This window comes from Adiantum capillus-veneris, chromosome 22 (genome assembly GCF_014529385.1).
Source record: "Adiantum capillus-veneris isolate H3 chromosome 22, ASM1452938v2, whole genome shotgun sequence".
NCBI lineage: Eukaryota > Viridiplantae > Streptophyta > Polypodiopsida > Polypodiales > Pteridaceae > Adiantum > Adiantum capillus-veneris.
Genome location: NC_140952.1, coordinates 51,301,159 through 51,373,247, shown reverse-complemented (window position 1 = coordinate 51,373,247; position 72,089 = coordinate 51,301,159). Strand labels below are relative to the sequence as shown.

The following is a 72,089-nucleotide window of genomic DNA, read 5'->3' as shown; positions in this document are numbered from 1 at the left end:
GTGGTGGTACCCAAGAAAAACGGGAAATTACGAGTATGTGTGAATCTCAAGAAGGTAAACGCAGCAACAATAAGGGACAACTACCCTCTTCTTATCACTGAACACGTCCTGGAACGAGTAGCAGGCAAGCAAGCCTATAGCTTTATGGATGGATTCTCTGGTTATAACCAATTGGGGGTCAAACTAGAAGATCAATACAAAATAGTGTTTGCAACAGAATGGGGCATATATGCATTTAGGGTAATGCCATTTGTCTTGACCAATGCTCCAGCCACATTTCAGAGATTAATGACAGACGCTTTTAAAGAATACTTGCGAATATTCTTGGATATTTACATGGACAACTTGTGTGTCTATTCTCTATTGAGAGAAGACCATATAGATCATCTTAGAAAGGTATTCGAAAAATGCAGAACGTATAGGATTTGCCTCAACCCAGAAAAATGTGTATTCATGGTACGACAAGGTAAAATCTTAGGCCACATAGTGTCGGCTAATGGAATTACCACTGATGAAGACAAGGTAAAGGTGATCATAGAATTGCCAAGACCAAACAGTGTACGAGAGGTACAATCATTTATGGGACATTGTGGATACTACTGACGTTTTATCTACATGTACGCTGTAATAGAAAAACCCTTGTATAGTCTAATCACGCTCTTCATTTGGACCAATGAATGTGAGGAGTCATTCCAGAAACTAAAAGATGCACTAGTATCTGCACCAATTCTAAAAGCACAAGATTGGTCAAAGATCTTCCATGTACATGTAGATGCTTCGGCATTTGCAATAGGTTGTATATTAGCACAACCAAGGAAGGGTAATACGGATTTTCCAATCAGTTATGCTAGTAGACAACTCAACAGTGCAGAAAAGAATTATACTACCACTGAAAGAGAAGGATTGGGTATGATATATGTGGTAAAGAAATTTCGGCATTACTTGCTCGCGAACAAATTCACATTCTTTGTGGATCATCAGGCACTCTTGTACTTAGTAAACAAACCTTGTAACACGGGACGAATTGTAAGATGGTTCATTGTGTTGCTGGAGTTTGATTTTACGGTAGTATTTAAGAAAGGGAAAACTCATCAAAGAGCAGACCACCTTTCTCGGTTACTACATGGCGAAAAAGCTACTGGGGTAGATGATGATCTCCCAGACTCATACCTGTTTAATATAGAGATGGTACCGAAATGGACAGAGCAAATTATTCCGTTGCTGACATATGGAATGAATCTTGACGACAAAAACACGGTGGAAGACGTTAGACAAGCACAAAATTACACAATGCTTGCAGGAAGATTATACCATCATGGAAGTGATGGGATTCTAAGGTTGTGTATAGGACCAGAGGAGTACGAAGCGTATTTAGAGGAGGCTCATACACAAACAGGGGGATTCCATAGAGGAAATCAAATGATGTATGAACAATTAAGAAGACTTGGAGTGTATTGGCCAGGAATGGCAGACGATGTAGCTAATAACATCAAGAAATGCGACTTTTGCACATCCAATACACTATGCCACATTATGCCAAGTGACAGTAGCACCTGCATGGAGTCATGCTATTGTGGAATATTTGATTATTAAGGAGCTACCAGGAGACTGGTCAAAAGCCAGACAAAAGGCTTTACAAATCGAAGCGAATAGGTATACCCTCATTGGTGACCAATTGTATAAAAGAGGAACTGATGACCAGCTAAGGTTAGTTCCTCATGAAAATGACTACTTTCCATTATTGGAACAAGCTCATGCAAGCATAGTAGGAGGTCGTTTTTCAGCAGAGAGAACCGTGAAAATCATTATGGTTGCAGGTATATGGTGGCTGACCATGATTCAAGATGCAGCAGAATTCGTGAAAAGGTGTGATGAATGTCAACGCACTAAGGTACCAGTTAAAAGAGACGAAATGCCTTTAAGACCAATGATGAGTGCTCGAGCATTCGCAAAATGGGGATTGGACTTTGTTGGTCCTATCACTCCACCAGCGTATCGTTCACAAGCACAATATATCATAGTAGCCATGGATTACATGACCAAATGGGTGGAAGCAAAAGCTACAACGAAAGCAGACGCTAGAACCACGGCACAATTCTTATATGAATATGTGTTTACACATTATGGCCTTCCAATCGAGCTGGTGAGTAATAGAGGGACAGACTTTGTAAATGAAGTTATCCAACATCTCTTAATTGAGTTTATGGTAATTCATCGCAAATCTGCACCCTATCATCCACAAGCCAATGGCCAAGCGGAAGAGACCAACAAAATATTGTGCACAGTTCTTACGAAACTCGTTAGTGAAACAAGAACAGATTGGGATCAGATGCTCTATTCGGCATTGTGGGCTTATTGAGTTGCATATAAAACAACACTCAATGCTACACCATTTAATATGGTATATGGGTTAAATGCAATATTGCCTATTGACTTTTTGATCCCCACACTAAGGGTAGCCAAAAAATTGGACTGGATGGGGCATGAACTTTCAGAACGGTTAGAGGACCTTGAAAAATTAGATGAGTTACGACTCAATGCTGTAGCAGCCATATATGCAAAAAAAAGACAACAGAAAGAGTTTTTTGACAAACATGTCAAGAACAAGGACTTTAAAATGGGCGACTATGTCTTAGTATACACCCTTAAACAGCATGCCAAAAAGCTAAAGAAAAGGGGAATGGGGCCTTATTTGATCCAAGAAATATCGTCCAACGGAGCAGTAAAACTGTCGACACTAGATGGAAAAGAAATGCCGAACTGGATTAGTGGGTGTCGTTTAAAAAAATATCATCTACCTTTAACACCGGAAATGTTGTTTCAATTGCATTATGGAAAAGCCTATCGACAAGAACAGCAAAGAATCCAGGACCAGGCTCAACAAGAAGCCAAGGAACGGATTGCTAAACGAAAGCAGTTTCTAACGACAATAAACATGGCCACCCCAATGATGACTGACGAATATCCTCTTTCGACATCCCAAACAATTGAAGCGGATATACAAAGCGAAGAATTAGAAAAGACCATGACAAACTTTAGGGCTCAGGATGATAGCATCATTGACGACTTGGAAGATACGTGGTGTAGTCCTTACATAAAAGCTTATGCAAGCACAAAACAAGTTGAAATCTATACATTGCTTGACACTGGAGCAAAAATGAGCGTCATCAACTTTGAGCTCTTTTAGAAACTTGGACCAATGAGGACGATCCCAGAGACACACCGGTTTAAAGTAGCATCGGGTGATGAGGTGACCACGTTGGGGTCTATTATAATACCAATCACAGTGCAGGTACACCAGTACACTACAAAATTCCATGTACTGCCACCAAGTAGATCAGCAACGCCGTGTATGTTAGCAGTGTCATGGATGAAAGCTAACAGGGTATTCATTGATTTGGATACTAATGAAGCACTGTTCCGAAATGAAAACTTTTCAGAACCCTTCTTAAAATATAACCAATACATGTCAAGGAGGAAACAGGAGTCAATACAACCGCAAGGATATGCCCAACAACAAACAGAGTGTTGGGATCGGAGAGCACACACACAGAGAGCCAACACGAAGAAGGAGATAGACACAGTGTGTGGCGGGGCGGTACTCACACTACAATGTGTAGTTATGAGTATAGTTATTATGAATGAGTAAATGAATGGCTGTACATGGGCGGCTGAACAACGGGCAGCCGGGCACACGGGCCTTTAACCCAACAATCTCCCACTTAAAGGCAGTGTGCCTTTAAAGTGGCCAAAGTACAGCAAAAGAAGTCAATCCATACCCATCAGCGATCTGCAGTGTGCAAACCGCTGTGAGGCTAACGACTTCGTGAGTAGATCAGCAGGGTTATCGTCAGTGTGTACCTTGACAAGCTCTATGCGCTTGTCCTCTAGCACCTCTCGTATGAAGTGATACCTCACCTCAATGTGCTTTGTCTTCGCATGGAAGACAGGATTCCGTGCCAACGCTATGGCACTCTGGCTATCACAATGTAGAATCGGAGCATCACCAGCCATACCAAGATCTCCCACTAGTCGTGAGAGCCATACGGCCTCCTTGGCAGCCTCAGTGGTAGCCATATATTCAGCCTCTCTAGTGCTCAAAGCAACGCATGGCTGTAAACGTGATGCCCACGAAACCGGTCCACCTGCAACTGTGAACACATAGCCGCTAGTAGACTTCCTCGAGTCCACTGACCCTGCATAGTCTGAATCTGTATATCCGCAAACAGACATATCCTGCTCTGATACCACTTGTTGGGATCGGAGAGCACACACACAGAGAGCCAACACGAAGAAGGAGATAGACACAGTGTGTGGCGGGGCGGTACTCACACTACAATGTGTAGTTATGAGTATAGTTATTATGAATGAGTAAATGAATGGCTGTACATGGGCGGCTGAACAACGGGCAGCCGGGCACACGGGCCTTTAACCCAACACAGAGTTTACAAGTCCAGCAACGTCTTATCAAAAATCAACATCCATGCAGGGAACCAGGCAAGTTTGGGTACGGCGTACAGATATGGCCGAGGCACAATTACATCAAAAGAGTAAATACAAAGTTTGGATAAGGCAGGACAACCTAATTCCTATAGAAAGGGGGCAGAAGAACAGACAAAACACCAAAAGCAAGCAAAACTTCAAAGAACCAAAGTCAATAGGTCGATTATGCAACGGACTATATTGGTATGGCGGCCAAAATTACCAATTCAAAACGGGCCAACAACACAAGAAGGGAGGCCAAAGATGACCATCGAGCAGTTATCTACAACTGTCAATGTCAAGCCACATCATTCAACCAGCACGAGGAAACAAACAGAATCAACAACAAAAACTACAAGGATCTATAAGACCCAAGTCATCGAAGGAGAAAGAAAGAATGTTCCACTAGAAAATGCAACAAAATATACGACAATATCGACTTCAAAGGATCCACATACGCCAATTCAAAACCAGTGGAAAACAATCAAACAAAGAGCGACAGATTTACAACTACTCCTTGCAAAGAAAATCTACCAGCCAACTCAAGCTACCACAGGAAACCTCAACGACAAATGCCAATAAGCGAATCGCTTATACCTTCCTCTTACACCGTATGAATTCTTTCAACATGCATTGACTGCACATGCATATAGGGCTATATTACAAGGCCTGCATTAGCACGAGTTCACACCCATGCACAGCACATACCCTTGACGATACCTTGTCGTCCGGGAGGACTCCAACTAGGAGGGGGGAGGCATTCCAAATGCAAACTCATGTCATATATTAGAGGGCAATGTTTGTGAGCAATTTTTCAACCATTTTTTTGTTTTATTGTGTGATTTTGGGAAAAAGAATATGCCCTCGTAATTAATCATAATTGGGGACCAAATCATCATACATGAGCCCCTAGGGACGTGTATAGACTATATAGAGAGTCAAATCTGGCCAAAAAATGTCTAAAAACAACAAAAAATAGGCCAAGGTTGACGATTATGAGTGAGAATGTACATAGACGAGAGAAAAGTGAGCTACAAAGTGTTTTGCTTTTCATTTGTATTTTTATAGGTTAGAATTGCTATTTTCGGGTTATTTTGGGATTTATTTGCTTTATTTTAGCCATTTTCTAGCAAAAATTATAGAAAAAAATCCGCAATCCAGATGGAAACACAAAAGAAGAGACGCCTGATCGAAGCAAGGTAAAGAAGACATAGAAAAAATAGGGACTGCAAAGGTGACAGGGCAAAATGACCACCGTCATGAAGGGACCTCCAACAGGAGAAATCTACAAAAATAGTAGAACTGGAGCAACCGAGGTCCAAATCAGGAAATTTGCGAGCCTAAACCGCATCTCGCAAAAAGTTTTAGCCACAGGTAAAAGATGGGAAAATTTTGTGTCGGAGTCTTGATTACATATAGAGAGGCTAGGCTAGAAATCTCTCATTTGAGTCATTTTCCATTGTGTGAGAGAGAGAGCTCCCTACAGTAGTTGAGACTTCCAGAAGCTCATCCATCGCGCACGGTCACCAGATCGACATCAGACATGAGAGGATTCATGGATGCTTCTCTGGGGAAAAGAAAAGGCAAGAACCTGGCAACGGAAGGTGCAATACCATATGCACTTCTACCCAATTCACTAAAGCCAGCGGCCACCTGGATACCTGCAGATGTGCAACAGGGAGCAGCCTTTCAGATCTATCAAGGTTCATATGTGGATGACAAAAGAAACTTAGTGGATACAGTGATGATCCCCAAGGAGGCAGAAAATTACTTGAAAAGATCACCGCAAAGGTCATGGCTCAAAAAAGTTGGCTTGTGGAACTTTGTATCACTACCACCAGTAGGGATAGATTTCAAGAGGGTACAACACCTGATTGAGACTATTGAAGAAGATGGAACTTGCAGAGTGGCAGGCATGGATAATGAAGTGATGGAGATCCAGATCACCAAAGAAATCATCAAGGAGGCATTGAAATTGTCTGATCAAGGAGCCAACATGAGAGAAAGAAGGAAAACCTCACAGTCTACTTGCAAAAGTCCAAACTACCTTCTTTCGAACTCATAGCAAACCCGGAAGTAAGAGAACTGACACAGATCTACAGTCAGTGTTTGTTGAGCTACAGCAAAAGACCGCCAAGATACACTACACCACACGGGAGCATCCCAACAACACTGACATGGGCTATGGGAATGACCCATGAGTTCTATATAGATCACGCATCATATCTATTTGAAGAAGTGACAAAGCTAAGGCAGAACAAGCCAAATTACATTGCAGGAGGAGAAGTCCTCAACAGAATCATATACCAAGCCATAGGCGCGGCAGATCAGCTGCCACCTGCTCCCCATCAAAACGACTGGCTGGTGTTAAGAGAAAATATCGAAGACAGATCACAAAGGAAAGTACCGGCCTCTATTAACACCATTGAAGGACACAGGCTGGAAAGAGTAACAAGAAGTACACAAGAAAAGATGGAATAAGAAAGAAGAACTGAAGAGGAAGATGTATGACTAAAGAAGCGGAAAGCGGAAATGGAAAACAACACCAGGTTGCAGAAGATAGCAAAAATGGAAAGGATGCTAGAAGGATTTGCTCTAGAGATATCTCTACGAGGCGATGTAGGTGCCACTTAGAAACCTTCTAGTAGCACTTACACACTGAGAACGAAGAATAAAAACAACCCAGCTTTTGAGTTGGACTGGTTCGAGAGGTACATCCAAGAAAGAAATGCTAGGGACGAACCAGAGTTGCTACTAGAAGAGGAGGATCTCCAAACTTTGAGAGGTCAATTGAGGCCAACTTCACGAGATCAGGAAACACCACCACCATCTCCAAGGCCAGAGACAAGTGAGAGGAAATCTACCCCACCTGCTGACTCTCCTTCGCATTCGGAAAGCTCACACCGTGATGAGAGAGTTCATACACCACCGAGTGAAGAAGAAGAAGAAGAAGAAAGAACAGATGGTCACCCAAACACTGGAACCATATCACAAATTGATAAAGGCAAGCAAAAGGAGGTGGATCAGACAAAAGATAAAGCTTACTCCTCTCAAGAAATTGAGCTGGAAGCTACTATAGATGAAGATTTGCAGTCAATGGAGACATTACTAAACCGAACAAGACTGCACATTCAATGGCTAGCTAATCAGAACAGGTCCAACAAAACGAAGTTAGAAAAAACCCATCAAGAAGTTATGAGACTGCAAGAGCAAAGAGATGACACGCTAAAATTGATCAGCATCAGAGATGTTGAGATCTTGGGGCTCAAAAGCACGGTAAATCTCCTCAAAGACAATTTACAGGAGTTTGAAGATTTCAATGCCATTTGTGAAGATACGATCAACGTATTCCTTGAAGATGTCAGTGACAGAGATGAACACATCCATAAGTTGGAAAAAGAAAAGCAAGATGCGCTGGAGACAGTCAAAAGTTTGCAAGTCGTCATCGATGACTTACAAATTGAAGTCAAAGATTTGAGGGCAGTAACAGATATACAAGCAAGGGAAATCGAGCGAGCTAAGAAACAAAAAACGTCGCTACCAACAACACCGGTAGTCCACCCACAAGAAGAAGTGGCTGCACTGAAGAGGGAGCTGGAATTGGAAAGAAAGCAGCGCTTAATGATAGCCGAAAGTGCGCTTAGAGCAGAGGATCAACTACAAAGGCAAATTTCAGACTTACAAAGTGAACAGCAACAAGGACCCTGACAGTGAAATGGAAAGCATTGTTTCCAAATCACTCAGGGAAGAAAATGAAAACTTGCAAATCAAGTTAAAACAGTTAGAGGAGTCTGCAGCTCAAAAAGAGATGGAATTTCAAGCTCTTCAAATCAATAGTAGAACAATGGCTGCACAAATCGCAACTCTTCAAACTACAAGGCAACACTAAGGATAGGTATGAGTGCACCTGGAGCAAGCAGCCACAGATTTGGCTGGACTCGCCGAAGTATATGGGGGTCAAGATGACTACGAGGAAGAATCAGATGATCAGGAGGCCCCAGATACACAGACTAATCAAGCTGGCTCCAAAGACCAAGAAATAGACCAAGATTCAGTCACGAGATTGGAAGAGCAGAGACTGGCCGAGCAAATGGAAAAACAATCATAGATGATATTGTACAAGGCAATGCAACTAGAAAAGGAGATGCTACAAGGGCTCTCCAGATCAGGCAAAACAGCAGCAGAGCTACGGGAGGAATGGAATGCCCCTATGTTACCCTATGCTCTGCTGAAATACGAAACTCTAACACATCAACGGCAGCTCGCAAAAGAAGAACAAGTGCCAGTGTTTGAAGGCGAATTACAGGATTGGGAACAGCAAAACAGAATAGTAGACAGCCAGCCAAAGTGGAGGCGTCAATGGCTCTTGGATCATCCTAATAACCTGATCCATTTAGTCAACGCACCGCCTAAGCTGAGGAATGACAGAACTTTTTGCCCAACTCCCCGAACATACACCTACAGCCAACATAAAGCACTACAAAGCAAAAATCCGACATGGCTAAATTATCCAGTATTGCTAGGGCCTGCAGAGGGAGAGAGAATATCTGGTTCTTACATGGTGAAAACCCTTCAGGGCACCATTGCAGAATTTGGAGGCTCTCCCAACCTATCCTGCAAGATGCTATGTAAAATAGCTCGAACCTTTTTGGCATGTCTCACAATCTTCTCAGAAAGCTGGACTTCAGAGTATATGAATACCGAAAGAAGCATCTCAGAGCTGTCATACGATCTAAGTGGGCTACCTACAGAGCCAGTATTGTATGCCTATTTCAGACGGCTAATGTTTCTGCCAAGCTACCATCTCCAAACCTTTGAACAAGTATTTTATACAGGCTTCTTCATGTACAAGTCCAAAATTTTTGGCCCATTAATGGTAAGCAAGTATATGCGATATGATGCGTTTCTACATCAAATCAACAAAGAAGGACGACAACGACACTGAAGACAAAGACGATCATGTCGTGGTAGACATGAATTAGGAAGGGGGGAGTGTTGGAGCCCCATTTGTCCAATTGTTGTAATGAGCCCAGCTTGTAAATCATATCAAATTCCCATTTTATGTCAAAGACGTCTTATCATTTTGATCCATTCGTCTGGGTTATGTAAAAATTAATCAGTTAGTCAAGACTCATATTTTTTCCCACTTTGTAATAATGAGTAAGAGAACCCCATGTACATTTTTGAGCTAAGGTGACTTAAGTATAAAAGTCACCTTAGAACCATTTTTAAAAAACATTATTTTTGAACATTAATCCTGTGTCGTACGAGTCTGAGAGAGAGAGAGAGAGAGTGTGTGTCTTATCCTCTTCGCTACGCGCTTCTCCCTCACCGGATTCACGACTTGACTACACCATCGCGGTAGTCTCTCCGAGAGCTACGCGCCCACGCCACGCATTCACATCTTTGAGCTGTTCGCGATCGATCCTTTCTCGAGCTTGTTTTTCTTGTAAGTAGCACAAACAGTGTCCGTTTTCAACAATCAAGTGCTTTATGGAATGAGAAAGGGATTAGCTACACATAGATACTCATAAACTAAAGTTTCGCCCACTTTTGTATTATGACATGTTAGTCTATTGCGACTGTATTCGAGATAACTAGGGTTCAAACCTGGTGAGATTAGACTTATAGGTAAGTATATCCTAGTGAGAGGATGGTGCCTAGTAAGTTTGATGCGATTCCGAGTTCATTGGAAGTGTAAACGGTGTTGTGAGCGTTTAGGGATAGAGTGGGTTGCATTCTACCAGGGTTAGTGATTGATGCATCATAAAAGTGCGTATGTGTAGATTGGTCTCAGCCTGACAAGCTAACGAGATTGCCTACGTGCACCTAGTATATACTTTATATACTATATATATAATCTATGAATAATATACTAGTATTGGTATTGAATTGTACTCATACTGGTATTGAATTGTACTATATACTGTCTACTATAATTATAACATTATCTACTATATACATAATCTATTAATAATATACTGGTATTGATATTGAACTGTACTAGTACTGATATTGAATTGTACTCATACTGGTATTGAATTGTACTAGTACTGGTGTTGAATTGTATTAGCAGTACAAGTACTGATATTGCTATACTGCTATACTAGTACTGGTACTATATTAGTATTGGTACTGTACTGATACGTTACTTATACTATACCGGTACGTTACTGATACTGGTATTGTATTATACTGGTAGTACTGGTATTGATACTGCTATACTGGTATACTAGTGATGCTATACTAATACTATACTAGTACTCGACTGGTATACTGTTATATTGGTATTGGCACTGGTACTATACTTATACTAGATTGATACTAGTATTGTATTGATACTGTACTATACTTATACTAGATTGATACTAGTATTGTACTGGTAATGGTACTATACTTATACTAGATTGATACTAGTACGGTACTGGTACTGTACTATACTGCTACGTTATTGATATTGTACTGATACTAGTATTGTACTCTATTGACAAAACTGATACTGGTACTACTATACTGGTATTGAATTATACTGAAACTAGTATTAAATTGTATTGATACTGGCAGTACTGGTACTTGTACTGCTATACTGCTATATGGATAATGGTACACTAGTACTGTATAATACTAGTACTGTATTGTACTGATACTAATACTAATATTGTATTGTACTGACAGTACTGGTACTTGTACTACTATCCTTGTATATTGGTGATGCTATATTGGTACTGTGCTAGTACTGGTACTGTACGAGTATTGTACATTATTAATACTTGACTGATATACTGCTATACTGGTATTGGGCTGGTATTGGTACTAGTACTGATACTTATACTATACTCGTATTGATACTGTATTGATACTATAGTGGTACTGATATTGTATTGTACTGGCAGTACTGATACTGATACTGCTATAGTGATATTGAACTGTACTGGTACTAGTATTGAACTGCATTGACAGTACTGACACTGGTATTGCTATATTGGTACTGGTACTGTATTATATTGGTACTGATACTGGTATTGTACTGTACTAGCAGTACTAGTATTGGTACTGCTATATTGATACTGGTACCGTACTGGTATTGTATAGTATTGATATTGGATTGGTATTGGTACTTTATTAGTATACTGGTACTGGTATACCGATACTGTACTCAGAGTTTCTTTTTTACTGTTTTAGTATTGGTGCTAGTACTGTACTAGTACTAGTATAATATAACTATATTACATTAGTATAGCTCTATATACTATATACTTAAATAACATATATTCTATATATACTATGTCCATTTTAATATTAAAGCGCTTAATTGGGGATTTATAAACTATACTCTATACTATATATTTATTTATTTATAGACATATATGTATGTATGTATATATATACATGTATTATATATAATTTTTAAAACATCGTATATTTTATATATACTATGTTTAATTTTTTTCATATGCACATATTTGGGGAGATTTTGAAAGCTCAATAGGTTAACAGATGTATTTGACAAAATGCTAATTCAAATGTATCTTAATGGCTATGATTGTGCATATCTTAAAGAGTGAATATTCCAAATCTATTTAGAACGGTTTTCAATGAACGAATTAACTTTTTGCAGTTGCATGCTTTTACACTTTCTTTGTACCTTGTACACATTCTCTTCCTTCTCTTTTTGTCATTTTATTTACCTCAAGTATTATTCCTCCATGTCTATCTCAAACATGATAGCTACAGCTACAACTATGCTTTCGTGGACGATTAATGGTGCTCAAATGGATTATAGATTCTCATTACAAAATGGAGAGCTTCTACTTAGTGAATATTTTCTTCAAAGCCTATTGCCTCCTTCTATTAAGTTTGAAGGCTTGCAAGTAGTCGTTCAGACAGGGAGCTTTGTGTCTAAGGTCAATGTGTTGCCAAGATGGGACCATGAAGATCAAAATCATTACCTTCTTGACCATCTCTTTCCTTAGCTTACCACATTCTTCATTCGGATGATTATGTTTATGTGACTGACAGTTTAGAAACAAGTGAAGAAGTCGGTGATTCTTCTATGTTCGCTACACCATGTAACAAAAGTTCGACTCCATCACATTTAAATGTTGATATTGATGAAGGTACAGATGCAGTTGTTTTGGAGATAGTGGAACTATCCAGGTCACTATGACCCTTTCAAGACACATAAGATGGGTTGGAGCATACAAGGCAGGAGTATTCAACGGATACATCCATCATTTCATGGATGAAAGACAAAGGTAAATCGTGCACGTTGTCTAAACTTTTAGAGATTTGTGGACCTCCCAAAAAGGTTGATGAGCTCCCAAATTTTAATAATGGCAATGTTTCTTTCGAGCTTACTCCAATTCACAACAATAAAAGGATGCTCGGTATGTAGCAGAAGTACGACGGTCACCTTTGGTCTCGCCAAGCATCTACCAACATGGCCATAGATTGCACTGTGCATTTGAGTTATTGAGCTTGCAAGCCTTCAATGTTGCAGAGTGACATGCCCTTTTTACCTTGGTAAAAGGAGATACAATGATTCCTTCTTTCATGGACATCTAGACAAACAAATCAGCATGGGCTATCCTGCTAGCAAAGGTAAATCTACAATAACCTGCCACTATTGTGACAGAACAGCCACTTGTTCAAATGTTTGCAAGTGTATGATCTATTATGTGATGCCAAAGGAAACAACAATAACACATTTGGTGATCCATCTGGGAGTGAATGACCACAATGTACAACCAGATACTAGAAGGGTAGCTCTTAAAAAGGTGCACAATCTTGTTAAGACAGTTTTAAAGATCGAGAAGGGGGATCCTAGAAACGTGCAGATGCTAGTTTCTCATCAAATGCTATTCCAATCTTTGACTAAAGAAGATGAAATAGAAGCCACTAATGTAGAGCTTAACCATTTTTTTGAGGCAATGATGCCCCTTGTTCAAAATAGGGTATTCAAAAGTATTTTGTCAAATGAGAAAGTTGAACAAGGTCAGGTTGTAGGTGATGGAGACGACAATATACTATTGCTACAGAAACGGTGTGTTTTTCCATTCTTTCATGGAAGGCATTTTCCAGGCCAGGGTGGATGAAACAACAAATGTTACGTTTTCGAAATGTCCACTAAATTACCTGTTTCTGGAGTTGAGCTAGTCAATAGAATGAGGCAAGGAGGGACATGAGATTTGAGTAGTGCTTGGGTGCACTTTGATTATACTCATCGGATTGAAGGATGGGCAACTATGTCCTGCTCGGTTTATGATCCTGGATAAGTGAATTTATAAAAATATGTTAGATAACATGTTTTGATATAAGACACCTTTCATTACTTATTTGTTCTATGTGTACAACATGAGATCATTGCAACATGAGATCATTACAACACCTTTCATTACTTATTTGTTCTATGTGTACAACATGAGATCATTGCAAGTGATTTCAATATGTGAATGTAAAGAAGAAGACGAAGAAACACAAATCTTGTTTAGGAGAAATTTAAACACAGTTATGAAGAGGTGTGGGCATGAACCGATAGACTTTGTTGGGTTTATGTCTAATGAAGCCAGGGCTAATTGGCTAGCAATACAAGTTCTATACAATGGAGGACGGCATAATGTAATGGAGGGGAGGGAGTGCTTGTGTCTTTTCCATTGGGAATAGAATCTACACAAACACACAAAAAACATGTCGCTACAGATAGACAAATGCATCACATTGACAAGTGTGAAGCATGGCGCTTAGCAAAGACTACAAATGAGGCCTCCCGTATAGCTTCCACAGTACGAGCATGGTGGGTGAAATATGTGACAGAGGATAATAAAAAGGCTTTAGAGAGATGGTTTAATTGGTGGGAGCAACGGATTTCCCATTAGGGAAGCGTTGAGACAATGGTATTTCAATCATTTTTTTGGTTCTTATTAAATACATGAAAGCAAAGATCTACATATATATGGTTTTAATCGTTTTGTATTTATAGGTCAGTAAGAGTCCATGGGAGGAAGCTCAAAAATTCCAAGTATAAACCTGTCAGAGAGCATCCATGCTAGTTGGCTGGCAGGTGAAGGTGGTAAACATAAAATCGCACTTTATGATGCATGTGTCACTGACATTTTGAATGAAATATATTCAATGTGCAAAAAGATTGGGATACACCACAGGCAGATACATCGGAACGAGCACTTCTATAGAAGAAATGATGGCCAATTCCAAACGCAGAGAATCTCCAAATTCAAATCATTTTGCGAGTACATTAAAAGGCTTGGTTGCTGGTAGTCCTTTGTATGAGGAGCCTATGATGGAAGGTGACAAAGAGACAGTACAATGGAAGAAGAAAACAAGTGCAATCGGTACAAGCTCACATAAACCTGGATATGTAATGGAAGCAAGATAGCACAAAACCAAAGGGAGACCACGTAGTATACATTTTGATAGAGAGGATAATGAAGAAGTATATGTTGTCACTGACAGTGAAGCAGGAGAGAGCATTCGCAGTGCAGCTTGGGGAGAATTTAGCAAGGTGTATTCAAGAGGTCAAAGTTTCCCACGAAGAGTGGGCTTTACAAAGGATGCCAGCCAATTACATGAGGAAATATTTTGGAATGGTAGAGAAAAAAGTTGTGGTAACAAATTACAGAGCCGTCAAGTGGGAATGGTTGCTCCTTGTTTTTGGTCTGAGAGAACTTTTAAAGACAAGACAATTGCACAATGTATATGGCTCTGCAATTATGAAGTAAACCACACACAAAAAGTACAGTGGCAAGTTAAATTATCACCTGTCGTTCATACTTTCTCGCAAGTGGATATTGGAACCAACTTATCAAAGGAAGAGAGTGATAGCTTGGTACAAAGTGGATTTAATTTGCAGATTTTGCAACATCAATACAACACATGAACAATACAAATGATGCTCTTACACAAGGAGGCTCTAGTAGGCAGGAAGCATAAGTGGAGACATGGTATTTCCAAAGAAGCACAAAAGAGATTGGAGTCAGGTGCAAGTATGGTTGCAACGTTCTTGGAAGAAAAACTAGAAAGTGAACAACACATAGTTTTTCGGGTATTGATAGAGAGTTTTTATGATGTACACATTAAGGTAGAACCTAGGTGCACCTGTCCCGATTTTCAAAAGAGAGAATCTACACATAAAGTGTTTTTGGCATGTAAGCACATGTACTATGTGTATGTGCATATTCTAGGGCTTCAACCAAAAGAGCACATGGTCATTCATCAGCCTGCACTAACTCCCACAGACCTTGCATTTGTATTAGGGAAAACTCGCAAGATAAAGCCTATGGTGTAGTGAACCTAAATCTTAGACAATGTCATGTAGAGGTATGCATTGAAGGAGATTTCTCTTATGTATTAGATGTGGAGTAGTTTTTCTAGACACATGAGATTTTATTTGAATTCCTTTTACTAAGAGAAGCATGCTTTGTGGTATCTATCTAGACAATTGTACAAGCTCAAAACTAGGGCTCTTGGAAACGTGTACATGTTTTTGGTGTGTATCGTTAAAAGAGACTCAAAATCTTAAGCCATATTGTTGCGAGATGATAGATGTTTTTTGTTGTGTATAATATTCTGACGTCTTTGTTTTGGATTAATTTTTTTGTGTCGTTAGAAAATGTTTTGAATCTAAAATTAAAAAGCTTGCAAAACTGATTCTGATTGCAAAAGCTCAAAATCTAAAGCTCGCAAATATAACGCACTCCTTTTTCTTTGGCCTGGTCAATTTTTTGAGCTTTTTAATTTTCTTGTTTTGTGTTCCTTTCTCTTTTTAAGATGGGGTACTTGCCGATGATTTTGTCTTTGATAGAATCTTTCATATCAGCCACATCACCAAAACTGCATCTTGTCCTTTATTTCTAGCATGAATTTGGTTTTCCTCAGTTTATTTACTTGCTTTTTTCTCTACTCTCTTATCATTCTCAACGCTGATTGGACAATTCTAATCATTTTTATTTTCCTTTCCACAACAAGAGTTTTTCTCTTATGTGCTTATTTTCTAAGTTGGATTCTTGTGTGGTAAGAGTGTCCTACTCTAGTTCATTAGTAGCATCATAATAATGGTACGAGAAAAGTTGTTGACCATCTAATGGTACAATAGTTACCATCTAGATTGGAACAATATTGTAGACTTCTTTGTCAACAAAGGGCTCAAATAGGTATTCAAATAAAGGTTCGGTTACATAATCAGCATTGGTCACTTTTCGATTCAAGATACAATCCACTCAACTTAAACTACCATTCAAAACTTTCCAGTTTACCTATCCATCAACACGTAAAACAAAGAAAATTTTGAGGATTTTTCAAAACTATAGTCATATATTTACATTTAATATATATGTAAATAAAACAAATAAAATAAATAAATATACTTACATACATACATACATATATAAAACTTTTTAGCGATTATCACACATAAGAAACTATACATGAAGAACAAGAGGAAGAAGAACTAGAATGTACAGCATATTCTACTAAAAGATCAAAGAGAAATCTATTGCAACCCTCTGAATATGAAGATGAAGAGAGTGACAAAGGTCCCATGGAGGAGCAGCAAATTGAAGAACAACCCTCATTAGAAAGTTCTCCAATGCCCTCTGACATGGAAGAGGGAGCAAAAGAGAGCTGCAAGTAGAAGGTGGGTAAAAGAATCTCAAAATGCCTAAAGGTGCCACCACTCATGATAATAGAAGAACTTGCCAGATATCTAAAGGTTAGAATGGGAAAAGGAAGCTCCTGAAATGGAAAGAGGTCTACAAAGGGACTTCAAGATATTTTGGTAGCCTAACCCACAGAACTTTCACCCAAATACCCATGTAAAATCAAGGTGAGGACCCTCTCACAGATTTAGAGTTTAGCTATGGCCAAGAGGAAAAAGAGAGGACCAAAAATCAAGTTGATAAAGAGGTAACCCAAGGCAGCACTGAAGTGGAAGGCACCTTGACATTTGTGCCAGTTTCCCCAGTTACATCAAAGCTTCTATCTCCAATCCCAAAAGAGTCTCAAGAGGACCACACGCAAGAGGAAGAAACTCAAGAGCTTTCACCACTGAGCCATAAGTGTTAGGGATTTCACAAGCTAAAGAAAAGACAAAAGATCAAGCAAATGAAAACATGAAAGTGGATACAACAGATACTACTCAAGAGCAAGAAGAGACAAAGGTTGAGAAGCATAAAGATTTGGAAGAAGAGCCAAAGGAAGACACCAACGAAGAGAAAAAGTTAGAGATTGGGGAAGGTAGCACCTCTCAAATAGCTAAGATGAAATATATTGAGTAATACTCCCAGTTTACTATCACATCATTGAACAAACAAATGGCCAAACTGATGGACATGACTATGCTAATGGAGAAGCCAACATCATCAAGTGAAGACCAAAAGAATAAGATTCAAGAGAAAAATATGACAGTGCTGGATAAAAATGCACATGCTCAATGGTTATAGATGTAGTTGAATGTTGCCAACATCCAAGTAACTCAAGAAAAAGTCAAGTCAAAGGACCAAAAAGAGCTTCTAGACAAGCTAATCAAACTAATCCAATGGCCCTCACACTCCAAGTCTTGGACTTAGCCTACCAAGCTATAAAAAAAAGGAAGGAAGAATTTGGAAACAGAGGTAAAGCTTGATCAGATGCAAAGAAGAGAGCTATCTCTAAGCTTTATGCATAAGGAGGAGGAGTACCAAAAGTAGATAACCAAGCTCCACAAAGATTTACAAGCAACTCACATGAAACTTAAAGGACAGTAGACCGAACTTGAAGAGGTTACTTCTAAAGCCATCACCAAATTGATATAAGCATTATAGTTCCTGCAGTGCATGGAAGAAATAGAGGACACAACTTCCCTCCCAGAGATAGCACCAGTGGAGCTAGAAGAAGAAACATGACCCTTAGATAACTTTACAGCTGAGGCTGAGAAAGCATTAGAAGTTAACATTAGGAAACCTATGAGACCTGGAACACATGGAACCAACAATCTTTATCGTACCCACTCTTAAAGTACAAGGTTCTAAAGGTCAAAGAAAGATTGCTTAAATACCAGTCATCAAATGGGGCGGAGCCACATCCTGCTTGGAGGAATTATTAGCTAAAGAGACATCCTAGATATGTCATTCTATACACACTAGAAAAGAAAACAGTTTGCAACTCGTGCCTCTAAAACTAGGTATAAGTAAGTAGGGTCAAAAAATAGATGAAACCTATTTTGCTTTCTCAATATCATACTTGAGAAAATCATTCTTGCTAATTTTTCACATGCTAATTTGTTGTCTCTAGAAAATAACAATTTTGCACTACATTGCAAAATCCAACTAATGTGCATGTTATCCGCTATTTCCATTGTCCTGGCTAAAGAGGTACTCATGTATTACCACTAAGTAATGATCTATAACTCTTGTGGCACCATGACAACAAAGAAAATAGTTCGCAACTCGTGGCCCTAAGTTGATGGAGCAAATCACAATACATATTTTCTATGTTATCCACTTTCTTCAAACACTAACTTGCATTTGGAGCTTGGTCTACTCCAATATATATGGTGAAGCAATGATAGTAGTTAAGCTAGATAGTGTGAAGATCAACCAACAATCCAAGGTCATCGAACAACTCAAGACTTAGAATTAGAAGGGTTAAACTAATGAAAAACAACAATGAACATAAATGTGGCAACAAAAATAGGCCAATTCCAAGATCTTAGCTGTCAAAATCTCCATCAAATGCTCAACAAATGAGATAGGAGGACCAACACAATTACAAAAATCAATAAAGTTACAATTTTCGATAAGCAATGATCTCTAATGGGGAGTTTGACTGAAGGACATGAAATTCCCACAATCTAGAAGGTGCGACGCACATTGAACACGCGTGCAAGGTTCTCATTTGTGAGCTTACATTGATGGATGAACATATTATGGTTTACATCTAACCCAAAGATACATAGGAAGATATAGTAGATGTGTTTGCATGCTAGGTACGGTCGTCCTTGTGCTGCTCGATCTACAAAGTCTCTACATGTACACATAGGGTTTGTGGCGATGTGAACTTTGTACAGCTCATCACATACGAGCGAACTCAAAGTCCCCACCATAAACCTCTCATGCTATTTTTCTTTGATTACCACATGCTTCTCAATCTTAGCCTCCATATATATTGCAGAGTCAATTTGTTTGATTGCAGCGGCTGAGACACCTGGACAATAGCGCATGTTTGACGGCTCATTCACTAACCGTTTCTGAACCTTAAATCCTCCTCCTCTAGCATCTTCATTTTGGCAGGAGTTAAATTTGTCCTTTTTCCACAGGCTATGTGTCTGGCACTCGCTCTGGACAATGGGATATTGTGTTGCAGATTTGCCACGTGTGATCCACACTGTCATTGCAAAACCACATGTATTGAGCTTTTGACCCTCGATCTTGCCCTCACTCACTTCCATTGTCCCAAGTTCTAATGCCCCAAAATGATGGTGCTACTACACCCATTCTTTTTCTAATATTCTTTTTGCATTTTCCAGCTTGACCACCCAACCATCCTTGACATTGCACTCTGCTACCTTTAGGGACCCTTTGAATTGCCCACATTGTTTTGTGAATATCAAATTCTTCAACAATCATCTCTTCATTTTTGTCTTCTTCCATGATTGTTGATGTTGAATGAGATGTCTGTCTTACGTTTCTTGGTATGTTTTGAGTGACATACTCTGGTCTATGGGAAGCATTTTCCTCCTCTTGTGTCACAGGAACAATCGTTCTTCACTTTCGTGTTACTGTGATATTATCCCCTTCCACATGAGGCTGTTGGTAAATTGGGTCCACCCTGATCGCTTCATCCACCTCTCGAGAAAGCGTTGCAGCAGCTGGAGAATGCCCTTGTGAAATATGTCTTGCTAGTTTTTCTGCAGAAGGTCCAACCCCATGGTATCTACATTCCACAAATGCAAGCATCTTCATGCTTTGCAACAACGAGTTTGCTAGATCAGAAACATTTGCATCATACAAACTGATCATTTGTTTGTTTCCTTCTTCAGCTAGCCAACCGGCATGCTTTGTCTCAAATAAATTTGTTGTTGTAATGAATGTAATGTCCTTTGGATCCTAAAAAAATATCTCGTCATTATTGCCTTTAAAAAATGGTTCAAAATTTGACCACCGACAACATGGACACTTACTTCCACAAGAAACTTCCTCCAACATGGGTACGAACATGCCACCAACTCATCCAACAATCCATTTGGGGAATATTTACATCCAACACCTTGCCAGAAGCCCACCAAGTATGGATCCGTCTATATATGGTTGTAGCTTCTTCCTCACTCTGAGCGCAATGCCACATTTCACAAAGCCTCTTGTGTTCGTCTTGAAAGTTCTTGTGTACAAATTGGTAGTGAATATTTAGGATTTGTTCCCAGTGAAACAAACATGAGCATTCTCTTCCATCCATCACATTAAAAACCGTTTGAACTGCTCTCCAGTTTGCAGCGGCTTCGTCAAAAACCTGCTGGCGGATGCCCATTATCCAACATCACTGCATTCATCATCTCCTAGAACATAACTTGGGCTTTTGTATCCTCCTCTTTCATTTTGCATATTGCTATAATTTGCATCTCTTGGATCCTGCAATGTAATATAAGACGAACTCATTTTCAGAAGCAATGACTCGACTGATTGTATTCACACAAACATACGCTGGATCATACACATATGTTGTCGTGGTTGTGCAGCTAGACACTCGTCGAACATGGTCAGAGCAAACCCAACTCCTGTGTAGATCACCAGATCCATCTTGATGCATTCTATTAACTAGCTCAATTCCAGATCCAAGTCCGGCGGTTGACATTTTGAAAACATGACATCTTCTATCTGGGTCACTAATTTGACCAGGAAATAAGATACCGTGGAAAAAAGGATATCCACAAGTGCCTTTTAATTTTAGTAGTTGTGTTTCGACACCATTACCAATTCTGCTACCACTTGCCTCCTTCATCATTTGTTTGAATCTACATTAAAAAAAATGTGTTAGTGCCTAAAAATTAACAAAAAATACATTTCCAGTCAAACTAGTTACGAAATACACTTGTGCATATACACCAAGGGTCTCATCCCTTCCAAAATTGATAAGAGCTCATAACTATTTAATTCACCACCATCCTCTCGTATGATAGCTCCCATTACCATTTTCTTAGCAAGATTCAATTGCATTTGCCTTAGTGTTGTTGGTACCTCTGAAATGACATAAGTTACGTGTTCTCATGATAGCAGATTTCAACACTCCTTTGGCCACTGGATGATTGTGTGTACCTTGATGAATGAACAAACGAGTCTTATTGCTAGCACATAATATATGTAGCATGGGCAATCTTGTAACATTATTGGTGCTTCACTGCAATGGAAGCAAGCGAAAGAACCATTTGCATTGCTTTTCATACCAAATGATGGGATAACATGTAAAAGTTTTCTAGTCCATGCTGTCTCATTGGGTACACCACTATGTGACCTAATGGGACACATAACGTTATTGCACATTAGATGTCCGTCACATTTGCTTCTCCTCACCACAGCATGAAACTTCATCCTAGTTTGCACCGGCTTCACCCAACAATGCCCATCATATTTCTGTTCCATCCCCACCATAGTTGAGCCACCAGCACAAACATGGGGCAATTCATATACACAATTTCCATTGTAGCGTTGTGGAATCTCATCAACTTGTTCAATAATTTCACAGATTGAAATAATTATGATACTTGTGCATAGACAAAATAATGCACTTCAAAGTGCTTTCTGCATCATCGGAATCAGGTGTAATACTCTTAAAATTCTCCATTTTTAAATCTATGTCATGGTTTTCAAGGCCACCAAGAAAGCCAAAGTCATTTACCCCCTGGAGTGATGCGGTGAATGAGAGCTGGCACATGAGTAAAGGGAAGAGCCGTGCCCTGAGGACATGATCAGTCCACAAAGGGGAGTAAGCCCAAAGCTTTGCGGAAAGCTTCAAGCTTCTCACGAGACAATGCCCTTGTGAAAAGATCTGCAAGGTTGTCTTGTGTTCGCACATAAGCCAAGCTGATCTCTCCTGCCGAGAGCCTCTCCCTGACATAGTGGTAATGCACCTCAGTGTGCTTTGTGCGAGCATGAAAAACTGGGTTCCTCGCAACTGCCAATGCGCTATGACTGTTAGTGTAGATGGTGTTGGTGGTGTCCTGTCAAACACCCAAATCAGCCATAAGGCGTCTGAGCCATACACACTCAACCGTAACTGTGAAGACTATCCTGTACTCAACCTCACAACTCGAAGTGGCCACAGTAGGTTGCTTCTTGCTCAACCATGATATACATGAACTGCCAAGCATGAAACAAAAACCACTTGTGGACACTCGCATGTCAAGATAACCAGCCCAATCTGAGTCCGAAAAAGCATGTAAGCCTGGCGGCAATGATCCCCCATTGGGATAAAACAAGCCAAGATGTAAAGTTCCACTAAGGTAGCAAAAAATCCTCTTGACAGCTTGCCAATGCTTAGATGTTGGGCTATGCATAAATCTGCTGACGTGTGAGACTGCAAACTGAATATCTGGCCTTGTGTTGCATACATAAATGAGGCAGCCAGCATCAATTTGGTAAAGAGTGACATCAGCAGGATCGCCATCATCATGTAGACTCAAGTTCAAACCTATTTCCATGGGAGTGGCAATAGGTGTGCAATCCTCAAGTCCAAACTTACATAGCAATGTCTCTATGGAACTTTTCTGACACGAGGCAATACCACCATCACATTGCTTAAACCGTATACCCAAGTAATGATGCAACAGACCCAAATCTTTCATCTTGAAAGTAGCATTCAAATCAGCCTTAAATTCAGCAATATGTCTCTCATTTGGTCCAGTGATCAACAAATCATTGACATAAAGAACCACAATGAGAAGTACATCACCCTCACGCTTTACATACAATGTACTTTCTGTTGGACTGTTACGAAAGCCTCGTTTAACCAAATGAGTGTCAGATTTCTCATACCAAGCACGAGGAGATTGCTTCAACCCATACAAAGCCTTCTTACATCTGCACACTTTGTCCTCTTGTCCTTTTATGACAAAACCGTGAGGCTGCGTTACATAAATTTCCTCAAATATGTCACCATTCAAGAAAGCAGTAACAATGTCTGATTGATGTATATCCCAAACAAAATGAGCTGCCAATGCACATAGAAAACACACAGTAGTCATACGACAAGTGGGAGCAAAAGTTTCTTCATAATCTATGCCTTTTTGCTATGCATAACCCTTTGCAACAAGTTGAACTTTATGGCGATCGATCTCACCATCCACCTTGCGTTTCAATTTGTAAACCCACTTCGTACCAATGGCCTTTTTGCCAGGAGGAAAATCACATAAAGTCCATGTGTCATTTTCTATAAGTGCATCATATTCTGATTGCATGGCAGCCATCCAATTTTATGAATTTTGTGCTTCATCAAAAGATAGAGGCTCCTCAACATCATTTAAGCTAGACACAGCCAAAGCATAACAATCTAATGCATAAGATGCATGGCGAGATCCTGAATGAGTACGGCTAGACAAAGGTGCATCCAATTTACTGTCATGCAAAGTGTGCACCAGCCATTTTGTGCATACCTCTAGCCTGCTCATTTTCAACCCTTTCCTCATCAAGTACATCATGTACATCTGCATCAGTAATAGGCTGATCTGTAACATTTTCAGAAACCCCCATAGGCTGTACATTTGCCTCATTGGAACTTACATTCGTATTTCCACCACTAAAAAGAGGCAACAAAGTGTCATAAATGTCCTGTGAGCTTACATTACTGTCTCTAGTACATGACAGCAAGGGCTGAACAGAATCTTCCACAAACACTACATCCTATGAAACCAGAATACGTTTTGTTTGCGTATTATACAACCTGTAACCTTTGCTTTCAGCACTATAATCAACAAAAATACATTTGAGAGCCTTATCATCCAGTTTTCTGCGCTGTGTTTGTGGCACCAAAGCATATGCCAAACAACCAAAAACATGCATGTGCTCAATAGAAGGCTTTCTATTATGCCATGCTTCATATGGAGTAATAGATCGCAAACCTTTCGTAGGATACCTGTTTAGTACATAAGTGGCACACATGATGGCCTCAAGCCAAAAAGAATGTGGCAAAGGTTGACTTTTGACCATACATCGTGCCATTTTCGTAAGTGACCTGTTTTTCCTCTCAGCAACACCATTTTGCTGAGGTGTATAAGGCATTGTACATTGGTGTTTTATCCCACGACTAGCCAGAAATTAATTGAATTCATGAGACATATACTCCCCCCCTCGATTGGAAGGGAGGGTGCCCATAGTACATTCTGAGAATTTTCAGCCATAGCCAGAAATTGTTTGAAGCACATAAAAACTTCGGACTTCGCTTTAAGCAGAAATACCCATGCATGCCTGGAGTAATCATCAATGAAAGTGACGAAGTAAAGGTAATTACCCAAGGACGGAGTTTGCATGGGCCCACAAACATCACTATGCACAAGCTGCAACCTACATGTGGCCCGAATTGAATCGTCCTTTGGAAACTTAGAACGCTGCATCTTACCCAAAATACAGCCTTCACAAAGATGTTTGACAGGTGCTTCAAGAGGCGGCAAAGAAGCAACCATATCAGATTTCTGCAAACGCAGCAAACTTGGCAAAATTCAAATGACCAAAACGTGCATGCCAAAGTTTTGCATCTAAAATAGCCCTTGAATTTGCAACAACAAATTTTGCCCACACTTGTCATACAGCCCACGGCACAAAAGGCCAGATGCAACAATTTCATCACCAAAACTGAGATCATGAACTGTACATTTGTCATCCACAAATTTGACAACAAGTCCAAGTCTAGCAAGTGCAGATACAGACAAGAGATTCTTCTTGATCCCTGGTACATAAAGTGCATCAACAAGTGTGAAGGAACTGCCATTTGCAGCAGTAAGCACAATCTTTCCAACACCTTGAGCCGGATAAGAGGCATTGTTGGCACAAGTGACAGAATTTCCATGAGGGACAGACTCGAGAGAGGTGAACAATTCACGATGTGAGGTAATGTGCTTTGTAGCACCACTGTCGAAATACCACACCTGTGAACCTTCAGCAAACTGACAAGCATGCATCATGGACAACATGATTGTAAGTGCACTCTGCGCTAAAAGCCTATTCTGCATCGACATCAACATCACAGTCTCCTTTCACAGAAGACTCAACAATGGCTGCATTTGTAGTGGAACCAGCATTTGCAATGGAACCACCCTCTTTCTTCTTAGCCTCTTTGGCCTTCAACTTAGGACACGACTTGATCAAGTGATCATTAGCTTTACAATAATGGCAACGCATCTTCTTTTTGCCCTTGTCACCAGAATTGCCCGACGAAGTGCTGCCAGCAGAAGCATTAGGAACAAAAGTTTTGCCACTCGCAGCAGAACCATAAGAAGTGGCTGCATTGCTGTTACCACCCTTTCTTTGAGAAGCAATAAAAGCCTGTTCAACTGCACGCTGTCTAGTCCTGTTTTTTCTGGAAAGTGACTCTTGCAACAACAATGTGCATAATGCATCAAACTTGACAACTTCTGGATTTCCTTGGGTCATAAGTCTCCAAGTACTAGCAAAAGTCTGGTAAGGCATCAAGAACAGTCTGCACATGGGAACTGTTTGAAATGACTTCACCTGCAAAAATAAGTTGCTCATTGATCTCCTTGACACTAGCAAGGAAATTGTCCATATCATCTTCCTCATGCATAATCCTCGACTCCAGCTCTTTACGCAGCAAAGCAATTTTAGCCTCATTGCGACTTGCATAAAGACCAGCCAAAATATCCCAAGCTTGTTTTGCAGATTTTGTTGAACGGATGTGAGGAACAATGGTGCGCTTCACAGAAAACGCAATCAATGCATGAGCCTGCGAATCCTTTACATCCCAACGAGCTTGTTCTGCCATAGGCAAAACAACTCTAATAGCTGCAATCCTTGCAGCAAGACCTGGAACATTCTCAACATCGCCTACATCCTCAGAACCAGGACGTACATCAATGCCCTGCACAATATTCTAGACGCCCTTTGACACAATAACGTGTTGCATCATATAAGCCCACATAGGGTAATTGTCCCCATCCAACCTGTCCTCAGCAGCAAACATCTCTGAACACATCTGTGTTGTTGTCAGCCATGGTAAATGCTGCACCTGATGTCAAAACTGCCCGAAAATAGGAGAAACGGAGCGGAAACAACATGTGCTATATAGCACAAACCGTAGAAGACTATAAGGCACATGTTATGCAGAAAACGGCACTGACAGAAATTCTGCACAAAATGACGAAATAGCCTGTGTTGCACTGCCTGTAGTGGAAACGGAGGCCGAAATGAGCCCAAATAAAAAATCTGAGCAGATTTAGCTCTACGAGTTTATCCTAAATATTAGTCGACCTGCGAACGCTCGCCAAAGCTCACTGAAATCGGAGAAAGTGAGCAGGCGTGTACTGGAGCTGCTGGCGATTGAGCCCGGGAGGATGCAACCTGCTCTGATACCAATTGTTGGAATTAGGGTTGCAGAGAAACACACACAGCTTGGAGAAGACAAAGGAAGCTCAACGCACACAATAGAGAGTGTGTTACTTAGTGTGCAATGGAAAGATAGATAGCCCTAGAGTGATGGGCATATATACAATGCTCGGGGGAAAAAAACTCCTAAAGAGGGAAAAAATGCCCCGGCGGTCCTAGTGTGTTCACACACATCACTACCACATGTATATGGTAACATTAACTCCAGAAAGAGGGAGAGGAGAGGTCCATGGAGGTGCCAGAGGCTATAAGAACAAGAAGCACTACGTCACGGGGTAGAGGACCTACTAGAGGTGCAAGAAGTGGATGGAGTGATCTGTGGTCAAATTCCTAGTGGACACATCACTACAACATCCTATGAGAATGTTTCTTTAAGTTGCAAAAACTCTTTAAGCATCGTGCATGTTCTTTTCTTATCTTAAAATCTTCCAATAGAAAATTACCAAGTGGAGGACTTCTCTTTGCCTTGATTGCTTCACAATGAGAATGCTATGAATTCAAAAAACGGAGTAAAGTTGTACCTTTCATCTCTTATCATAGCTTATTCTCAAGGCTTTGTAGCATGTTCTCTCCTCTCAAGGGCTTTATGACCTCGCCCCATGATTGGATTTGGAGAAATGATATGTGACGAAGAACAAGGTGCAAATGATAATCTCAAAAAATGTAGTGAGATGCATTTCTTGCATGGGGATGCTTGTGTCCACATCCAAAAAAAAAAGATCATACAATATCGTATATATTGTATGGTGTGGAGTTGGCACCATCCTCCACATTGTTAAGAGTACCATAGGGACTGTACCATTCCCCCACCACTTTTATCCCCTCTAGAGTTGGAGGGGGCTTATGGTTTGCCTCAAGTGTTAGAGGGAATTTCTTATGAAAATAATCTAGTTGTACAAAAAAGAATTCATTACCTTTAGTTTCACACAGACTTGTGAAATTCCCCTTGTATCCACTTGCTGGCCATTGCAAAAGCTAAGCTTGCTTCTTAGAGTCCTTGTCATCTTCATCAACAACCTTAATATGATGCAAAATGATTGCTTTAATGACATATGTAAATTGATCTACATACCCTTTTGAATCACATGTTGAAAATTGAAACATGGAGTGTAAATGTATCTTCTGTATTGTTTGTAGCTTGCTCTTGAGGATTTATAAGATCTCTTTTTGAAAAATTTCACAATCCTCTAGGAGGATTTACTACACTCTAAAGGTTGACGGAAAGGAGCTTTCTTTTCTTTCTCCTCTACCTCACCGTCTTCGTTCAAATCCTCTAACTGCATTTTCTTGAAATAACTCAGAACATCACGACCCATGCTATCCTTTCCTTGTTGGGAATCATTAGCGTTGTCCAAGAGTAACATTTTGAGTCGAGAGTACAAGCATGTGGTTTATACCATAAACATCAACTAGCTGCCTTATCATCACAACACTAGGTGAAAGAACAAACATAATTATGTAACAAATGTGCTTGGTATACAAGGATCTCCAAGGGCTTGAGTTGGCATCTAACATGAATTGGACGACGAGCATAACTCTAAAGTTGATCGAAAGTTATAATAGAAAACCTTACAACAAGTTACAACTCTCCTATTCTTTTGGAACCATATGTAAATTCCATCAAATTCTTTTGTGCGTTTCTATCAACTGCGCGGAGTTTTCCCAATGCCGTGTGCGAGCCACATGGGCCACAATCTGTACACACAAACAAGCTCTATGACTATAGATGGTGTGCCACTCACCTACTATGCTACTGCCGCCGCTGAGGGAATCCTATGGGCGTCACGATTTGGTTATCAAAAACTCTCATAACCCCCAACATAGTCGATTTCTACTTGGGCCTGTAGGCACAAGAGGGAAAGTCTAATGGAAGCTAGTGGAGGGAAAAGGTAAAGCCTAGATCCCACATGCTTCCTTTTGCCCTTGAGAAGTGGGGTATATATATAACATGAGACACGCTATTCCTTCACTTGAAAGGAAGCTATGGAGGACCCTACTTCCTATATATATATAAATCAAGACCGAGGCCGGGGCCGGGGCCAATGGGGCTCTTTCTTTTTCTCACCTAGGGTCTAGTTGGAGTCAATTTTTTGTTATGTACCCTGCTTCAACTAGATATTGTGTAACTTGTGTTGTTTTCCCTGAATGAATAGCAACCGAGGCAGAGATGGCTAGGCAATGTGTATGAATGAGCCCATCACCTCCTCTAGCACTCTATTGTTGCTACGAATAATAGAAGTAGCTATCTCTGCTTCTTCCTCTGTCCAAGCACCGCCTACAAGCTACATGCCCTCATGTCCAATAGATAATGATTAACCTAGTTCCAAAAAGCCTTGCTTGTAGGCGATGCCTGCTCCTCACCAAGTGGTAGATGCAGTAGAGAGCATTGCAAGGACATCCACCTCTCTTGGGTATTGCTCCTATGAGGTTAAAATCTTTTTTCTCTCTCCCTCTCTCCCTCGGTAGCATTCCAAGAAGTGCCGCATGTAGAGTGGTACAATCTTCAAGTCTGTGGCTTGTTGCAAGAGATCATCGCATGCACTATGTAAAATTAGTGATCTTTTTAAAGTGGCACCAAGTGCTCTTTTTTTGTTTTGTTTTTTTGGCAAAACTCACAATATGTGAGTGAAATTATATTAATGAAACACCAAAACAATACATAAACCAACCTTGCTCACAACCGAGCTAGGGTGCCAAGATTGCCAAACGCAAAAACCATACCACATCAGACTAAACAAGAGCCCAAGTACATCGGCTATAGAAGGGGAGCCACCGCGAGGAACAACTTGACCATGGCTGAATAGGGTGCCACCCTCGAAATAGGAAAACATAATATACCTGTTGAAAAGGGGGCCAAGGCCCATAGTCCCCATCACCCAATTGGATCAGGAGAGATGCCACCACGGGAGCTCTGCTGCCACAAGAGCACCCCATGCCTCCAAAGGCTAGTAACAAAAAGGTGCAGACCACCAGAACAAAAACGACTAGAAGTGGACCGCCAAGAGCAAACCTCATCTGAACACCGCCGATCAGCGGATCACATCATGACATGCAATAAGGCGGATCACATCCCCGACAAGTGCTCATTACTTTATCTGGTTAAGTTATGGAGTTACATTTTGATGGCCAATATCTATTTGCCAGTGGCATGGCTCAATTGGTATTAGACAATGGAGGCCATGGTTGTTTTTGGTAGTGATTCTAGGAGATCATGACTCAAGAGACTCAGGCGAGTGATTTTCAGCAGCCTCAGGAACATACTCATGGACAAGAAGACCCGAGCAATCTGCTAGGGCGAGTGCCCGCCTCTCCTCAGGAACCCTTTTACGTGCCAGGTTATGAGCCTTCTGCCCCGCCCCTAGAGCCTCTGCTTCATAATGGCGAAAAGCTGGGCTATGATGAACACTTTCATGAACCTCATCATCATAAACCTTCACGGCTACCCCCGGGTACCCGCCTCGTTGACATTCTTGGTGCTGCCATTGGAAGGTTCTGGCGCACTTCACACACAATCCTCCGGCTTGAGCTCCGTCGTGCTATTGATCTTGATGGTCCCATTGTGCGTGGACATGACTCTGAGAGCCCTCGTGCTCAGTATATGCGCAATAGGGCCCACCGTACTCGCAGCTATCCAGAAGATTGGGTGGATGGAGGCCCTTCCTCAAGCTGGTTTCAAGGCATCCATGGCGGTGGTGCACGCCTGAAGTTAATGCAGGTATCTGGACATTGAGCTTGAATGGAATCTTCATAAAAGGATATAAAATGCTGGTCGGGACATAGGTGGTTTATTTCTGGTGGATCAGTATGGCAGTTGCTCCTTTACCTGCTAACCAGGTCAAGAGAAATAAGAAACATGTATTGAGGATGCGGTTTGCTAGTTGTTTTGTTTGTGGTGTGGCTGAGAACCTGACATATTTACCATTTGAAAATACGGTCAATGAATCCTTCTTGTTTTGCATGCTGTATTTTCAGTGCTTTAGCAATAGCAGCAATAGATGTGGTAGGATGCCATTCAATAATGCTCAATGATGTGGGTCATCTTCTCTAATCTGTAGGATGGTCCTCAAATTCTCTGTGTAGCTTCTTGATTACTTTGACACACCTTTCCTTCGGCTTTAGTTCTAGTCAAATATATGAAATGCATTTGCATTCTTGGAAGTTGGAAGTAAACATTATGAGAGAGAGAGAGAGAGAGAGAGAGAGAGAGAGAGAGAGAGAGAGAGAGAGAGAGATAGATAGATTGAATTATCGTCCGCGGAGGTCAGATATGATCCATGGGACTGAAAGAAAAGCATTACAAAGGAGTTCTTCTAAACAGGGGGATTGTGAGATACATCTCAGTTAAGGACTGAGGGTCCAAAGAGGTGTCAAAAGAAAAGTTAAAATAAACAAAACTAAGAAGGGGAAAGTGAGGAGGGAGCCGGCTTGGGAGTTAGAAACTCCTGGATGATGGCTTTACCTCCTCGATAGACTGCCCATTTCCCTGCTGTGCGTGCTTCTCGCATCTTCTGGAGTTCTACCTTTTTTTGTTTGAGTTGGGTGGGTGTGAGATCTTTTGCAAACCAAATTTTAGTATCCCTGAGAAGCCTTGATTGCTCAAGGAGTTTGATTCGATCCGCCTTGGTCTTGAAAGTGAGGATTGCGTGATTGGTGTGATGCTCATGTGTAAGAAAGGTGATTGTTGCTGGATCCCATTGTACCAAGGGGGTTACTGCTTGGATACGGGCAAAGCACTCGTGAAACTTGTGATCTCCCTCCCCTTTCCAGTCACTTGGGAGCCCGCCGATACGAACATTGAGGGAGATGTCCTCTTGTCGTTGTCGCTCGCGTAACGTGGATGCCACATGGTCTTCGACCTTGTTGGAGATAACCTCTTGCACTTGATTCTTGATCGCCTTTGTGAGGGTGGTTTCTACCTCTGCCGTTGTTTTGTTGAGTCTGGCTTCAATTTGCTCTATCTCCTCTTTCTTGCCGTTTTCCATTGTGTTGAGTCGAGTCTCGATGGCGACGATTCTCTGTTTCAGCTCGTCGTTCTCTTTGCGAAGCCTTTCGACTTCATTTTGGAGGCGGGCAGTGCTGTCCATCTTTGGGGGTGTTGCCACGACCCCGGCGAAAGTGAGTTTTCCGCGGGACGAAGCCCTTGTAGCCATGCTTGTGTTTTTTTTCTGCTGAGTGTTGCTGTTCTGTGCGCCTTCTCCGACTGTGGGCCTTTAGAGTGGTAACCTTTGCAAAATTGGGCAGGGCACCACCGAGCAACGCAGGACCAGGTCGACGTGCAGGATGAGCCGAGACCAGCAGAGCAGGGGTTCTCTTGAGTCGGGTGGGGGCGAGCTAAGGCTTGATGCCCCCCACAGGGCAGCCCCTCGCCCAGGGGGAGGCTGGGAAGGAAGAGAGAAACGGCTAGGGCAGAGAGAGAGAGAGAGAGAGAGAGAGAGAGAGAGAGAGAGAGAGGGGTTAGTGACCCCAGGTAGACTGCACTAACAGCTATTGCTGATGTGGCAAGCTCTTGCTGGGTGCCTCTCATACGTTCTTGGAGAGTGCAATTGGTGATCATCAGTCCAGTGGTGGTGTATGTATATGTGTGGAATTGTGTCGGTGGCATTGTTTGCGTGATCTTTGGTTCTGAGCAGAGCTATGTGGGCAGGTTGAGGATGTTTTAGTGGGAATTATGTGTGCGCTCCTACTACAGCTAGTAGTAGGGCTTAGTTCTGGCGGCAGATTGTGGATGTATCACCTATTGTGGACTCTTGGATTGTTGGGGGTGATTTCAATAATGTAGAGAGTCGCTAGGACTTTTTGAAAAGATTCATAGAGGGATCTTCTAGACTTCTTGGAAGTTTGGATTTGGAGGAGGGCGACTTGATAGATAATCCTCGAAGGAGAAAAAATCTTGTTTTGGAATCTTTAGATGTGAAGAGCTCTATGTAGAGTTCACAGACATTCAGTAGTTGAGTCTGGCGCAGTGCTGGTGCATGAGGGGAGTCACTCCACTTGCCATAACAGATCCATAGATTGGAAAGGGAAGTTATGGTTATGTCCTTTTAGATTAATCATAGACACTGTAGGTTGACAATATTCTGATTGGAACGTCTCTGGATGCTGGAAGCTGATTGATTGATTCACTCTTTCAATTGTGTAATTGTTTGAGTATTTGAGGTGAAATGACTACAACATTTTGTCTCTAGTCACCGCTAGTGGTGATACCGATGATTTATATGATGAAATTAGTGCATTAGATGAGATTGTTTGCATCTGAATGTTTAGTGTGAATTACATGAGTGCGAACCATAGTTGCACGCGAACACGTTTGCAAGCTTTTGCAAACGTTTGCAACCGGCTGGAATTTGCATGCCTTTGCAAATGTGCCCCTACATAATTTGGATGTTTTAAAAGAAATGGACCGCTTAAATTTTAGAATGCTGCGCACCCTTTTTAATCATCTGGCTTCGCAGCGTGGTGTTATTACTCGAAGTGGGAGCCCTCTGTTCTGTGCGCAAGCTCCAAGCCCTTGGCTGCTCCAAGGCTCAAGTCTCAAACCTCGACCCTCGACTAGGTCACCTCCTTAGAGTGCCTAGTGCCAGTGGCCACCTTCTCAAGCCAAGTTCAAGAATTGAGTGTGTTACGAGTGATCTTTGAAGGCTGAAATTCAGAATTTTTGAGACCGCCCGGGTCCGGAGTGGAAGTATTTCACCTGTCTTGCAAAGTGTGGAAGAGGAATGTGGCATTGCAGGTGTAAATTTTGTCCTCACGAATGGATGGCCGGCCTCAACGCATACGTGCTCACATCCTAGCCATTGCAAGCCACGGTGTGGACAAGTGTGACCACACCCAAGAGACGTGAAAGATGTATGTAGACGAATAAATGCCGATGTCACAAACTTTTGACGTGTCAAGCCATCGAGGACCTGAGCCGACTTGCAGATCCCTGCCGAGGGCCTAAACCCTAAGAAGAAGCAATAGAAGTAGTAGCAGCAACAAAAGAAGTTTTAACCAACTTACAGAACCTCGCCGAGGGGGGAAATTTTTAAAGAAATCCCAACCAACTTATGGGACCCCGTCTGATGGGGCCTAGGGGACACACACACACACACACACACACACACACACACACACACACACACACACTTTCTTGCGTTAAAAGTGATGACGTGGTAGTTGTACAGATGACCCGCTTTTTGCGCTGACTGATGATGTGGTAGCTGTACAGATTTCCGCAAATTGCGCTGGCAGCTTTTGGGTGTTAACTTTTGGATTAGATGTTTTTAGACTTCATGCTTTTGATGTAAACTACTTTTGAAGGGCCAAGGGCCTTTAAATATGAGTCAAGGCTCATTCTCTGTCATGCTCCGCATGGAGGTGCAGATGATGGAGTATTGGCGTTGTACTGTGTTGAAGCAATATAAAGAAATACGGTAAGGGGCGCCAGGGTTTGGGGCCAGTGCTCTCTTGGGGTGGAACTCCGCCACTCCGCGTCTTGTGTCGCGTGCATCTCTTTCAGTTTGAAGTGCTTAAAGATGTTCAGTTTGTTCTTTTCCGTTGGCATGTGGCGCCCTCTCGTTATAGTGGTATCAGAGCTCTAGTCGTGTGCTTTTTAAAAGCATACTGGTCCTATCAAAGAGCAGACAGAGCAAGATGTAGAAATTTTTATCAAAGAATCTTCGTGTCCCTGCCTCAGACTTACTAGCCACTCCTACCCTTAGTCCATCGCGCATCGGGCGTTCTCCCGTTGTGGAGAAAACGGTAGAGCATAGCATAGCCTCAACATAACTCGATCCACAAGGTTGCAAACACAATCATGTATTCAACACCTTGACAAAGTACTAAAACAGACAACCATGAAAACCATCTTGAGCCATCTAAACACATCATACATGCAAATTGTGATTTGTATCCAAGCTCTTATCATATAATCGAAGCAACGTCACTCTTCTCCTCTATGTGGTGCCTTCAAAGATCCCTCATGTTCCCTCACCTGGCTGCTTACACACAAGCTTGAGCATCGGCATTAAGTCTTTTGCCTTTGCCTTATTCTGTAATCACGTTCCATACCTGCTGGCCTAGCATCTCTGTATTCCAATAATAAATACCTCTATCCACTATTGCCATCTACGAGAGCTTTCCAAGAGAGGATCATCAACTGCAAATCCTGGCGTAGAGACTCCTTCAAGGGCAATCATGATCATAATCATCATCGTCATTTGTCATAAATTCATACAAATCTCATAAAATAAAACAAATTTTATGGTTCTTGTTTTCAATCCAAAAATTATAGGATTCATTTCTAAGCTGTCGTCACTCTTCGATCAGCTGGTATACTCAAGTCCAACAATAATTCCTTGTTTCAGTGCTTCAATTGGGCGATTCGTTCTTTTGCATCAAGCTTGGCATAGTTCTTGTAAAACCAAGGCATGCCCAACGAAACATCACATTCTGCCAACTCCATAATGTAGAAATCAAGTGGATCTATGCTTAAACTTGAAGTTGAAGTGATCCAATGATTGATGTTGATGATGTGTAAGTCCCGTTGGCCATTTGTGCTTCGATTGGCATATTCGTCAATGCCCAATCTTGTAGGTAACTCTGAGGAGATAAAATTTTGCATGGATCTTGAATCAAAGAGGATAAGGGCATCTTGATCTCTAACTTTCCCCATAGCTTTACATGGCTCATTGGATGGATCAAAAGTAGGGAGACAATCAACCCAACCGAAGGTCGGGGCTTCTTGTTTTCTATATTTAAGACAGAAGTGGTCATTTGTTATTCGGGGTTGTCGGACAGGCCCAAGAAATATGGTCATGAATGCCACACTTGTAACCTCTTCCTTTGGATCGGTATTGGGTCATCTCTTCAGTAGTCAGCCATTGGGTAGAAGTGTCAGAGGATGTGCTAGTTTGTTGATGTGAGTGTCCGGAGTGGAAGATCGAGAACTTTGGTTTCTTGTTTTGGAAGTTGTAGCAATGTCTGTAAGGATTAGCTCTGTCTTCATGATGTGATAACCCACTCTTGCACGTGACATAAGTTGAGGCATATTTGAAGCCACTTTTTGTCAGAGTGAGCAGCAAAAGGTGGAGAGAGAGAGAGAGAGAGAGAGAGAGAGAGAGAGAGAGAGAGAGAGAGAGAGAGAGAGAGAGAGAGAGAGACAATGGCGATGGTCACACAAGAGCCAGATGGAAAAGGCTAGCAAGCCCCAATAACTCCGGATGGTAAAAACTGCTGTGTACAAGACAAGATATGAGTGGGAGAGTGCATCACCCCCCTCCTATATATAGGAGAATAGGGAGTAGGTAGGGCAGACCAGAAGCCCCAACGACCATGCACAAAAAACCCATAAATGAGGAAAAAATAGAAAAGGACCATAATAGGTCCAGCCGGGCAAAGTGCTGAGCAAAACCCTAAATGTGCCTGAAGATCCCTGTCCAGCAGGTGTACGTACTACGGTTGGCCAACCCACAACCAAGGGCCAGTGCATGTGATGTGTGTGAAGCTTGTAGGCAAGGTGCGAAGCATCTGGAGATGAAGAATCTAACACCCCCCCTCAACGACAAATGCGGAGTCGCCGAGGAAGAAGATGCAACATGCCTGGCAAATCTGGAGTGAAAAGAAGAAGCGCCAGCCAAACAAAAAAACAACGAACCATCCAGCACCAATGTGATAATGACCGAAGCTAGGTCAGGCTGATCAAGTCGCACAAGGAAGCTGATGGAGAGGCTAACAACAAAACAAGTCGCTGAAGAGGATATATATGACGGAAAGATGGAAGACCAGCAGGGAGCTCATCGGTGGAGGTCAGCAGAAGAGAGAGACGGAGAGAGAGAACCCCCCCTGAAGCAGAGCACTGCGACACAAAAGGATAGAAGGCCAAGGTGGTAAACCGGCAAACTCCAAGCCAAAAAAAGTGATCTCGATCATAAGAGGGAAGGAGGAGGTGGATGAAACTAGAGGGTGAAGCCATTGGCTTGTGAAGGGCTAGAGATGGCGGTGGCAGACGTTTATCGAGAAGCAGTCCCATCCTCAGGATCTGAATCCTTCTTGCGGTCCCGCCATCGTTTATAACATTTTGCTGCAAAATGACCTTTCTTTCCACAATAAGTACAAGTAATGTCAGGGCGAGAAGGTGTACAACCAGGTCCAAACTGTCCGGGAGCACTACCACCCCTATTGGATGTAGAAACCAATGCAGTAGCACCCGTAGAGGCGTCTGAGGTGACTCTGTCCTGAATGCGCGAAGCTATCTGTTGCATAGCGGGTAAGAGCTCCTCCCAAGTGATAGGAGTAGGGCGCGTGGAGGTAGTAAGTGACTGGAACAAGGAATCATAAGTGTCGGGAAGCTTGAGCAGCAATTGAGTTGCCATGCCCTCGGAAGAGATCTCCTGTCCACAAGCTGCTAGCTCATCACGGAGCAGAAGCATGCGGGATATGAAGTCTTGGATAGTCGAAAATGACGAGACCTGTAAGTCCATCAAAGTCTTCTCCAGAGCGAGGATCCTTTCTGGTGTCTTCGCCTCGTACATGTTGCAAAGGAAACCCCATACCTCATGTGCAGTGGTGTGAGAGCGTAAAGACGTCAAGCGTCGTCAACACGCTATCCGTACAGTTGATGAGTAAGAAAGAGTAAACTCTGTGATGGTTTAGATTCCACTGATCCACCATAGCCTATGTAACCACAATACCTGATCCACCAGAAGCAGTACCATGAGAAGAAGTAGATGAGGAGTTAACACGTGTAACTACAAAAGAAGTGGTAGCTGATGATGTCGATGTAGGAGCACCAGATGCAGGAGCAAGGCCGGGACACACGGCATTGGCAGGATTGGTAAGCCAGTCCCAAAGGTCAAACTGCATAAGCATCACCATGATCTTCATCTTCCAGACGACAAAGTTGGAGCCGTCAAGCTTTTCGTCGGGAGGAAAGATGGGCATGGCTGGGAGTGTTGCCATAGATACAGACAAAAAATTAGCAGAGAAGTCTCATGCGTAAAATTAGAAGCAAAGGTGAGGAGAGGATCCGAAAACCACGCCGGAAAGAATGCCAGAAGACCGCGAAGTAGGGATACGTGACGGGAGAGGCAAGGGAAACATAGTAACAGGGAATGGCCGTTTTCAGGTCTCCGTTCCCCGTTCCCATTCCAAGTTCCCGTTCCGAATCCCCGTTCCGTGTTTCAAACGTGAGTACTCGTAACAAGGAATGGCATTTTGTTCCGCGTTCCCGTTCCCTGTTCCCGTTCCTAGTAACTATGAAGGGAAACCCGAAGGGATGTAAGTGAAGCAAAGTCGAGGTGCTGTCCAAACCTGAAATCGCAGCAAAAGGGAGCTCGGGACACCACGATAACGCAAGGGTTTGAGCAAAAACGCCAGGTGATGAACACCGGATGCCGAGGTTGGTGGGTGAGGGCTGTAAATGCACCAAAAGAGGCTGAAAATCTGCAGGTAAGTGATCGGGAAATCGCCGGCAATAGTCACAACTGTTCAGCTTCCAAGCGGGAAGACCAAGGGGCAAGGAGCGGGGCTCCGGCTGTCCAAGATCGGCAAGAAGAAAAACGCTGAAGTGAAGGTTAAAAAACACTGGTCCAATGTGTCCTGACTGCCACAAAAAACGCTAGGAATGCTGGCTGCTGTCCTGCCCAAAAACACTAGGGATTAGGGCTGAAAAATGCAGATCAGTGGGCTGCCGTCCTACAAAAAACACTAGATCCACAGGCTGGCTGAAAAACGCTGATGCAAGGGAGTCCCTCCTGCAAAAAATGCTAGGCTAAGGATGGGAAAAAAAAACGATGGTGCAAAGGATAGGCAGCAGGTGGTGATGAGGCAGAGGGAGGGAGGGCGCGAGCAGAGGCTTGCACAAGGAGATGGCTGTTCACAAACGCTGGTGTTGTAGGCAAAAACGCTAGTCAGAAAAAAACGTATTGAGCATGCGTCTCCTTTGGATGCTTTGGGTGGAAGGACTCGATGGATTCCTGCCTTCTCCATTGTGATCTCTATGTTATGCATCCGTGTTGTTAGGATCGTGCTTCGCTTTGCAACGCGCAACGCCGCAATGAAGCAAGCTGAGCTCTGATATCACTGTGATCACTTCCGACAAGGGATCGGACAGAAACACAGAGGCAACTAGAATTTGCAAAACTTTGCAACACTTTATCACTTCAAAACAACTTGAATAGCTGAACTGAAACAAAGAGTGAAGGGAGAGGGAGAGAAGATGTCGGACTGGGGTGTCCCCACGCACAATTGCTGGCCTTGAATTGCTAGTGTGAGCGCTCCCGTTTGGATATTTCTCTATTCAATGAAACTCTTCTTGTACAAGGATGGGAGGGGTGAAATTCAAGAGTTGGTGCTCAGGCAATCATGTGGCAATCTGCAAGCGATCTCTATGTGTGTGTGAAGAGGGGGGGGGGGGGGGGGGGGGGGAGAGGGAATGGTGGTGCTTTTATAGCTCTTGGGGGCCAGCGAGAATAGAGGGGGGCTGCTAGATTGTAAGGTGCAATGGAAGTGAATGTTGATAGTGCTCAAGATGAGTGCTCCGAATTGTGCTCAAGGGTTCCTTTTACTTATGAAAGGGAGAGCCTTCCGTTCTTCTGAGAGAGAGAGTGCAATGATCACAAACAAAGTGAATGTTGCTGTGAATTTAAGTGCTGAGAATATGTGTGTGTGTGTGTGTGAGAGAGAGAGAGAGAGAGAGAGAGAGAGAGAGAGAGAGAGAGAGAAAGAGAGAGAGAGAGACGACACCAGACGGTTCTCAAACCCTCCTCCAAGGGCCCCCCTCTCTATGGCGCGAGAGGTCTATGCTATAGATTGCACAAATCTGGTACAACGGTCTAGATGCAATGGACTTGCCGACGATGTTGACGACAATGATGACGACGACGAGGACGGGCTGAAAATCTGAAAACGCTAGGGCTGAAATCTGCAAAAAGCTGACTTCTGCAGAATTTGGACATTGTGTCGGCGAGGACGGCGATGGCGACGACCCGAAGATGATGCGCTGTAAACGCAGATGCTAAAATCGGCGGATAGCTGGCTGAAATTGAAAACGCTGGCTGATCTGACGGTACGGCGAGGATCTGTTGCGGGTAGGTGAGATCTGTGAGGCTAAGGGCTGATTTTGCAATGCTAAGTGCTGAAAACTGAAAATGCTAATGATCTGGGGCTGATCTGATGCCGGAATCTGCAAACGCTAGGATGAGTCTGCAAACTGAAAATGCTAGGATGAGTATGCAGCCTTGAGAATCATCTGGTGTCGTATTCTTCTCTCTCTCTCTCTCTCTCTCTCTCTCTCTCTCTCTCAGCACCTTCATTCACAGTGTCATTCACTTTGTTTGTGATCATTGGGCTCTCTCACTAAAGGAACGAAAGGCTCTCCCTTCCGTAAGTAAAAGGAACCCTTGAGCACAGTTCGAAGCACTCATCTTGAGCAAAGTTTAACATTCACTTCCGCTGCACCCTACATTGGGGTCAGAGCTTTGGCAGTATTCTGTATCACTCAAGGAAAGAACCACAAGAATTTTTTTGGCTTGTTGCGGTCGCACGTAACCCAAGTCCACTTGGGTGTGTCGATTCCTAGTCGTGTTTTTTAAGAGTGACAGGTAACCCAAGAAAGAAGGGCTTGTCCGACCTCCCCTTGTTCCTCTTTTCACTCATTGAGAGCGGACCGTGCACTTAGCGGCCGGCCAATCGACGTGAGGTGGGAAAAAGCAACCTTGATGTGAGTGCAAGGCTGCCAACAAGGGGTGCGCTCGCCGGGAAGAGTCGAGCTCGGGTAAGAGAAAAGCCTTCTCTAACACAGATTGCAACCCAGATCTCAGTGTATGGTCATTACCCAAAGCGGAAGGGATACTTTGCGTAAAGGTGATGAGCATGGAGGTGGTGAAGAAGAATTTTCCCCACTAGGAGGATTTTCCGACACTCCCCTTTCCCCATCCACGCCACAGGTTGTACCAAATCCCATCAAGTCAATGATGGACATGATGCTACGACAAGAGGCGCAACGCGTCGCCTTGGATCGCGAGCGCGAAGAAAGAAAGGCAGACTTGGATCGCGAGCGCGAAGAAAGAAAGGCAGCCTTGAATCACGAACGCAAAGAAAGAAAGGCAGACTTGGATCGCGAGCGCGAAGAAAGAAGGGTAGCCTTGGAGCGTGAGCGTGTGCTTGGTGACCGAAGAAAAACGGGTAGCCTTGGAATGTAAGCGTGAGCAAGCGTGCTTGGCGGCCAAAGAAAGAAAGGCAGCTATTGAGCTTGAGCGTGAGCAAGCATGCGAAGCCCAATGCACAGCGGCCGAGGACAGACGAGCGTCCTTGGAGTTAGAGCGTGAGGCGCAAAGAGACCAACGCATGCAAGAGTTGGTCCTACAGGTACTCACCTCGAAGCCTGAGCCGGTCAATGTTGGCAGTTTATCAGGTAGCACAAGTAGAGATTCAGACTCCAACAACCCCGTCACTGAGAAGTTGACGTTCAGTAGGTACGACGGTAAGATGGATGCTAGTGTTATTCATTCTGGTTGCATCAATTTAATTCTTATTTTGCGACAACTAAGAAAGCAGGATAACAAGGTTTTTGACGGCAGCCATGTACCTTGCCGGTGATGCCATTAATTGGTATCATGCATGGCAAGAGGCACAGTTGACCGCACACCTAGAGGAAGCCGAAGAAGGCGTGGCCCTTTCCTTCAATTGTGCCGACTTCCAAGACAAGCTCAAGACGCGGTTTATGCCACCTCAGTACTTAGCGCAGTTGAAAGAAGATTGGCGCAATCTCAGGCAAAATGGTATGCCAGTCATGTCTTTCACTAACCGTGTTTTGCAGCTCGGCACCCAATTACGCAAATCGGATGATGAGCTCAAAGAGGCATTCCTTTTCGGGTTGGACGAGTATATCAAATTTGATGTAGAAGTCTTCGACCCTGTGGATCTCAACAAGGCGGTAGCAATTGCTTTCTCCCAAGAGAAGAAGCACAACAAAGGAAAGCCTAAGGAGAACAAGTCTTCTCACAGTACTTCTCAGACTCCTCAGAACCCATAGCATGGTAAGAACGGTAAGAATGGTAAGAACGGTAATTCTAGCCAATCTTCCTCTAATCCCTCGGAAAAGAACTCTCAAAATGAATTAAAGGGTAAAGCTAAAGCACCTGCTAAACCTAAGCTCACCCCAGCTGAAAAAGCCACATAAGGGATTATAGGAGGATACAAAACGGCTAAAGAGCAAGTCATTTATGCTAAGGAAGGTAGGTGTTATCAATGTCACGTTAAGGGTCACATAAAGAAGGCTTGTCCTAAGACAACACCACCTAAAGAACCCAAAGCACCAACAGCTAGCACAAGCACTTTAATGAACCAATCTGAGTCTCCACATGTTTCTGCCACACATTGATGAATCTCTCTTTAAATGTTATGGTCATGTGAAGGGTCAACTTTTTGTTATATTTTTTGATACAGGCAGTATGCATGATGTGATTAATGACTCTCTTGTAGAGAGAGTTCTGCCTAGAGGTTAGCCAGACAACTTCTCTCGAGGTGTCGGGTTTTGCTCTCGGTGCGGACTCTTTCATTACGCAAGAGTGCCTTGATGTGTTTTTCAATGTTCAACAAGCTGCCTTCCGTAGAAAATTTGTCGTGTCTCCTCTCTTAGGATGTGATATGATTTTAGGCATTTGATGGTTTCGTGAACATAACCCTCTCATTGATTGGGCGGACAATACGCTCACTCTAAATGCCAAAAGTGACTCTCCCATGATCATTCGTGGTGAGGAGGGTCTTCATTCTTTGCCTCTCAGTCCACATGTGTAGGCAAAGCGTGAATTACGAAGAGGAGCACAAGTGGCATTCATTTATGTCCCAGTCACTCAGAACCTCAAGGCTCCAGAAAGGTATTCAAGTGGTTTTCAGTAAGGTTGATCTCAAAAGTGGACCATTAGGTAAGGGTATTCAAAGGCGACATCTACAGGACCGCTTTTCGCATAGAGCGAGGGCACTGGGAATGTGTGGTCATGCCTTTTGGATTGACAGGTGCCATGGGTACATTTAACCGTCTCATGGTAGGCTATTTTGGCAATATGGTTGGTGTATGTGTGTTGTAAGGTGCAGCGGAAGTGAATGCTGAACTTTGCTCAAGATGAATGCTCCGAATTGTGCTCAAGGGTTCCTTTTACTTACGGAAGGGAGAGCCTTCCGAGAGAGTGCAAATGATCACAAACAAAGTGGTAAACATTGTGAACGACTGTGCTGAGACTGAGAGATAGAGAGAGAAGAATACGACACCAGAATGTTGTCAAACCCTCTTCCAAGGGCCCAACTCTCTATGGCGAGAGAGGTCTATGCTATTGATTGCACAATCCTCGTACAATGGTCTAAATGCAATGGACTTGCCGACAATGACGACGACGATGAGGCGGGCTGAAAACTGAAAACGCTAGGGGCTGAAATCTGCAAATCTTGTATCTGCTGAATTCTGACTCTATGTCGGTGACGACGGCGATAATGACGACGCGACGACGATGTGCTGAAAACGCAGATGCTGAAATCTACGAATAGCGGGCTGAATCTGCAAACTCTGGCTGATCTGATCGTGCGGCGAGGATCTGTGGTGGGAAGGTGAGATCTGCGAGGTTTGGGGGTTGCGGTACGGAATCTAACTGCTGAAAACTGAAAACGCTGATGCAAACGGGGGATTTGTCGCCGGGAATCTGCAAACGTTGATGGTAATCTGCAAATGCAAAAACGCTAGGCTGATCTGCTGTCTGGTGCAAAAACGTTAGGGAATCTGTTGTGAATCTGCTAACGCCAGTCTGATCTTCAAGTTGCAAATTGCTGGGGCTGATCTGCAAATGCTGAAAATGCTAGGCTGTCCTGATGGCTGAAAGTAGCTAGGAGTTTTTGCAGGGGGTCTTGTTGAGAAGGTGCACTGCTAGACACTGGGTCCTTGCTGCCTCTTTTGCCAGAAAGTGCTAGCGCTAGCTCTTCTTATATACTGATTTACCAGAATTGCCCTACACAGTTTCCCAACAAATTCACTTATTAATAATAAGTGAAAAATGGCTAAAATAGGGAAAATGTAACAGACTTGGACACTCCAAGTCAAGAATCAATCACGACAGCACCAAATAACCACTTCAAAACAGTTCACAGTTCACAATAGATTTGCATTGGCTCGGCGGAGTTCCGTGCCTAGAGATATTGGCCCCAAAGACTGGCGCCCCTTTCGGTATTTCTTTATGTATTAATCAATGTTCAAAGTACAAGAGAGCGGTTAGGGTTTCACTCTCAGACTCTGCGTCTAGATGCCCTGCAGAGTGAGCCCAAACCGCTTATTTATTGTTTACAAAGGATGCCAAAAGCAGAGCCCCAAAAGCCTCAGATAAAAAGCCTAAATAAAAGCAAAGCTCTTTTTCTCTCTCAAACTCACAGGAGTTTTTAAAATAAAGCATTCTCTTTCTCTCTCTTGCGTAGAGCAAAGCTGAAAAAGCTGCCGCAAATTCAGCCTGAAATTCCACCGCATTTTACGGAAGTCCTGCCACGTCATCAGCTGGGGAATCAGCGCTGCTGCACTTTTAGGGTTAGGGTTAGGGTTTTTGCTGTTTTTAGGGTTTTTGGCAGATTTTAGGGTTTGCAGGTTTTAGGGTTAGGGTTTGCAGATTTAGGGTTTTCAGCAACAGTCATGGTTTCAGCTCCTGGGCAGACACGTCATCACTTTGTGACATACCCCCCTCTTGAAAGCATTGTAATCGCCCTCGATTACGCTTGCAAAACAGACAGAGGCCATAAACCGTCTTAGTAGACACTGACTGTTAGTACCTACGTACTAGGAACATACATCTAGCACATGTACCAAATCGACAGTCACATCACAGGACATCACAAGACATCACTCGACATCACAGGACGTCACATGAAATTCAACATTCATTCAGATCTTAGACCATGATTTATGGGCAATGTAGCTAGCAATCGCATCTAGATCCAATCGGGACCTCATCGATGTCCAATTGACTAACCCCTATTGCAACCATGTCTATTCGAGACCAATCGGACCAAAATGCTGCAGTCATTTCGTCTATCAGTTCCTGCACTTAAAAGAAGCCAAGAACAAATTAGTATCATAATCAGGAATTCCATTCATAAAGTCATCTAGAAGAATACTGTCAGCTCTCAGTATCCCTGAAGCTCAAAGAGACATCAGTGACTTCAGTATCAAAATCAGGGCATCTGTTGACAGAGGAGCGAAGCGACTCTCCTCTTGTGCATCCCACTGCACGAGATCTCTAGCCAAGCTGATTTCTGGGTTCCGTTTGGAGTAGACTATGCTAAACCAAAAGCATTGAGGTAAAGTTTCACAATCTGAGGAGTATCTGCTAGGTCCTCCTCCTCCATCCACTTCGCATCCAATGCAGGATAATTCTTGAACTTAACCAAGAACCGCCTTCGGACTTTACCTTTATTCTTCGTATCCTTATGTGCCAAAATCTGTTCAGGAACAAGGATCTCCTCGTTTTCTTCCACTTCGGGTTGCTCATCAGGCTCCCCATCATCAAGCACATCACCTTTAAAAGGTTTCAAGAGACTCACATGAAATGCATTGTGAATCCTCCAAGTATCAGGCAGTTTCAGTCGGAAGGAGACATCATTTATCTTTTCAATGATCTGGAAAGGTCCATAGTATCACATACTAAGCTTTGGAAAAAGCCTCTCCTTTCCCTTTTTCTTTCTCAGGCGTGCGTTCTCAAAACGTAAGAGCACCCAATTATCCTCCTTCAGTTTCAAGTCGCGACGATGGCGATCCGCTGCCTTTTTCTGTCGTTCTTGAGATTTTTGCAAAGTCTTGCGAACCTTGGCAAAAGCCGTATCTAAGTCTCGCATATATTCATCCGCTTCAAAGATCTTATCTTTCGTGCTTGAAGGGTGGAACCTTCGCAGCACCTTCAACAATCTCAAATAGCGCCTTCCCCGTCGAAGAGTGTATCGTGTTATTGTCGGCAAATTCCACCAAAGGTAGGTACTTTTCCCATTGAGTCTTCTGATTTGAGATATAAGACTTCAATAAATCTAGAACCACTGAATTTGCAATCTCAGATTGCCCATCAGTCTGCGGGATGAAACGATGACGAGAATTGCAACCGCGTGCCAATGTTCTCCAAATTGCCTTCCAAAACAAACTCGTAAATCTGGGGTCTCTGTCAGAGACAATCGTCTCAGGCATGCCATGAATCTGAAGATCTGAGCCACAAACAGTCTCGCTAAGTGATCTGGCTTGACCGTTTTCTTTATTGGAATGAAATGAGCCTGTTTGCTAAATCTGTCATAACAGTCCAGATACCATCGTGACCACTTTATGTTCTCGGGAGATAAAAAATGAAATCCATTGCAGTACTTTCCCAAGGGCGGGTGGGTATGGGTAAAGGTGCACTCTACTATACAAAAAATGCTTCCAATGCTTGAGAGAGTGAATAACAGACACAAGTTCAGGATGATTATGGTGTAGACAGCTTAGTCTGACCACACCTCTTCTCAGCGGCCCTTCACAGCGCAGACTGTTGAGTCTTGTTTTCCCCTCATCTTGGATTACTCTACCTACTGACAGGACACCATCTGGTGGTGGTCCATGCGCTCTCCCGGTGACTACTGCAGCTTACGGTAGCTTCTACAATGCAGACTGCTTAGTTTGGCTTTCCTTGGTTCGGAGGATGTTTACGGCGCAGATTGCTACATCTGGCCTTCCTGGAGTTTTACACAGCTTAGCCACCTGGCCACCTTGGGTTGCAGGTTCATGCATTGACAGACTTCCGATCATTCTCATGACAGTTCTTAGGCTTTTCCATTTTCTCCAGACAGTTTTTACCCTTTCAAAACATCAATCATGGGTGTGGCAATGCGTGCAAAATTCTCTATGTGTGAACTATATGCTTGACATAAACCAAGAAAAGAACGCACTCCATATTTAGTTTTGGGCAAATCCCAAGCTTGACACCTTCTGCAGAAATGGTGCTCCTCTTTGTAATTCACGCTTCGTCTGCACATGTGGAATGAGAGGTAAAGAATAAAGACCCTCCTCACCACGAATGATCATGGGAGAGTCACTTTTGGCATTTAGAGTGAGTGTATTTTTTGCCTAATCAATGAGAGGGTTATGTTCACGAAACCATCAAATGCCTAAAATCATATCACATCTTGAGAGAGGAGACACAACATATTTTTTACGGAAGAAAGCTTGCTGAACAATGAATAACACATCGAGGCACTCTTGTGTGATGAGAGAGTCCATACTGGGAGTGAAGCCCGGCACCTCGAGAGTTGTCGTCCGGAGCGGGCTCTTTCTACAAGAGAGTCACCAATCACATCTTACATACTACCTGAATCAAACAATATGACAAAACACTGACCCTTCACATGACCATAACATTTAAAGAGAGACTCATCCATGTGCGTGTCAGAGACATGTGGAGAATTAGATTGGTTCACCAAAGTGCTTGTGGTAGCTGCTGGTGCTTTTGGTTGTTTAGGTGGTGCTGTCTTAAGGACATGCCTTCTTTATATGACCCTTGACGTGACATTGATAACATCGATCTTCCTTTGCATAAATGATTTGTTCTTTTGGCGTTATGTATTCTCCTATGATTCCTTCTGCAGCTTTTTCATCTGGGGCTAGCTTAGGTTTAGCAAGTGTTTTAGCGTTATCCTTAGATTCATTTGAGAGCTCTTTTCCGAAGGATTAGACGAAGATGGGCTAGAAGAGTTACCATTCTTACCATTCTTACCGTTCTTTCCATTCTGTGGGTTCTGAGGATTCTGAGAGGTACTGCGAGAAGACTTGTTCTCCTTAGGCTTTCCTTTGTTGTGCTTCATCTCTTGCGCGAGAGCAATCATTATTGCCTTGTTGAGATCTATTGGATCGAGGACTTTGACATCGAACTTGATATACTCGTCGAACCCGAAAAGAAAGGCCTCTTTGCGTTCCGCATTTGATTTTTGTAATTGGGTGCCGAGCTGCAAAACACGGTTAGAAAAAGACATAACTGGCATACCATTTTGTTTGAGATTGGGCCAATCTTCTTTCAACCGCGCTAGGTAGTGAGGTGGCATGAACCGCGCCTTGAGCTTGTCTTGGAAGTCGACCCAATTGAAAGAAAGGGCACGCCTTCCTCGGCTTCCTCTAGGTATGCGGCCAACTGTGCCTCTTGCCACGCTTGATACCAATTAATGGTATCATCGGCAAGATACATGGCTACCGTCAAAACTTTGCTATTCCTTGTTTCCTTAGTTGTCGCAAAGTAAGCATTAAACTATTGCAACCAAGAATGAATCACATTAGCATCCATCTTACCGTTATACTTATTGAACGTCAACTTCTCAGTGATTGGATTGTTGGAATCTGCATCTCTATCTGCGCTACTTGATGAAGTTAGAGGATATGCAACTACTCTAAGTGCCTGGACATGCACGGCCTGCGCATAGGCTCACAAAGGTGCCATAACACTTCCTAGGCTAACCTGAACCCTAGGCATGAGATAGTTGTCCACATGCACATAGGGTTAGATGTGCACATGACATAGAAAAGCAAGGTGCCCCCTTTTCTAGCCTCTTCCCCTCTTTTTACAAATCCCAATCAAAAAGCAGATTTTTACCCAGAATTTAGGGGCGCTAGCCTTTCTACCTTTAAAATAGCTGTAAAAAGCAATTTTTAAATGAAAAACATTTTTTTAGAGAGAGAAAGCCTTCCGTTTGGAGAGAATTTTCTGTTCAGTTCAAGAGAGAATTGCAGGTTTTAGAGAGAAAATCTGTAGTAAAGAGAGAAAATGAGGTTTAGATAGGAAATCAGTAGATTTTAGAGAGAAAAATCTCTATGCAGAGTCAAGTATTCTGGCTCTGACAAAGAGATTGGCATGGACCACCTTTCTAGAGAGAGACTGAGTGGCCAAAAGAACATGGGTGATCAATTGCATCTATGACCTTGACGCAAAACCCTAACCCTAAAACCCATCACTTCTTCTCCCTGGCAGTTGTATTTGTGAAAGATCAATATAAAGAAATATTGCAAGAGACACCAAATTGGGTCCAATGCATCTGGGAGTGGAGCTCCACTAGTCCGTATGTTGTTTCAAGTGTGAAGCTCTTTTTTCAATTCCAGTGTTTAAGATGCTAAAGTTGTTTCCGGCTGTTATTTTCTATCGACACATGGTGCCCTTTTGGTTATAAAAAGTTCCCGACTCAGATGTATTGGCCCCTAAGGTAGGCGCTCCTTGTGGTACTTCTTTATTGATTGAATCTTTAAAGTTCCCTTGACAACCAAAGGCTTGAAAGTCAAGTGCTCTAATAATTGTACGGAAAGCTCTGACACCCACCTGCCACATCACCAAGTCCATATGGATGCCATGTTAGTAGCTTGTGAATCGCGCCACATTTCACATGTGACTCGTCTCAAATATGGGTCTGCTCCTCTTGTCTAGCTCTAGCATGGCTCTTGCTCCTCTCTTCCAGTCCGGTCACGGTTGACACATCATCACACTGTGACATACCTCTGCTAGAGTTCAGGCATCTCTTTGGATTTGTCCAATTCGAAAGTGAGGGCTGTTTTATGGCTGTGCTCGGCCAATGTGAGATAGGTTTCTCATGCGGGGATATGTTTAGCCATGTTTAGCTCAGGGTTTTGGCTTTGTTCCATGGCCAGTACTCCTGCAGGCTCGGAGTATTTTTCCGAGCCTTGCTGGCATTTTTCCTAGAGCCCTTTTGGGTATCTTGTGCCATTTCCTGCATATTTCCCCTATTTTAGAGGTCGTGGTGGCTGGTGGATAGCTGGCCGACCCAGACCTCTGGGTGTATATAGGTGAGCGCAGGGGTATGTGAGAGGGACAATGTGCATAGGCCCTGGGGGGCAACCCTAGGAGGGGCGGTGAGCAGGAGGAGCAGATCAACCTAGCATTTTGCTACTATAGATCAGCCATAGCGTTTCTGATTCAGCCCTATCAGTTTTCATCCCCAGCGGTAGGGCAGCACTGCCAGGCAGATGATGGGCAGCAGGGTTATTTTTCCTTTGTTTTTTCTTCTTAGAGCACCTCGATGGAGACGATGAGCATCATGATGCAGAGCACTACATTTGGGTGCAACTTGTGGAGTGGATATGTCCTATGTTTTCTAGATGGCACCTTTGCCATGAGAGACGTCCCTCTCACTCCAGAATAGTTCTCTTGCTAGGAGGAGATCCTGCCCGAGCCTCACTTTCTCAGGAGGCTAGGGCAGCCCATGTGGAGACCGTGTCGGTGGTCTCCTGTGCAGGAGCTGTTGGCAGTGTCAGTAGCAGTTGCAATTGTGTGTACCTTCGGTCTACCCATTGGGCATGTCAGCTTTATGCCGGATCACCCTTGGTCACTTGTATGAGCAACTTGCTATCAGCATGGAGAGACTTTCCCAGCTCTCTCTCTCTCTCTCTCTCTCTCTCTCTCTCTCTTCATTTTCAAATGTCCAGTCTCTTTCTACCTCAGTGATCTCTCTTCTCCATAGGTGCCTTGTTCATGTGTGTGGCTTTGCAAGTTTTCTAGATTGGAGTCGAGGTGTCCATCGGAGCACGAGCAAGTTCTTTTCTTCATTGCATCTTCCGTTGTCTTCTTTGACAACCTACCCCTCTAAAGGAGAGTAGTCCCCCTTGATTACACTTGCAAAACATACAGCAAACTAGGATTCATTAGACATTGACTCCATGCATGCATGCATTTTGACCATCACTCACAAGACAATATCATCTCAAAGCATGCACCAACATAAATAATAGATAACAATCACATTCACATCTTAGTCCCCGTCCTGACCTCTGACACAAACTATGATCATGATGAATCATGACCATCAACCATCAACACATAACCATCAACAAATCACATTCACGTCCTCCTCAAGATCTCATACACAAACTGTGAATATAATGAATCATTTAGCCATCGTTGACCTCTTGCAATTGTCTCAATGCCCTAAATTCATCATTCTAACCATCATAATCACCCTCATTGGTGAATACAGATAAACTGCTGCAGACATTCCTTCTCATATATCCTCAAACAAACAGACACTTTGGAAGAGCACACATCATTTGTTCGAACACTTATTGAAATTCCAATCATAATATAGCATACCATAGTATAGCACGTACATATTATATAGCATTTATCAGGCAAGAGTACCGTTAGCACATCAATACCCCCAAAATGCCAGAGACAAAATGGTTTGACTCTTATGTCACTCGCTTGTTGACTTGTGACAAAGGAGTTGAGTGGCTACTCTCTTGTGTAGCACGCATTGCATCAAACTCTAACCTTTTGAATTGAGGTGCACTTTGGAATGGCCGCAGCCAAAAAGCATCTAGGTAAAGCTCTAACAATTGAGGGTTATCTTCCCAAGTCGTCCTCCTCCATCCACTTTGCATCAAGGGCAGGTTAATTTGTGAAATTACCCAAGTATTTTTTCACCAGCTTACCCTCTTTCTTTCTGTGCGCGCTAGGATCTACTCAGGTATGAGAATCTCTTTTGTTTCTTCTACTGCAGGTTGCTCCCTGTCCTTTGGCACCTGCCCCTTGAAATGTTGTGGTAGACTCACATGAAAAGCATTGTGAATCCTCGAAGTATCTAGCAACTACCTCATTGATCTTTTTTGAAACTTGGAAGGGCCCCATATTATTGCTTAGTTAGCTTTGGATAAGCTCCTTCTTACCCTTCATCTTTCTCAATATGGCCTCCTCAAACTTCAGGAGCACTCAAACACCTTCCTTCAACTTCAAGTTGCATCACGATGCTTGCCTACTGCATAGCATCGCATACAATCTGAAGGGCATCCTAAATGCGATTGTGTATACATCTCGAGGAGCGATCCTGTCCGGATGCTCGATCCTACTGAAACAAGTAGAACCTGTAACATGTCAAGTGTATCATCGATCATGGGTATTGGAATGATGGTGATTTAATTAAGAACTCTATAGTCTATGGACATCCTTCAAGATCCGTCGTTCCTCTGTACAAGTAGCATTGCTGAACAAAAAAGGCAAAGAAAACGGTTGGATCAAGCCCTTTTCCAGTAAGTCTTTTGACTTGGCTCATGATTTGTTCTTTCTGTGTTCTAATAACGGTCTACGGGGGTCTGTTTGGAGGTGAAGTCCCTGGAATCAAATCAATAATGTGATCTTCAACTCACTTAGGAGGTAACTCCATAGTCACAAGGGACGCGTCCCGAGGAGCTCAAATGGATTTTTAGTGTAAAAAAGAGGGTGGGATGGCAAGTGGGGACGGGAAGCCCAAAAAAATGGGCGTCTCCTGTGACTATGGGTAACTCGCTTGGAAGATGCCGTTTTTATTTTAATGATTTTTAAAATTAAGAACACACCGTTTCTTGACCATTTTGGTTTTGGTAGAAACTCTGGAACACTGGTTTTTCCATTTCCATTCACAATGCATTTTCAAAGGAAAAATGTTTTAGAGTTCTTCTGATTTGTTGCAGATCTGGGAGTTTCCAGACAAAGAAACAGGGCTACCGGGTCTCCCTTGGAATCTTAACTTTGGTTTGGGGGCAACACTTGAAACAGAAAGGGGTGGCCGATTAGAGCTTGAGACACGTATAAAGGCTAAGCATCTGGCTCTCTACATACTGCCTTTGCCCTTTTTGGAGTTTCGAGGCAAGTGGCCTATAACTGGTACAAGATTAGCAGTTGATGCTCGATACAGGTGCGCTTTTTCATCTCTGTGAGATATGTGCAACAAAATACTTAATGGGTTGGTCGAACTGTTTGCGGTAATAATATTATAATGTTGTTTTGAGCTTGGAGCAAGCATACTTTAAGATGTAGTAACAAACAGATGTGTAATAGTCTGAACATAAGGGAAAGTGACAAGATTTTGCAACTGAGACACTACTTGAAGTAGGTTTTCCCTTTTCTTTTTTTTGGTATGGAAAAAGTGAGGTTTGTTCCCTTTGCATTACATAAAATTTGGCCATAGGCCAATATACAAGAAATATGGGGAAAATTCTGAAAAAATACCACGGGATACTTTTAGTAGGTTTGTTTTTCTATAACTTCTCTGAGTTTTTGCAGGTGGATAGTTAAAAGGCTCAATTGCATTGCTGCATTGTTTACCTGTTCTTTATTTTAACTGGGTAAAGCTGTGAGTGTTTTTGCAAGTGTTTCTTAATGGTCACTCCCGGAAGATTAATCAAGAGCGATAGTATTGTTGAGCAGTTTTATGGCCGTCTCTCCTCTTAAGTCATTCCGTTCTCAGCTACTAGCCTTCTTTTCATGTGAGCACATGGATTATCACTGCAGACACGCGCTTTCTTTTCATATGAGCATTTGGATTATCACTGCAGACATGAGCTTTCTTTTCATATGAGCATATGGATTATTACTGCAGGCATGAGCTTTCTTTTCGATGACCCATAATCGTGCGAGTCCCAGTCATTTTGCCTTTATATAGTAGTCTCTCCAAGGTGTGATAATTGGTGCCAGTTGGGGTGAGGTCTCACATGTGAACAGGAGCTTCTTGTTGCCCACACGCCATATCTGGTCCTTTACCTTGTCATGTATGGTCATATGCCATGTATCCAAAAAGTATTCCAAATTTCGTCGAGCTACCTTGATCAGTCCATAATCAGCAGAGTACCCAAGAACAACTCAAAATGATGTAATTGTAGCTTTCTCTCTCTGCATGCCTATGAAAGATTCTTGTACTCATTTCAATGTTTATGCTTATGAAGTGTTTCTTTTCAAGGATCAAGTTTTCACCATTATATTTATATGGTTATGTTTTGTCTCTTTTAAAATAGATTCTCATTTTAGCTTACATTAGATTTAAGAATTTCTTCTTTTTGTCTTTTGTTTCTGGTGTTGTAGTGACTTTGAAATGTAGAATTTATGTCTTTGCATGAGTTATGCTTGTCGTCATTATCTTTTAAAGTGTAGTACTGGTTTTAAAGTTTTGAAGTAAGCTTCTCATTTATTTTGGATCTTTTAATCTTTTTGCTTAGGAAAAAAAAAGGTAATTGGTGGTTTATTTTGTCTTCTTTATCCTATTTCTTGTGGGTCTGATGTTGTGTTTTGTTTAAGTGTTTTAGACCTTTTATATGAACTTTCATGTCTGCTTTTTTGCCATTCAAGAAGCTTCAAGCTGCTGAAATAATGGTTTACTTATCTCTGAGAGCCTTCATGAGGATATGATGATGATATGTGATTTTTGGTGACTTGCATTGTGAAGAAGTTGCATGTATATGGCACCTTATTTTGAATATCGTGGTATGCATTTTGTTGCAGGATTCCGTTGCATGATCTCGAGAAAATTTGGGAATCACCAACAGCCCAACTGTGTGTTAGCCTCTACAATCCTGTTGGAACAGGCTTTCATCTTAGTCCTGGAGGTAGGTGCTGTTTTCTCTATTCAAATTTCTCACCAAGTTAAGTCTTGACCCATGACCAAAAAACGGATCTGCTGCCAGGACTTGAATTTGATGAGCATGTTGTGAACATTGGCCAACACACAAAGCTAAGAGTTGCTGCCTCGATTGAGTTCCCTCGTCAGTTTCCTTTGGAAGAAGGGGAGCAGCCGATCCGGGTTCACATTAATCGCCTTGGCATCAAATCAAGGATCTCATAAAACCTTTGCCTCTTGAGTGGAGACATACTGATAAGCATGTTGGGGAGATTAGAGTTGCTGCCTTGATTGAGTCCCCTTCCTTTGCAAGAAGGTGAGCTGCCTATCTGGGTTCACATTAACCACCTTGGGATCAAATCAAGGATCTCATACGACCTTTCCCTGCTGAGCAAACACATACTTCTGTTGATCGTTGTATATTGTATAGTCAACAAGATTTCCATTCTGATTCATGCATCACGGCAAGTTTACCTCTCAAAAATTGCATCCTGTTGTTTTCCACTGAATCTGGTTGTCTTTGTTGAGAGTTATGCATGCATGCTATATAGCAGTTTATTGCGGCACCCAGGAGCACACATGGCATGTGCTGAGGAGTAAGCTGTGGGTAAACAGAGCAGATGGGAAGATGGGATCTGAGGAGGCCTAGATGACCACAGAGGTGCATAGCTTGGCACAACATGGCTTGGTCATGCTTGGCCAGTGACCGGCCAAGTGTGAACAGCCGAGTCCATGACTATTGATAGAGGGGACTCCTATGGTTTGGTGGCAAGCTTTATTTAGTGTGTCTATGCTAGGGAGCTCCTTGGAGCTCGTTCAAATGATTTTGGGTAGAGGCATATGACCCTTATGTATAAGCATGCTTTTGTAAACCACCATGATTTTCATGATTTTGAGTGCTTTTGAGTTAGGGAGGGTCTGCCACCAATGAAGTTTGAGCTTATAACGTAGATCATGATGCGTGTTGGAGTAGAAATGGTGGTGTTTACTTTAAAATACAGCCATAAACTTTGAGGAAAGTCTGTTGCAAGGAAACTCTTAATGCCTGTCATTTTGTTTAAGCATTTGAGTAGGGGTTAAACCATCGGTCTCATTGCAAGCGAAATGTATGACACAGGCAGGGAGCTTGTAGCTGCACAAACTCACAACAAGCCACAAAACATTGTGGCTAGCCGAAGGGTATTTTTCCTCATTAAACCTGGCCTAATTTAATGTATAACATACTACATAAGCTTTCAAAGATATCAAACCTTCTGACAATGCATAAATATATACTACACACACATAAGCTGAAATTGATAAACTTTTTTAAAGTCATCCTTTGTTATTCTCAATAAAGTGAACAGCTTAACAATGAGTTATTTTCAAGGGCCCTATAAACATTGAAGAGCCCTCAAACTTGAAAGCCCTTCAGGGGGCCCTCTTAGTGGTTGCTCAAGGTTCTTTAAACCCTCATATGTAGAATTCAAATTGTGCATCAACAATTCGAAGCCTCTAAATATTAACTAGGCTTCCTTTTGGAAACATCAATTGACCAATAACTCATAAAGAGTATGAAAAGCATAAAAAAGGTCAACTAAAATCAAAAGCTTCATAAGCCATTACTTAAAAAGAGAGATAAGTGGGAAATTGATACAATACTTAGGTACAATGCTTTTTTTTGTTGCCCCTCACTCAATAGATCTAGAGATGGGTTATGACTTAGAGCCCACGGCCTAGCAAGCTACAACCATGTTTTGCTTGTTGGATCTCCCTCAGCACATCCAGGGATGGGTTATGATGACTTGGAACATTTGATGTTTTTTGCTCTTCAAGTGTGTTGATGGTTGCGGCAAGCTTCACAATTTTCTTTAAAGATAATCCCATTAGAGTGAGAGTTGCTTTTTTGGCATCTATATACAAGAAAACATTCTCACTTATGTCAAAGATCATGTGTAATTATTTGAACAAACCCTTAAGAATATGACATATAAAGATCATAATCGACCAAATTATGTCAATGCTATTATCATAGAAAAGTAGAAAGATCTAAATCCTTTCAAAAAATACGTTCCACCCAATATAATTACACGATAAAGTAGAAGAGGTTGGTTTTTTTTAAAAACTTTTAGAAAATGTATTCATTTAAAAAAAAATAAATATATTCATTGTAAAGAAGAAATTGGATATTTCAAAGAAATGAGAATACTATTAAGGTAAGCAAGTCCATGCCATCTTTCCTCTACAAGGTGTGAACAACATTTTAGATTGATGGTAGAATGGTATTGTGGAAAAGTGGACTCTTGATGGTGCTATGGTATGTCATGTGGAAAAGCCATGAGATCGTGTACCATGCTAAGGAAGAAATTGTGATAGAATTTGAAAAGTTTAGGATTAGTGGTATATGCTGCTAGTATGATAATGATATGCAATCGATATGAATTGAATAGTACCAATATGAAATCACTCAACCGGTATGGTATTAGCAACTCATAAAGATACCATTGAGGCTACCAAAGTTGAAAATAAGAGAAACCATTAGAAAATAAAAAACAATCAACTTAGACTATTGTACCCAAAGTATGAATCACATAAAGATGAACACTAAAGTGATGAGTGGTATGATGGAGAGTAAAATTGCATGGACTAATGATGGGCAAATCCCTAAACCCACTATATGGCTAATGAGATATGCAAAACTGTCTTTACAATGGCTAAGTGTGAGTGTGTGGCCAGTTTCTAGCACCACTTAGTACACATGTAAAAGGCTACATTTTCTATCCAATCTTTGTCCCCTATCTCTGTAGGTCTTTGTTACAGCTTCTTTTTATGGATATAACTCATGACTCCCAGTGAGATAGGTAGGTTTGCTATGTATGGAGATTCCCATGATATTAGAACAAATTTCTTTCACACTTCATCTTGAGATGATGTACCGTGTATGTGGTAGTGATGTGTGAACATACTGAGGACCACTAGGGCACTTTTTCCCTTACTAGGAGGTTTTTTCCACCGTGCATTGTATATATGTCCATCACTTTAAGGCTAACTTAACTTTCTATTTGCGTACTAAGAAATACACTCTCTATTGTGTGCCTTGAGCTCCTTCATCATCTCCAAGCTGTGTGTGTGTCTCCGCAACCCTAATTCCAATTATTGGGATCTGTACGCTTTGCTGTACGTGTCGAAGATGGGAACTTGCCTGTGCACTGTGTGCGAGCTTGGAAAGGCTGCAAACACACAACTAGAAGAGCCTAACAAGCTCAAAGGGGTAGGGATGTGTCACTCACCGCTCAATGCTTCCGCCGTGAAGGATCCTATGCTGCAAAGAAGAAGGAGCCACCGTCGATGCTGCGATTGACCGCCTCGCCGTCGCCGATGCCGCCACAATGCTTGATCTCTCTCTCTCTCTCTCTCTCTCTCTCTCTCTCTCTCTCACACACACACACACACACACACACACACACACACACACACACACACACACACACACACACACACACACACACACACACACACACACACAATCTCTCTCTCTCTCTCAAGCGCGCGCGCGCGCACACACACACACACACACACACACACACACACACACACACACACACACACACACACCCACCTGTGAGCACACAAAGGAGAAGGAGACAAAGATAGAGCAAGAGAATGAGGACTTTTAGGTCAAATGGACCTTTTATAAGTGTTTGGCCCATTCACACATGGACGCCCACAGTTGCCGATCTTTGCAAAACTACTGTAAAAATAAGATAAGTGGTGCGCCTCACATCGGCTATCACCTACACACCTATTGGACCGACAAGCCCGGTCTATGACTCAATCAAATAAATAATATGCATCCGTCGAAGGTGATAGGATGTTCGTGAGGGTTAACATGTCCCCCTTCCTGATGTAGATTCTGTCCTCGGAAGCTATTGAGATGAAGCCCGTTTGTCGAGGTGGAAGAGCATCTGAGATTGAATGTCCTTAGCTTTCTTCAATCACTGTAAAATCAACCAAAATAGTAACTGCATTCTCATATACAATTAAAAAGCATATACAGTTGTAGGTACACAAATTGATTGGTAACAAAATATTAAACAATTTGTCAGCAGTAAACATTAAACTGTAATATATCAAATGCATAAACAATTATAAAGGTAAAAAACTAAAACAAGCCTGGGGTCGCTAACTTAACGGTCGAAAGGCACGAGAGGTCAACTATTAATACCATGGGCAAGCTTCTCAATTTTGTCTCTCAATTAAGCTGTTTAATCACGAGAGCCAAGTGTTTCATGTCCGAGGGCTGACTAGAGGCTATACCTAGAAGACCTTGTAGTTAAGCTACGATAAAAGGAATTGCTCCTGAAATCATCGCCTGACTTATTTCCTTCTCTTTGACCCCCCAAAGTCTTTTCACATTGCTTCAATTTTGATGTGTGTGCTTATTTTGTATGCCTTGGGTTTTTTTGCTTTTCAAGGAAAAGCGCCCACACTGGGAACCTCTAGGGCTCTAATACTTAAGCTAAAGGTCAATAGGGACTAAGTCCACTAAAAAGCCCTAGTACATTGCACACGATGCTGCCTAAATTGGATTAAGAGCCTAACGTAACCATTGATTATTAGAAAGGCATTCCCATGGTATTAAGAGAAGATCTCTAACTCCTAACTTGGTCAAACTAGCTTAGTCAGACTGCTTGATTCTTCAACCTAGACAAGGGATTATGATAGAACATTATATAGGATCTAATGTTTAATCTAAGCAGCTGTGCTGAATATTGTGCTACTTATCACATTTAAAGCAGACAAACATGAATGTAAAAACAAAGACAAGGGGCAATGCTAATGGTCAAGAAACACCTGTTCGTGTTGATGATCGCGCTTGATTTGAAGAGTGAACGAGAGAAAGATTCCATGAAGTTCCAAATCCTAACAACAACAACACGTTCCTATACACACTAAAAAACACAAGGAATACCTCTAGGAGGCACATCAGTGGAAAGAGGCACCAACCTTTATTGAACACAATCAAACAACATAAGGAACCCAAACCTAATTATTTGCATCCCCTCCTAGAGAGTCAAGGGAACAGGATATTGTAGAGAAGGGGAGGTAACCCTAAGGCTAAACCCCTATCATCATCATCATCGAGAAAAACAAAGTCATCAGATCTTCTTCATCATTAGAGGCCGCACCAATGTTTACTAAGAAGGTCACTAGACATCTATAGTCGTCTTGGTCAAAAGGGTAGGCTTTCTCTTTTACTTTTTTATCTTGTTTTTGTGAGTATAAGGCTTTATATATACGTTCCCTAAAATTGGGAGATTGAGAGGTAAGGGAGGAAGGTTAAGAGAGGAGTGAGTGAATGATGAATGTCAGCAAAGACTCCCCTCTTCCTTGGGTATATCATACCTTTTGGAATGATGTCGTCACCTTTTGAAACCAATTGTTCCAAGTTGTCTTGGGTGAAGACTTTGACCAATAGTTTTCAACCGCCCTAGGCATTTCATCTAATTGCAACGGTGGTAAGGTACTCTCCCATGATTTTATTTGCAACGTTGTTGTAGGTGGTGAACTTACAACAGGAGGTGAAAACTCTTTCTTGTTTGTGTGGATATGTACAATGGTAGGTGGAGGTTGTGTCGAAGCTTCTAATTTCGTATATGAACTACAAGAAGAGCAAGAAGCTTCATTCATTTTTTCTATGGTTGAGGTGAGCGAAACAAGCCTTTTTCACTTGGGAACCCATACTAGCTCCGGATCTGATGTATAGTGTTTTGTGATTTTTCCTTTCCTACGATCTTCCATCGGCTTTCTCGTCACAAGACTTGACTCACATGGATCAGGTGACTAGTAAGAACACAATTTACGTTTTGACACCCAAATTTGTTCATTTCCTTGATAGTAGCCTTGGGCTTCCAACAGTCGTTTAGGAATCCAACGCAACATTTTTTTACATTTCTGGGAGCCAGTGGGACGTTTCTTACAAGGCCCCTATTTTTTAGCATTAGCGTCGCTGAAGAAGCTTTAGGGATCCACTTGTATATTTTCTTAGTTATATTGAGATGGGTCTTGTGTGTCTCAAGCTTTGTTTCAACTACAAAAGTTGAAGCTCTAGGGAGTTGGGGCTATAGGGACGTATGGTTCAACCTGTTGGGGTATAAAGCCCAATGTGGTCGCCCAGGTAAGTGGGCTGGCCGCCAGGTATGTACACATATTCTTTTGTTAAAACCTAATAAGAACTCACTATGCTCTACACATTACAGTAGAGCGAGTTCACCATATCGTCGTACTCTTCTTCTCGCACTCTCTCTCGCGTCGCACTTCCGCTCGTACTCCTTCAAATGGTATCAGATATCAGATCGAGGCTCGGGGCAGCACTGCAGGAGGCTAGAGTCACCAGCTCAGATTGGAGTGAAATTCGACAGGCGAAGACACGGCCCAAAATCCTGTTGGCCACCGTTCGGCTTCGACAAAGGTCTGCGCAGGCCATTTTCGACTACGTGGTCTCGGCGGGTGCAGATCCGACTCTGCAAATTTGGGGTTTTTCGGCCTACGATTGCAGGTGCTGAGGATATCGACACTCCCAGAGTGTTGATTTGTGGCTGTCTACACATCGAAGCACGGCTCACAGTTCTTGGAGGCGTGTCACATACGACACGGGCGCATCTACACAAAGACTGTAGGTGACATCCACTAGTTCATCAGGTAGCTTGTGTTTGCTGCTTGATATTCCAGATTTCATCCTGACATTGCAGGTACTTCCACATGGGATGTATTGTCAGAGATGATGTATGTCTGTTGAGGGTTTGCTGGCTGTGAGTCACGCAGCAAACAACCGCCGCAGCGGTTACAACATACAGTGGGAAATTTGTGGATGTATGACTTTGTGGGAAGTCTATGTACTGTCAGATTTACTGCAGCCTTTGTTGAGGTTCGAGTGAGGTTTTATTGAGCTGGGGGATTCTCAAATGTTGAGATCCTTTCGGTGATACAGGTCTTGGAGCGATACCTCGAGCACCCTTAGATAGGCAGCTAGGATGTATTGACTGTGAGTTAGACAATTGGGATTGCATCTTTGCTTTACTGCCGTTGAGGCATTGTCGCAGTCTATGCTTACAGGACAATGACAGGACAGTCAGAGACAGTACAGGTGCAGGACAGGTTTACCTGCAGCTTACAGTGTCAGAGAGACAGTGTTTTTGAGCTGTTTTTGGTCTGTTTTTGAGTACACCAGAGCCATTTTACAAAGGAGACTCTGCCAAAATTTATGCAGAATTTGAAGCTTTCTTGGTTCATTTGACAGGTTGATATTGGTTCAGAGGTCAGTTTATAGGGGAAACTCTGCCGAATTTTTCCCAAGAAAGTAAACCACTGTGAAGCGTAGCTATGGATGGATCACAGGACACTTCTCTTTACAATATCAAGAAGCTGGATGGAACCAATTTCCCATTGTGGAAGAAGTAGATTTGGCACGTGTTGGTACAAAAGAAACAGATAAAACCTATAAAGCTCAAGGGGATAAAACCAGAAGATATGGACGAAGATGAATGGAGCGAAATGGATGAATTGGCACTTTCTACCATTATGCTGACTTTGGCAGAAAGCGTTTACTTCAATGTAGCAGATGAGATGTCATCTTATCAAGCATGGTTAAAGCTGAGTGATCTTTATGAGAAGCAGAGTGCAGCTTCACAGGTATACTGGCTTAAGAAGCTTGTTGACTTGAAGATGAAAGAAGGGACACCTATGTCCAATCATCTGAATGAATTCAACACAATCTATAGTCAGTTGTCAGCTCAAGGTGTCAAGTTTGATGAACCTATTAGAGCTATGTTCCTGTTGATCACATTGCCGGAAAGTTGGGACACTTTTCGCACAGCTTTGAGTAATTCTGCACCTCCAGATGGTTTGAACATAGCAGGTGTAGAAGGAAGTCTGCTTACTGAAGAAACCAATAGAAAGACAATGGACAAAGGCAAAGGAGCAGCCTTAGTTGTCAGGGGAAGGACCAAAGAAAAGTACAAAGGTGGAAAGAGGAATCAGTCTCGTAGCAAGTCACGCAGTGCTAAAGGCAAGAGTGACATAGAATGCTACCATTGTGGCAAGAAGGGTCACATGAAAAGAGACTGCAGAGAATGGAAAGCAGAAAAAGGCAAAGAGAAAGCTGAAGACCATGGTGAGAAGAACAAGTCCTCAATGAAGATTCAAGAAATAAATGTGAAAAACACTGTTGCAGAGGATGACAGTCTAGTGTCAGGAGACATCTACTTCTTGAAGAATACAATGGACTCAGCTCTTCTTACAACATCTGATGGAAATGCACTGAGTGACTGGATTATAGACTCAGGGGCATCACTTCATGTGTCTCCAAACAAGGAGTGGTTTACCTCTTATGTGACCACTAAAGATCATGTTCGGCTAGGCAATGGGCAGACATGTGAGATCTTAGGTGTTGGAGATGTTCAATTGAAGTTTCAGAATGGCTCTTCTTTCACGCTGAAGAATGTGAAACATGTTCCCGCAATTACAAAGAGCTTGATCAGCACAGGTTTACTTGATGATGCTGGCTACGTCACCACTTTTGGACAGAACATGTGGAAGATATCCAAGGGTTCTATGACAGTAGCACATGGAGTAAAGTCTGGAGGACTTTACATGATTTATGTATCAAATGTCTCTAAAAATGTAATCAATGTAACCGAGCAGCCGAACGTTTCTTTGTGGCATAGCCGGTTAGGACATATTTCCAAGAAGGGAATGGAAATCTTGTCTCGTTCTGGTTATTTGCCTGGCTTTTCATTTAATGATTTTGAATTCTGTGAACATTGTCTGTATGGTAAGCAAACACAGCAGCCACATAAGCATAGAAGCAGTAGAAGAGATACACAGTTGGCACTTGTTCATAGTGATTTGTGTGGACCTATGCCTAACCTATCTCTAGGGGGGAGCTTCTTACTTTATGACATTTATAGATGATTACTCGAGGAAAGTATGGGTTTACTTTCTCAAGCACAAGGATGAAGCGTTTAGTGTTTTCAAAACGTTTGTGACACTTGTGGAGAATCAGAGTGGCAAGAAGCTTAAATGCTTACGCACTGACAATGGTGGAGAGTATGTTTCAAAGGCCTTTCAGGACTTTTGTGAGTCAAAAGGTATAAAACGTGAACTTACTGCTCCTTACAATCCTCCTCAAAATGGTGTTTCTGAGAGGACGAATAGGACCATACAAGAGAAGGTCAGAAGTATGTTGTCTAATGCACAACTGCCAAATGGGTTTTGGGCTGAAGCTGTATCAACAGCTGTTCATCTTGTAAATAAATCTCCTAGCAAGGTTTTGCAGAAGGATTCAGTGCCAGAGACGGTATGGTCAGGCAAAATGCCCTCATACAAACATCTCAGAGTCTTTGGCTGTGAGGCATATACTCACGTTCCAAAGGAATTTAGGAACAAACTTGAGCCAAAGAGTAGAAAGTGCATCTTTCTAGGCTATGGTAATTTTGGTGAGATGGGGTACAGACATTGGGATCCCGAATCCAGAAAGGTTGTCCACAGCAATGATGTTCACTTTAATGAATCCAAATATCATTCTAAACCAGAGAGGGTTGAGGAGATTAGAAGAGTTGTCTTCCAAGAAGATGGACCTGCACGTGCAAGACAAAATGTCAAGGCTCAAGAGGAGCAAGGACAGGATAGAGTGGAACCACACGTTGTGGCTGAGCCTGAGCCACCTATTGTGCGTAGATCTGGACGTGTCACGCGACCTCCTGATAGGTTTGTTCCATCTATGAATTATGTCATGTTGACTGATTGCAACGAGCCTTCATGTTACAAGGAAGCAGTGCAAATGAAGGACTCCGGGAATTGGCAATTGGCCATGCAGTGAGAGATGACAGCTCTGCATAAAAACCAGACATGGAAGCTAGTTAAATTACCACGGGGCAAAAAGTCTCTATAGGTATAAGATCACCGCTCATGATAGTCAGCCAAAGTACAAAGCACGGCTTGTTGCCAAGGGCTTTAAGCAAGAACAAGGCATTGACTTTGATGAAGTCTTCTCTCCGGTGGTCAAGATGACTACATTGAGATGCTTTCTTGCATTGGTTGCCATATTAGATTTGGTGTTGCACCAAACGGATGTCAAGACAACGTTCTTGCATGGTGATTTAGATGTGGAAATTTACATGCAGCAGCCAGAAGGGTTTGTTGAGAAAGGCAAGGAAGATTGGGTATGCCAGTTGTTAAAGAGTCTTTATGGCTTAAAAAAATCACCGAGGGCATGGTACCATAAATTCCACAAGTTTATGCTTTCTCAAGGCTACAAACGTAGTGAGTTCGATCACTGTCTATATACAAAGAAGGCTAAGGATGGCAGTTGGCTGATCCTTATTTTGTATGTGGATGACATGTTGATTGCTGGCAAGCACTTGGAAGAAATTTCAGCTTTGAAGTCAAAGATGGCAAAATCGTTTGACATGAAAGACATGGGTGAGGCAAGTCATATACTTGGTATGGGCATTGAGAGAGACAGATCAAAGAAGTTGATTTGGTTATCTCAAACAGAGTATATTGACAAGGTTTTGCAACGTTTCAATATGGATAAGGGAAAGGCATTGAGTGTTCCATTGCCACCATATGTGAAACTTAGCAAACAAGATTGTCCTGTGTCTGAGGAAGAACAGGCTGAAATGGATAAGATTCCATATGCGTTTGCAGTGGGTAGTTTGATGTATGCAATGATTGCTACTCGCCCAGACATTGCATTTGCAGTGGGAGTAGTAAGTCGATACATGTCAAACCCAGGCAAGAAACATTGGGAGGCAGTGACAGGAATATTGAGATACCTGAAAGCTACAAAGAGTATGCGTATATGCTATGGGAGTCAGGAGCTAAGTGTAAAGGGTTTTACAGACTTAGATTATGCAGGTGACTTAGACAACAGAAGGTCTACGTTAGGGTATGTCTTTACATTGGCTGGTGGAGCAGTATCATGGTGTTCTAGACTACAAGATTGTGTTACTCAGTCTACTACAGAGGCTGAATATGTTGCAGCATCAGAGGCATGCAAAGAATCAATTTGGCTTAATCGACTAGTAACAGATTTGGGAATCAAAGAAGAGATGCCTGTGTTATATTGTGATAGTCAAAGTGCTATACAATTGGCTCGCAATCCAGTTTATCACTCAAAGACAAAGCATGTGGATGTGAAGTATCATTTCATCAGGGAAATGCTCGAGGATAAGCAACTTCAACTTGTCAAAGTTCACACCACAGAAAATCCTGCTGATCTACTTACAAAAGGACTTCCCTCAGAGAGCTTTGCGCATTTTCGCAAGCAGTTAGGTGTAGGGTAGTACATCACTTCTCTACAATCTCTTGTATATTAGCTTCTCTCACACTTAAAGTACCACATTGGACTTTAAGTGGGAGGTTGTTGGGGTATAAAGCCCAATGTGGTCGCCCAGGTAAGTGGGCGGGCCGCTAGGTATGTACACATATTCTTTTGTTAAAACCTAATAAGAACTCACTATGCTCTACACATTATAGTAGAGCGAGTTCACCATATCGTCGTACTCTTCTTCTCGCACTCTCTCTCGCGTCGCACTTCCGCTCGTACTCCTTCACAACCTCCTGGACATACATTGTTTTCAGGGACTATGGCTTGAGTGATAGGGCTAAGAGTTGATTTCTGTGTTGTGACACTCCCAGTCCCCCAATCAGTAGTGCATTTGGTCGTTATCATCCACGTGCATCCTAGGTTTATATTACCTTCCATAGTTCCAGTAGGCATGACCAAAAACTTGAGCCACAATCCCGTTGTTATAACTGACAGAAGTGTGCCAGATTCCAAAAATCGTATTTTTTTTTCTTGTTGACACCCTTGACTTGGATAGTACTCTCAGATAGAGATAGCTTTCCCAACTGACACCACACTCCATATGACAACATATTATATTTAGCACCCGTGTCCAACAAGGCGTTATATAGCACTTTCCCATAGACGCTATTTAGTTCAATAGGGTATCGTAGAGGTGTGTTAGAGCCCAACCAAATATCTTCTGTTTCACTCCAAGGTTGGCCTCTCGTTGGTGTCCAATGCGTTGTTGTCGCTCATTAGCCTCAGCTTGAGCTAGTATCTTCGTCAACTTTGCTTGTGCCTTTGCTGCCTCTTTTTGATGGATGACACATAGCTCCTCTTGGCTTAAAGGATAATAATATCTTTTAAATTTGCTCCCATTGAGTAATCCAATGGTTTCAACTCCATCACGAGTCTCCACATGAATGGTATCTTGTGGGGTGATTTCACATACTTTATATGGTCCTTTTCTCGCATATTTCAACTTTTTCTTCTCGTTTCACACTCCATACATAAGGACTTTATCACCAACATTGATATCTTTGTTCTTTAGATGACAACCAAACCATTTCTTCCTCCTATCTTTCTCCACGCGTGCATTTTGCACATCCAATTTTTTTAATTTATCTAACCTCTCAAGGATATATAAGCGCTCAACCAAAGGGTTACCATCCCAACCTTCTTGTGAAGCTACACGTAGACTAGAAATTACAAACTCCCATGACATAACTGTTTCTTGGCTATATACCATTTTGAATGGTGTACAATTAATAGACACTTTGTAAGAAGTACGGTAAGCCCATAGAGCTAATGTCAGCTTCAAATCCCAATCTGTGCGATGAGCTTCCACTATTTTGGTCAAGATAGAAATTAAGGTCTTGTTAGTGCTCCCAGCTTGGCCATTTGCTTGTGGGTAATACGGTATAGAGTTATGGTGAGCTATCATGAAGTTTGTTGTGAGTTCCTTTATCACTCCATTTATAAAATGAGTTCCTTTATCACTCCATTTATAAAATGAGTACCATTGTCATTCACAATTTCAAAGGGACAACCAAATCTTGTAATAATGTTCTCAAAGAGAAACTTGGCAGTTGACTTTGCATCAGCCTTACGTGTCGCCCTGGATTCCGCCCACTTTGTCACATAGTCAATGGAAACGATAATATAAAGATTGAGTTTCACGAGCTATCGGACTAATTGGGCTTACAAAGTCTAAATCAAGTGGTTGAGTCACTTTAACAAGATGTAAGGGCATCTTACCCTTTCGTTGTGTGATCTTGTAATGTCTGCATTCATTACATCCTTTTGCAAAAAGTGATGCATCCTTGAATAAGGTAGGCCACCAATAGCCTAATTGCAACACCTTTCTAGCAGTTAGTGTTAACCCTCACGAACACCCTATCACCTTTGACGGACACATATTATTTATTTGATTGAGTCATGGACCGGGCTTGTCGGTCCAATAGGTGTGTAGGTGATCGCCGATGAGAGGCACACCACTTATCTTATTTTTACAGTAGTTTTGCAACGACCGGCCACTGTGGGCGCCCATGTGTGAATGAGTTGAACTCTTATAAAAGGTCCATTTTGACCTAAAAATCCTCATTCTCTGAAGTAAGCTAAGAAGTGCACTTGCTCCATCTCTGTCTCCTTCTCCTTCGTGTGCTCATAGGTGTGTGAGTGTGTGTGTGTGTATGCTTGAGAGAGAGAGAGAGAGAGAGAGAGAGAGAGAGAGAGAGAGAGAGAGAGAGAGAGAGAGAGAGAGAGAGAGAGCATTGTGGCGGCATCGACGGCGGCGAGGCGGTTGAGCGCAACATCGACGATGGCTCCTTCTTCTTCACAGCACAGGATTCTTCACAATGGAAGCATTGAGCGGTGAGTGACACATCCCTGCCCCTTTGAGCTTGCTAGGATCTTCTAGTTGTGTGTTTGCAGCCTTTCGAGGCTCGCACACAATGCGCAGGCAAATTCCTTGCTTCGACACTACGGCAAAGCGTATATTTTTGGCACTGCAGTAGCCGGGGAATGCCTTGCATTAAGCTTGAGGAGCACTCAGTGCTAGCTCGGAAAGCCTTTCTTCCATCTGTTTTCTATGTTTTGTTGTGTTGTGTGAGAACTGTTAAGTGACTGCAATGGGCAGATCAGCAGGTTTTTGTTAGATTCTGTTAAGTGGCCGTAAGCTTTGTTAGTGCTGTATTGTATTGTTTTTGTTTAGTTTTGCAAGATAATGAGCAGGTATTAGTAGATCTGTTAGTGAATGTAGACAGGAAGAAGTAGAGTAGACAATGAGCTGTAGAGTTGAATGTCTGTGAGTGTGTAGAGTACTGTGTTGACAGTGTGTTAGCAGAGGTAGTTAGCATTAATTAGCTATAATTACCTGTGTTAGTTGAAAAGATGCTAGACAGAGCTCATAAGAGCTGTTGTGTGCGTGTGGGAGCTCGGCGTCCACATGACCACATTATCCTTAGAAATTTTTTTCTTGAAAAAAAATAAAAAATAAAATAAAAAACGCTCGGGATATTTGGGGCTAAAAAGAAAACTCAAAACAAAAATTAAAAAACCTAATCTTAAAAGGAAGGGATCGAGATCTTCTTAAAAGGAAGGGTTCCGGATCAGGATCTTTCCCCAAGCCTAAGCCCAAGCCCAGGCCCAAGCCTTAGTCTTATGATATACTATACACACCACTTTATATATAAAGACTAGGACCTCAAGTGAAGGGAGGGCATGTGGGACAAGTTTCTCAAGTCCTCCACCATCCCCTTCACACTCACCCTTCGGACTTACTAATTCTAGCCCTCTTCCCACCTAAGAAAAGACTAGTTTTAGGATTCTGAGGGCTGTACGTAACCGAATTGGGGGCTGTACAGCACGACAGGTGCCGCTAGCCAAGATGATCTTTTTGAGCTCTATCACACGCCATATTGTGTGGCTTGGTTAAAAAAAGGATAAAAAATAACAAAAATTTGGGTTGTAAACACTTAAAAAACTAGATGAGCGGCCTTCACGGGCACTCACCAACACCTCTAGAGTGTTGAGGTCACATGCACCTACGCTTTGGTCCTGTGCTAGAGCACGAGCACATAGAGAGTGTCTCCGTTATGTGGGCAATCATTATTCCTCTACTTTAGGCTCTAGGCCCTCAACGTGAACCCAAGGCAGTACCACTCAGGACCCACATATTGCGTCTAGTGACTCTTCCTCTGACTACGACATCATGGAGGGTTACCCAATGCCTAATCCCAATATCTCAAGCCAAGACATGCATGCCATGGGTCCACGGTCCGGGCCGAGCGTGCTTAGCCGCTTGAAGGAAACCTTTAGTAGAGCCACTCGCTCTGAACATGGAGCTAACGATGTAAATGAGGGGGGTGGGGAAGTAAACTCGCCATTCATGACCAACATAGATTCCATGCTCCTGGAGAGTGTGCATGTGAATACTCCATTCACTGCACCCCCTGACTCTTTGAAGCTATTCTCCTCCGAGGTTATATTACCTGATGGTAGAAGCCTTCCGAAGTACAAGAGGTTGAGCGGTATATCATTGCGGCTAGGTAAAAGGAAATCGAGAGCTTACGTAAAGTAGAGCAAAGGAGAGAGTTATAAGAAAAAGCCCCTATGTCAACATCCATGCCAGGCGAGCAATCGAGTGCTCTTGAATTAGCGACCACTAAGGGCCAAACCATAGAGAGCCACATTGCATCTAGTTCAAAGGACACCCTAGCACCTCAATCCTAGATGGAGCGTTCCTAAATGAGAATTGGGAGTACGAAATACAAACGGAAACTCTAACCGACCTATATACAAGTCACACTTATCACGTGGGTTGGTTAGATGTCCTACAATCCACAACGGGTGCTACTAGTGTAGAAGATCAACAACAAAGAGTTTGTGAGGTCATCCATAGGGTTATTGAGCTAGAGAGATAGAACAAGGGGATCCACATACCTTCAACGGGTCTCTTGAGATTCTTGTAAACAACCAACCTTATTGCAAATGGAGACTCCCTCGGTAAGTTTGATGGATCCTCCATTGTTGTTTCACGAGGAGTCTCAATGCAATCTGAGCCCACAAGTGATAGCTTTACCTTTCCAAGTCTAGCTCATCTTTCCCTTGATGACACCACGACTACCATGCCTACCCCAGTGATGGGCATGCCAAGGAACACACCATGGACCTCATTTGTTAGTAAAGCACCACTACATGGTAGCTCAATTCCGGCAACAGTACCTACAAGTGTGTATCAATCATATGCACCTATAGGTCCTCGTACTCATATAGCTCCTATCCCTCCCATTGTTTCAACAACCTATGCTCCACAACCACAATATCCAAGCTCTTATTTCAATGGGACCATACTGGCTAGCATTAACATACCAACTACCACGTCTGCTATGCCCAGGACCACACATATGAACTTTGGGCCACCACATAGCACAACATCGTATCAAACTTGGAACCCAAGGGCTTCCTATGCACCAAGACCAATGTCAATACCTACTCCACATGTAGTCTCTAGAGTGCCTTCACCCACAGTGCCTGCTCACTTAGGTGACTTGGCAACATTTTCTCAAGCTATTGGTCGATCTATTGCTGAGAATATGTGTAACGCACCTAATAGGGAGCCTAGAAGTAAGGCAGTACAAATAGTCAAGCTCACACAAAAATTTAGTGGAGACGGGGATGTGAGAAAGCATATCGAAGTGTTTGAACAAATATGCAATTCTCTAGGAGAACACAATGACCCGCATAAGAGTAATGCTTTAAGCCTGACCTTAAATGGAAAGGCTGGGGATTGGTATAGAACCCTAAGGGTGGAAGAAAAAATGATTTACCCTACTCTTAGGAGACTGTTTTTGAAAGAATACATACAAGAGGGAGTGCTTTGGGGTGTAGCATCTCAGCTCCAGAAAGCCCAACGAGAGGAAGGAGAGTGTGTGAGAGACTTTATTGGTCGCTTGAAGCATTTGAATTCTTGTTGTAATCCAAATGAGCGCTTCAATAATAACCAATTTCTTGATAGATTCATCAGGGGATCACGACATGAGGATATCTACAATGGCCTAGTCATTAGAGGTATCACTACTTGGGAAGCAGTCACCACCAATGCGATCCAATTGGAGGATAATTTAATGATCCAAGGAGAAAGAGTGTCTGTTGAGCCTAAATCTACTAGCTCGCAAGCATCGGGGCATCAACCAATGACCCTAAAGCCTATTGCTAAGGAGCCAAAGATATCTCAGATGACTTATCTCACCAAGGCCATTCAAGAGAGTCTTAGAGACAATCGTGCTCCGCAAAACAACCATATGTATCCAAGATGGGAGCAACAATGGTGCTTAGTTTGCTATGGTTTGCATAGTACCAGTGAATGCCCTACTTTTAGAGTAAAATTTAATGGGAATTGCAATGCCTGTGGGAGGTATGGTCATCACGCTAAGGATTGCATAATATTTAAGCGTGCAATGACCAATAGACCAACCTTAGCATGGATGGACACACTTCGAGTACCTGCATTGATGCCGGATCCACCTCTCGAACAAACGGAAAAACACATGGTCCCCAGGGTCCAAAATGTTGTTCAAACAACACCCTTACCACCTCCAGTGCTAGGACTGCAACCACCACATCCGAGAATCACTTTTGTGAATCAAGTGGGTTGTGAGTCATCTATTGCTTTTTTGGAAGGTTGTGAGGAAGATATAGACACTATTATTGCCTATGGGATTGATGCACTTGAATAAAGTCCACAATACTACATGGAGGACTATTGGGGATGTTATAGGGGTTATCTAAAAGAATTGAAA

At 42.4% G+C, this 72,089-nt stretch overlaps 3 protein-coding genes across 3 annotated transcripts; 1 reads left to right on the top strand and 2 right to left on the bottom strand.

The window, feature by feature from the left end:
* The first annotated feature begins 30,242 nt into the window (after positions 1 to 30,242).
* Positions 30,243 to 54,939, top strand: LOC147429345 (uncharacterized). The gene is made up of 4 exons (XM_086495486.1): positions 30,243 to 30,792; positions 52,537 to 52,760; positions 54,341 to 54,444; positions 54,523 to 54,939. Exons 1-4 carry the CDS (start codon positions 30,289 to 30,291, stop codon positions 54,678 to 54,680), a joined length of 990 nt encoding a protein of 329 aa, XP_086351612.1. The 5' UTR covers positions 30,243 to 30,288; the 3' UTR covers positions 54,681 to 54,939.
* LOC147429347 (uncharacterized) lies at positions 30,802 to 35,241 on the bottom strand. Its single transcript, XM_086495487.1, has one exon. It carries the CDS (start codon positions 32,225 to 32,227, stop codon positions 31,472 to 31,474), a length of 756 nt encoding a protein of 251 aa, XP_086351613.1. The 5' UTR covers positions 32,228 to 35,241; the 3' UTR covers positions 30,802 to 31,471.
* Positions 35,340 to 39,348, bottom strand: LOC147429346 (uncharacterized). The gene has a single exon (XM_086495488.1). It carries the CDS (start codon positions 37,586 to 37,588, stop codon positions 37,067 to 37,069), a length of 522 nt encoding a protein of 173 aa, XP_086351614.1. The 5' UTR covers positions 37,589 to 39,348; the 3' UTR covers positions 35,340 to 37,066.
* Positions 54,940 to 72,089: the final 17,150 nt, after the last annotated feature.

Bases quoted from the DNA above. Each gene is read 5' to 3' on its own strand.
- LOC147429347 (XM_086495487.1), bottom strand. From the start codon at position 32,227: ATGGCTACAAGGGCTTCGTCCCGCGGAAAACTCACTTTCGCCGGGGTC.
- LOC147429346 (XM_086495488.1), bottom strand. From the start codon at position 37,588: ATGTACGAGGCGAAGACACCAGAAAGGATCCTCGCTCTGGAGAAGACT.
- LOC147429345 (XM_086495486.1), top strand. From the start codon at position 30,289: ATGACTCAAGAGACTCAGGCGAGTGATTTTCAGCAGCCTCAGGAACAT. The intron at 30,793-52,536 runs GTATCTGGACAT...GATTTGTTGCAG, and splicing joins CACGCCTGAAGTTAATGCAG to ATCTGGGAGTTTCCAGACAA. The intron at 54,445-54,522 runs GTAGGTGCTGTT...ATCTGCTGCCAG, and splicing joins CTTTCATCTTAGTCCTGGAG to GACTTGAATTTGATGAGCAT.